We start from the raw sequence: 60438 nt of genomic DNA on the forward strand, positions 1-60438 counted from the left end.
ATATCACTGTATGTGGCGTGTTTGCGCAGTGATAACACTCGCAAGTGTAGAGAAGAAGTACCATATGCGCGTTAGCTTCTTCAAACATGGCATCAATGTGTGCGCGCACGATAATGGTGCACGACATTAAAAACGTTATAAAAAGCAATCCGGTTGAGTCGCCGTCGTATCTAAGCGGCGCGGGGGACGACGGGAGGAACATATGAGCGAGCGGTGCCGCCATGTCTGTGCCAGAGCATACTGGGTGCACCAGGACAAGGAAAACAATCGTCTGTATTGCTTCAGCTATACCAATATGTAATTACATGTAGGTAATTAATGTTGTCTTAGCAAAAAACAACATTACCATCAAATCCACATAACTTCCAATCAAATTGAATTTATGTTTCGCATGGTATGGATCGTAGTTACATATTTGATAAATGCCTAAATGCAACTTAAATTCGAGCATTACCCGAACAAAGCAGCATGTCGACGCGCACGTACGCACGCGGCACGGATCATCGCCATGAAGCTCGAACGTTATGAATAGGTTGTTAGTAACTGGAACAAAGCGTCGAGGGCGAAGTATAGTCTAAAGGGAAGAAGGGAGTGCGAGTTGTGCGCAACGGGCTGTTGCACGCCGGGTGGGTGACATTGGCGGCGGTGCCATCGGTCACGTACGCACGGCGCACCTCCGATCGCAGGTCAAGAATGACTCTTATCTTCTTGGGTTTCTCGAAAACCTGTATTAACTGCATTTTAATTTGTTTCACATTAATCACGAGTTGTTATTAATTCCACTTCGAAGTTATTGTTTGCAACATTGCTGATGACTCTAATATTATTGTAGTGCATAACTAAAAGTCGCTGTTTCTACTTTAAGTTTATCGATTCAAACTACCTGCGAGTAAATATTTGATGAATAATGCCGATTGTGAGGTTGTCACTGTGCGTCATTTGTTTTATTTCCTAGCGTGGCAGTGATTTCTTTATTTGTAATTCTTTTAAAGTTAATATCAGAGTAAATATCGCATTTTAAATAGAATAAGTGAACAAATCTATAATTTATAAAAGGCTTTAATGCAGACGTGCCGTAAAGAAGTCAACAGAAACCAGGAGCACGACGTACATAAAACGCATTAAACAGTTATACCGAAAGAGCAAAACGGCAATAAAAATTAATTATCGACTAGGAATAGAAATAGAACCGAAACGAAGTCGCCGCATACGCGTCGGATAAATATTTCCGCGCGAATGTCGCGCCTGTATTCCCGTAATTTCTATTAAATTAAATTATCCAAACGATACAAACGAAACGTCAGTTGGAATCATCATAGGCCGATATATGACAGGCGTGTTATGCAAGCAGACAGGTTGATGTGTTTAATTGCGAGCGCAGAGCGTTTAACGAGTTTTTCTTCATTTTCAACTTCGCGCTCGCACATAAATCAATAAGAAATTAACGCCGAGTCTGTCTTGCTACCACGGATACAGTGTCAATCCGTGCGCTTGTTGGGCTTCATCAACTTCCGGCAGTCGTGAATTTGCCTGCCGATAACAATGATAGTCGCATGGCACGGCGCGAGCCGGTTAAGTTGTTATTGCCTTATGCGTGTCCTATTAACTGACTTTAAAAACGCTTCACCTTGAACGCAGGCGATGCGGCGTAACGAAACAAGAAACAAGAAAAACACGAAGCGAATCCGAAATTCACGGCAACAATGTTGCGATGTTGCGAACTAACGAGCCGGCAGGAGCAGAAACTGAAATCTTCGTGTTTATAATTTCAGAAAGTTGAAGCAGAAGACCCGGCGGGCGTGCAACGTTCCTTTCTGCCTGCTAGTTTGCTACAAAACTTACTCGTGATGAAATTAACTTTGCGCAGCTGTATTTCATTTATATTTTCGTTAAATTCAACACGGCTCCTCCACCAATTTGCAGATGGGTACAGTACAACCGTCACATGGTTGTAATTGACTTGACTTAAGCCAGCTCGACGCATGGAGGTTTTGTAATCGAATCCGTGACTGTTTTTAGCCAACGCAAAAAAAGACGCTCCGTGCGCATCGAGCGGATCATCCCAAGGTCAGCGCAATTTCGTTGACGTTTATTTCGCGTTTCTTCAGTTTTGCTTTTGTTTGCGCCGTGGTAAGTAAGCATATGCGTGCGCTCCTCTATTCCGCCTATAAATAGTCCATTGTAATGATTTGCACGACCGCAAAGTAAATTAGATTGGTCGCTTTCGATTAAGTTAAATTCGTTTGTTCGTTCAATGTCAAGGACGCAGCGCTCCCGCTCAGGATGCGGAGAGCATCGTCATCAATAAATAAATCCAAGGTCTGGCAGTTGAATCTACTAGTGCTAGGAGAGTACTCGCAGCCGAATTCAATTCTGCCTTGTTTTCGTTCAATCACTGATACGCTGAGCTCCGGAGATGTCGCAATTGGTGTCGAAAGTGTCCGGGCGTTAATAAGACAATTGATAATTTATTATGATTGCGCTTAATTTGTCGCCATGGACAGCGCGCGCCCGCGGCTCTTATTATTGCACATTCGCATGTCAGCGAGATGTAATTGTGTGCGTCACAAACAAACAACGATTACAATTACGGCCCAAGAGTGGAACGGCCACCGCTTTGTTATGCATTACTTCATTTTACGCTAGTGCGCAAGCGCACACGCAACTGATGACGCTAGGGTCTTCCATATTGACGATCTCTGAATTCTAGCCGATCGAAAATGTTTTAAGTGTCATTTCCTTTTAGTGGCCGTCACTATTTAACTGCCAATAGATAAGATATTGTCTATTTGAGTCAAAAAATACATTCACGAACATGACTCAACCAGGTAAATATTAATAATAACGATAATAATAATATAAAGGTTTACTATACTAACATTGTGCAATGGAATAATATTTCTGCATAAGTAAATGTTAATTCTTCGACACACATCACGATTGTAATCGCTGATCAAAGCATGATTTGAGCCTTATACCGAGAATAGTGGCCGCCATTATGTCATTGTTGAGCGTTTTTCTCATCTTTCCACTAATCACAAATGCTAATATTTTTTATATATTTCTATATTGCTGGTAAATGGCAGATACGCGGACATCAGAACTTTCCAGGAAGTTCGTCGAAAGTTAAATAGCTTTTTTTCCATTTATTTTAATTGCTGTTATCATTTTCATAATGCGTGACTTATACAAGCATGTTATTACCTTTTTGTTGAGTCATGCAAATGCACGCCGATTTGCTGATGTCAATGTAATGCGAAACGAGTGGTGTGATACCACCTTGCAAATCTGGAATTTACTAGGAACCAAAAACTGATTTTCTGTGGGTTGACCCTTCTTTGTCCTTTGTGTTATTCCCCAGCGAAAATAAAGCGTGGACAAAGCATTTTTCATATATTAATTCCTTTGTAACCAAGAACACGCCACTTGGGAACGAATTTAGTGCGAGTTGCGCGACGCAGTGATATGATCGAAATAGTTGCCCCTTGCTAGGCGCGCCATTTGCATAATATGTAATATGTGTGGGGATGTGTGGAACTCCAGCACCAGTGTTACTATGGTGATGGCAAGCGACGAATTTCACATTCGTCCGGGAATGCGGGGAATTCATTTAAATATTTGATTTATGCACACCTGAAAGCACTAATTTACTCTTTACCCTCTCGCGCCTGCTCGTCGTCCCTTTATGAGCGCTTCTATATTAATAGACCTCTGACATCGTAATATTTGAAGCCGTGCGCTTGTCGAAATCTGTCAGTTCTTTGTCGTCGCCATTACCGCGAAAGTAAGTTAATTATAGCGATACATATTTCAAATAGATTCGTCGTGCTTTGTTCGATCGGAAGGTTATACAGGAGTTGATTCCAACTCGCGATGATTGCTCGCGTCTGGCTGTTTACGATTCCTGGCTGACGAATGAAACGATGATGCAACACGCATATTTTTTTATGGCTCATGGAGCAGCGGAAGGTTTTCGTTTTCGCTGGCGTGTGTATTACAATGTTGCCTGCGCTGTGCGGAGGAGCGAAGGCCGCACAAAGAGAAATTCAGAATTCACCCCAGCGGCGTGCGGTCCCCATCGAGTCGCACGACTATCGACCCTTTGGCCCTTTGGCATACAGGCGAAGTCTTTGTTTGCACGGCGTTCGGGAAATCGACGGCGAGCGAGTGCATCAGCCAGGAGATAACCCAAGGACGTCTCTCGAATAATACACTGGGATAAAACGCGGCCGGGCGCGCAAAAATGTTTGCCAATTAATGCACGGGCTTGCAGTTGCTACACAACCCTAAACTGCATGCAATGATTCCAGTATTAAAACTTGGTCCTTTAAACTCGTCCCCATCAATTGCATTTATCGACCTGCTTCCGCACCCGACTTCCATCCCTCAATCAACAAGATTGCGAGATGCAACATTAGGAAGCAAACGCCGAATGATGCGAGCGCCGAAACTTGAAATTGCGAACGCTTCCGATGCTTCGCCACCGCCGCCCTGCCTCCGCTTTTTTTCCAATTACCGCTCGCTGAGATACGTTCAAAGCGGCGATTCCGATGCTGATGCTCCCTATCTACGCCGCGACGTATTCCCTGCCTTCCTGTTGTCGCGCGTTTTACGATTTTACGATCACCGAAAATTTGATCAAACTTGATTACGTCGTCAAACCGTCATGTGGCTGCCATACGCCCGGCTTCGATCAACGCCCGTCTCTAAAATTGAACCTAGCTAAACACTTTACTCGTTCCCCGAATATCGCGCAGGCTGCAATTTTGCCATCACGTATCCTTCCATGTTTACACTCCATTAATCCCTAATGTACGCTGAGCCAGCCCTGGATCTCTTTATGTTTCCTGCGTGGTACATGCTCAATCGCATAGGCCCTGGTGTATATGATTTAATAGCTCTTTGTTCCTCGAACTACCCTAGCCAAACTTTCCGGGAGCTGCGTTTATCGTGTAAACCACCTTTTTAAAACTTCCCTTTGTTCAATGTATTAATTGCAAATTATAGAACAACAACAGTTTAACACTCTCCACAACGCAGGAGGAGAAAGTTAATGGATACCCTTTGTTTGTGAGTGTACTATGTCCACCAGCGTCCCCAGTTCGTTTTCATGAATATTTGATTTGGCACAATTTCGCCGTGACTCATTTTTTTTTTATCTGCCTTACAAGTTACAACTTGTTGGTCGTTTTGTATTTCACTCAACAATGTCATCCGTTTCGTCATCCCCTACGCGCCAGCGAATCAATCTTTACTCTGCTTCGAACCAAAGAGACAAAGAAGAATCACGAAGCCCCAACAAATCCGGACCCCTCTGCACGCCGCGCATGCATATTAAAAAAAAGCCTGAAATTCCCGTGCGCGACAGGGTATCGCCGAGTGCAGTGCTGGAGAGAAGGACGACGAACAAAGGGAAACGTGGCTACGGCTATGCCACGCTTTGGATCTGTGTGAGTGTAAGAGGGAGTGTGCTTTACGACATTGCCTGCCACACAAAAGCAGTTTTGGTACTCTCCAAATCTACGCCAAACATACAAAGAGCTATATACACTGTGTCCCACCATTAATTTAGAAATAGTTAATTCATTGGGAAGAAAACCCCGGGTAGGTTAGTTTGATGAGCAAAAATACTTAAATTCAGAGAAAACTTGATGGTGACTAATTAATCGCAGGGTTTTGTTATGTTAAGACGAGTTGAATTTTTGAAACCATATGGTATAGTCACCAACACAATCAAGGACATAAACACATCGCAATACTCGTGCGTAGTGCGTATCGAAAGCGTTTAGATCGTCAGGGCCAGCCTGGGACGCGCACTAACATACAGACATACAATCCTATTGCTGATGCAATATAGTATTGGTGAGCTACTGCACAGCAAGGGCCAAATACACCCTAATGGTACGGGTAAATACGGTCGCGCTCTTTGTGCTGTGCTCTATCGTAGGGAATATTGGCCAACACACATCGACAAAGAACTTTTGGGCCAGCAGCACTAGCGCAGCTCCGATGAGTTGTTTGTGACGCAATAATTTGGATTTTGAGAAATTCCCCTTCCTGCAGGGAGTCACGGGTAAAACGCTTATGACCACGACAACTTCGCGAGCGTGGCCAACCGGGGCACACAAAGGAAATTATTGAGACTTTTACGATCCAGGCAGGAAGAAGGGCTCAACGCCGAAATTTATAAACGTTGTTAGGCCTACGTGACTGATGCAACAAAGACGCAGGCCATCATTTTTAACGACAGGGGCTCAAACTTTCCGCAATTGAACGACGCTACAGCCTGAAACAAAGGCAGTCATTTTTGAAGCGCGTTTGTTCGAAATACCTCTAATTAAATGATCCATTTGGCTGGAAAAGCATAAAAACAAGTTATTGTTTTTGTTATTGTTTTTGTTATTGTGAAGCTTAAACATTTTATGTTCATAGTTTTGATTATACTCTCAAGGTCTCGGTATCGCCGGTGACTCACGCCGATCGTGATCCAATTGCGGCTTATTGGCGTGCGTTTAATCTCGCATTTCACGACAATTGGAACAAGAAAATTGAAAGTTTAATCATGGACTGGACCAAGGATAGCCGGCGTGGATGTGCGGCTGTCAGAAAGCGAAAGCAATCATCCGACGAGTTCATTGCGTGCCTATTTAACCGACGAAACTTGTGATGTCGGAAGTCGGAACTACTCCGAATCGCCAGTTTGAAGTTACAAATTTCATCAGCAGCGGAATTCCCGAGATGGTACAGCTGCACATCATAACGTTTCCCAGCCGTGCTGATGTCTAATTTCTTTAAAGAGGAAATGATAAATTCCGAGTTTCCCGTCATTACACCCTCTCCTCGGGTGGCCCAGCCTTCGCTAAGTCCGCACCAGTGGAACTTCAATTAGGAGCGCGGAGGCGCTTGGGGTGCGGTCTTCCGTGTCTGTTCTTCAATTTCCTTTCATAATCACCCGTCCTGCTTTCGCGCACTCCCCGTATGTTACATTGTTGTTGCGGAGCAACCCTCGGTACCGATTACTTCCCAGCCAAGGCTAAACATGCGAAAATTGTTACAAACTTCTTCCGAAACCAACGCAACCAACTCAATGTGTCATAAGATTAACTATCCGATTCGGCGATATTGATGCTGTAGGCGTTCGGAAATTTTTCTAGACAAGTTGCTTACAATTACAAAATATAAAATATTAATGCAAATTCATTTCGTTATCATCGCCTGAATCATACGATCGCGCGACTCGTCCATTCGCGTTTCCTCGCTCACCTTATCAACGCCGGCGAGTATTTTTAGGTCTACGCTTACATTTACTTGGTTGTCATAGGTATGTACAATAAAAATTAAACGTTACAAAATATAAACACACATCTAGCAGGCACGGGACGCGAATATTCGAGAATTTCGACCAGGTTCCTGACTCATATCATGCCACTGCAAGACAATTTCGTTTTTTGTAACACACACACACCACCGCGCGACAATGGTGCTATTTTAATTGTCGTTATTAAATAAATATTTATAAATATAACGTTATCTGCAAGCACAGCACGAATGTCGTTCAAATGACATAGGTAGCGCTGTTTTAAGGCAGTGAGTAATGCCCTGCGTATTTTTAGAAATAAGTATAAAATTGCGAAGCAAACAAAACCGACAAAGCATGCGAACGCCAGCTGGCGAAAGTATAATTATGTTAATGAATTGGTAATGAAAACGAAGCGTTTCTAGAACAATAACTATGTAGGGGAAGGTAGCCTAATTTGGACCAGCGCCTAAGTTGGACCACCACGATATCCGCGGACTGTTGAAGTTTGTGCAAAAATAGACTGGCCCCTCGTTTTACTCGTATTTATAAACAATTAATGCAACTATTTGAGTTAAAACTTGCCGCGTGCTTTCGTCGTGGCAACAACTTCGTGTATCATTGATTATCAAATCTATTATAACGACGTAAGTGCAAGAGCTGTCAAGCCGTTTAAACGTTAGTTTTACTGATTATTATTTTATCATCAGAAAGCTTCTTTATTTATCTATAATTTATAGTATTAATTTTGAGAGGTTATGTTATATTAAAATTGTCGTTGATCATTAAATATAAATTCTTCAAGTTGCCAAAGTTGGACCGAAGACAGGCACCGGGGTTTTAACAGGGAAAACGTATATCATTTTTTCGACCTCCTAGAAAAGCTTGTGGACGAGCACAAATCTTCGAAATGATCCACTGTATGAAATGCCGCACTTTGGTTTATACAAAATGTGCTTGTGTTAGTGCTAAAACTAAAATTTACAATTGTGTCAATTGCCGTTAAAAAAGCATGGTCCAATTTAGGAAACCGCGCGGTCCAATTTAGGAAACCGGTTTCTTAATTTGGACCAAAAACACAATTTTTTAAAATTGAAATTTGAGGGGTATAAATATAATTTTTACTTAAACCAAAAATATCATTTTGTTGGTAAGCCTTGTGAGTTACTTTTCCGCTACTTAATTTTTATTGACAGTTTATATGTGGCTCTATAAATCAAAAAATATAAAAATGGTCCAAATATGGCTACTTTCCCCTACTTATTTGCACACGCTAGCGAAATGTAAGTACTAATCAATTGGATTCAAACGTGGACCTTTTGTGTATCGCGGATGAAATCTGAAATATTAGGAGCGTGCGTTTACCATATTTCATTGTGCGCATAAAATACGTATCATTTATTGCTTGTGACGAGTGCTTTGTAGCAATTGTGGCACAAAGGCACGAAGGCGATTCCATTATTTTCCTGCGTTTCTCGTTTTTACGTCGCTTTGTTACGCGCTCCTTTGTTTTTGCAGCACGGAACGTGTAGAACATGTGAATACATCCGGAATTGTCAAATAATTACCATAATAAAAACAAACATGGATACCCAGAGCAAGCAAACAAAAGTTGTTTACCGGTGCGTTACCACGGAACTGAAGACGAGCCGCATCGATACCCTTTAAATAAATACGCATAAATTTGCAATACGCGTGAAGCAAAGCAGCGCCGAATTGGTCAAACGCGACCGGAATTCAATGCAGGAATTTTGGGACTTGGAAAAAATTGAGAAAATTAAGTCGAAACCCATTGCATAATTCCGTTTTCCTGTTGACACGCACACGACCGTGACACTTCCCCCAAAACCACCTACACCTCACCGTATGAGCTGGAAACAACGGGAACAATGAGACCAGAGAGAAACAGACATAGACAAACAGGTCTTCTTCCTTTGCCTTTGTTGGATACAAGACGTGAATAATTGTCAGGCTCAAGTATTCAATCTACGAAATCTTTACCGGGCGACATTTGTATTCGGAACTGGACACATTCGTATAAATGTAGGGTCAAAACTTTCCATTCGTGCATCGATCGTGAATGCTGATGTATATTTCGTGCCTTTGTCCTCCTTGCTAATTGTTGCGGTCTGTACAAAAATGTTTCAACTCAATCATCACCCGAAAAACTTCGACAATGTTTCGAATTTATTGTTTTACATCGATATGGCCGCATTTTACGACGTACCACAAACACAAAGCACAAGCTGAAGACGAAGGTTGTAAGACGAAGAAGAAGTTATGTATGCATCACCTCCTCGCCCCGGCTTGGCCCTGTCAGCGCGCCGGCAAAAAATATCCGAACAACGAGTAGGCGATGCTCCGACCCGCGGAACCGTAAAGAAAGATAAACATTGAGAAGCAAGAAGTCAGAGTACCGGTTTCGATGGCCGTACACCGGCGTGCTCCTTGCCAGTGAAGGAAAACTACTAGAGAACGACAAGACAAGCGAAGACGTCTACAGTCTTCAGCTCGGACCTTCGTATTCAACTCAACGACGATTACGCAAAAATTCAACTTTGTTGCTGGTGTGATGATGGGGAGTAAGCAGGATGTTGTCCATGCGTAAAAAATAAACTATTTAAGTTTTGGGTGGTGATGATCCAACAAGATAAAATCTAGTAAGCATTTTGGTTGAGTTGCAGTGGTGTGCAGTGGTGATGACCGTAGGTGAAGGAAACGAGTTCGACGCTGTCGACCCAGAGATCCAACCGAAAAAAAAAACCAGCAATATAAATATGTTCTGTTGACACATTTTGTTTTGCTTTATTGTTTCTCTCTTCGCATATGGCAGAGTCGTTGCCTCGTCTCATCCGCTTGGGGACTTGTTGTGGGAGTCACGACAAGGAAGAATATACGCAAAGTAAGATAGAAACTTGAGGAGAGGTGGAAGAAAGACGAAGAACGGCAACAAAGAAGACACGAACGTTTCTTGTGTTCGTTTCTCGAAATCTTCAATTCTTGAAATGTGCAACCGTCTTCCGAGAATACCGGGGACCCGAAACTTAAAGAGCAAAAAAACATTCCACGTCAGCCAAAAATTAAATCGTTTACTCATTCACTCGATACGTCATCGATTTTCGTCGCCTTTATCGCATTTGACTCATTAATCACATCACCACGCCGCTTGTTTTCAGGTGCACACGGAAACACGTAAGCGTAATCCGATAATCTGATTAAATAATCATTTTTTCGTCGAGCTTGCAGAATACGTTTCTTGTGTTTATTCTTCAAGTCATAAAACTTTTATCGCTCAGCTGCACCTCATAAAATTTTCAAGATTTGTTAAACAAATAGAAAAAACAAACATTAAAATTATTATTAAATGTGAAAGTGAATGATCAATTTCGAGAATAAATCGTCTGATGCAATATCAGTATCACTGCCGATCACAATGTATGCTCGCGAGTAATCAAAGTGTAATTGTTTACAATCATGACTGGCCGAAATCAATCGATTTTTTGCACGAAACTGTATAGTTCTATTCACGCGAGTGCAGTTGCTAGGCGCAGCCGAATGCATTGTGTAAACGAATGCAATCAACAATGTTGCGAGGTTGATAAGCGCGGTAATAAAGCTTCTGCACTTCCCTGGTATGATCGGTATGATTAATTACGTGATTATGATACATTGACATGATTCGGCGCTAGTGCGCATGCGCAATCAGACCTTGTGAAAATAAACACCAACAGCCGTACAAGACATTTGTATATCAGCTAAATAAATAAATTCGATTCTTACAAACAGTGTGAGCATTTATGCCATCAAATGCACATTTCACACACACACCCACACACACACACAACCTCAACCGTGAGTTATTGACATTTATATAGGTATGTTGCGAAAAGTAAAGAAAAAAGCCTGTGCAAACATAGTTTACATAATGCATTCGGACGCTGGTAAAATGTTTGAAAACAGCATTTTAATTTTTGTTTTCATTCGATTGTTTGCACATTTTTTTTCACTTAGCATTGTTAATTGCTTATTTCAATAGCAAATCAATGAGTCAGCGCACACGCTCCTACAGTTATTAAACAAAATGCTTTTATCAGTCACACATGAGAGGATCTAGTCTTGTCTAAGGTAATGTCATCTCAAGGCAACTGATACGGACGAAAATTGTTTACGCAAAAAGAAGCGCACATTTTCATCTTGATTAGCACCAGCCTTGAAAACAGCGACGAACTAAAAATAAATCTAGGACAAAACGCGAGCCGTTATCAATCTTATCAGTATCACTAATCGCACACATTAAAATATAATAAATATTTAATTCGAATAACAAATTCGCTGGATAAACAATGTGAATTCTAATTAGTTGCTCACGTGCTCACGTTTGTTTGTTTTTCGATTGGAAAGGTTAGAGGCGAGGCGCAATGAAATCAATTTCAGTATTACATCTGCCCATCAGTATTAAATCAGCAAACAGTTTTGCTACATGCAAAATAATGTAAATTTTCATCACCCGGGCTGGCGCAAAAATGCTCTACGAGGTCGTTAATAGTAGCTAGAGTTTTTGAACAATTACCTAATTAATATCAGCAAGATACGTAAACAGGTAGCCGTATTTCATCATCTAAAAGTTTTTATATTGTGTTTTGATCGCAAACTCGCCAAATTCGAGTGGAAAATTTTCAGCTTTCTCTCTTTGGACGAGCGTCACCTCCATGTGAGCATGAACATCCTTTGGCTGCACTCGAGAGAGAGCATGACCAACACTAACATTTACATTCGAATAGAAAATACGCACGGTGGGCACCTCTCCAAGAAGTTCTTCTTCAACTGGCTGGTGATTATGCTTTAGTAAACGTCACACGTTTCACGGTCAGCGCGCCAACTTGTTAAATCAATCGCCTCTACGATGCATGAATATTTCATTTCCGACTTTTTATTGTGCATGAAGATCGAGTATTCGGCGATGTTTTGATTAGGATTTGTAACACATAATTCTTTTTGCACAACGCGTATCCAAGACCTCAAAATCTCAAGGTGCACGGCCCGGTATATCGATCGTGCGTTAGTAACTTTCCAACGCATTGCATCATCATTAAGTTTATTTTTATTTCGCTAAAATGCAAATCACAATCATGGGCTAACAAACGCCCCCCTCTTCACGCATGAATTCATTCTGATGTTTTTCGGTGCCGCTTTGATGAAAATTTCGAATTTTCGCGATGCAGAACTCGAATCTGGAGCTGAGGCGTTCGTTGGCCTCCGATATTTATAGCGATAAGTTTTGTTCGAAGCGGTCACACTCTAGCCGAGCATTGTGTGCATGTACACACTCTCAAAGGGAAAAAAGGGATGTCTGCATGTGTGTGCTCATTAAACGCATATGCTACAGCTGTTTCTCGATGCGTGTGCGAACTTAGGGGCCCGGTTTTCGTGCAATTTCATTCCGGATGTCGCAATATTTATTTATTATGAATCAGAAAAATATAATATCGAATTCGTACATGATGAAATCGTCGGTGGAGGTTGCGATTTACGGGAAAGCCGCGCTGCGGTAGCCGGCCAGCGTCGACAAATTTTGTAACAAAGAAAATCGATAGGAAACGCAACAACCGACACGCAACGCGAAACGCAACAGAAAAATCAGGTTCAGTTGGCCGGCGCTCGCGCATTGCGGCCCCAGGCTTCCGCACGTACGCACAAAGGATTCCGCACACAAAGAGCCACAGGTTCTCAATCTGGAACCCAATAGGAATCTCCTCATATGCATGTTTAAAAAATGATTCGCTACGAATCGACGTGTTGCGAACATGTTTCTAGCATTGATATCGACCAGGGTTGCTCGTCGCCTATGGTTTCGTAGATTCAACGTTTTTTAACGGCTTTGGAAAGTGCTCAGTTGGAAAACTGGCAAAACGAGTAGTCAGATCAAAAACCACTGGATTCTAGAATATTCTTTACTTTCTCATCAATATCGAAACGAGCTGCACTCAATCCTCGGGCAAATTTCATAGCTAAGGCAAACCCGATCAAACGCAGAGAACAGAATATCTGTCAAAATCTTCCAACACGAAACCTACTTCTACAACCGCGAGCTGTGGAAGCCGCGGAACTAGTTCTAGATGATCTACTCTGGCGAAGAACAAAGAACGGCTCGAAGCTGAAGCTGGGGCCAAGTAGATGAGCGCATATGAATATGAATATAAGCGGGGAGCTCTCTTTTCGTTGTTTTCGAGGTTGGTAGATGCGATCTGCGTTCGATCACGTATGCCACCAGAGCCCCGCGATCAGCGGGGCAACCATCCAGCCGTGCGCAACGCAACGATCGCATACACACCGATCATCTGTTTCGCTGGCGTGCGTGTATGTGTATGTTGCCGGCCGGTTTTCCAACACAGGCGCACTGCCGGGTGTTGTACGTGAACCCAGGCCGAACGACGAGGGGGAGAAGGTGACGAAATAAAATCCATAAAATGCATCAAAACTCGACTATTTCATCGAATTTCACGCGGAAAATCACAAAATATATAGATTCTTACACCCGAAATCTAGTGGCTCCCGAAAAATGGCGCAAATCGGTGTACATTTACCAAAAAGGCGGCTTTGATGCAATGTCAAATAGTCGAGTTTTGCTTGCGATCGGAACATCCTTTGTTCGCCGGTGCGGCCTGGGTCTAGTTGTGTGAGTGCGGCTGGTGGGGCAGCAAGCTGCAGAGTGGTGGCGGGTATAAATACAAGCCGCCAGCTGATCACCCAAACAGTTGCTTTCTGGTTAGGGAACGGAGAAGACGAGGTGTAGAGGTTCAGATTTAGGAACTCTTTGTGAAAGCAGTGCAACAACAACTTGTCTCATACTTTAACTTTAAACAACATCGTTTTGTGCGCGACAGTAAACATCGAGCAACATTGTGATATCAAACGACGTACTTATTAGTATTCTGTGCACGTCCCAGTAAGACTACAGTTAGCAACAATGGAAGTTCTTAACATTTCAAATGTCGACTACAATAATCAAGAAGGTATGTACCTATTATCATCTGTTGTGATAGTGTTGAGTGTTAATGGTACCCTGGGTATCCCCTTGGGCCATGATTGGAGATTTTCAAGATCTCGAAGTTTTTTTTTAAACTTTAAAACTTTGGTCAGATTCATGCATGATTGTTTAATGGTAAGAAAAATGAGTCAGGACGTTATCCTGCAACATTAGGGCTTAGGATACAGGTCGGGAGAGCCTGACGGAAAAAAAATCGCGATCAGCTGTATACTGTAACGGCGCTCAGCTCCCGTTTCGACCGGCCGGCTTTCTATTGGCTCATATGACCTGAAATGACCTCCATGCAATGGCGGTTTGCGTGCGCTTTCCTTCTCGCAGATATTGGAAGTGCAGCGCGTGCGAGGAGGACAGCGCGCTTGGCAACCAGAAAGCGGGTTTCACTCTCTATGGGCCTCTCTCCCCACTAGACCTCACTAGATCTGCGTAGGCCTGCTACTGCTGGCGGCCTCTATCATGCATGTTGACAACTACTGACTCTTCATGTTTTTTTTTTTAATTATTATTTTTTAAACCTGCGGTGTATTGTATATTTATGCTATGTTTTTTTTACAGCTTGGTCCTATGATAGTGATCCCTTCACGGACGATGAAGGTGAGTGCGCAAAGACCATCAACGCGCTCGCCGATCGGCTTGTAGAGGAGTTGAAGAACGCAAAACGGGATCACTTCTCCAGCGGCGAGGTGCTGTTGCCGGCAGGTCTGCTACAGCGCATCAGCCGTGATATTCTTGCGGAGGCGGAACGCGAACCGTGCGGTCTGCGCGGTTGCACACTCTACTTGCGCTTCAAGGGCGAAGAGGCGGCGCGCGAGATAACACTTGGTACCGTCAAGTTTGACCGTGCAACCGCCTCCACCTTCGAAGTTACGCTACTTCTCAAACAATCAACTGCTGGGTGGAACTTTTTCTTGCCACAATTCCTGAAGTAAGTGTTCAATTATTTTTGCAACTACCATTTATTTTAATCATTGCTCCGGGATCATTTTCTAACTTGATTTTTATTATTTTTATAGAAAAATTACTCGAGGTGGTACTGTGATGATAGATGCTGATTACAAATTGCAAAAGAACAAACTGTATCGTTCTTACTGCGATTAGATCCGCACAATCGACGTCCATCCCTCCTTCAAGCCCTCTTCTTCAACAGTCGGCGCCATCGTCTCTTCAATTTTCTGACGGTGCGCAACCTGGTATGCAAATCTTCTGTCTGTATAAGTAGCGCGGCGACGATAGAAACGTTTTTTTTTAATGAAAAGAAAAACGGTGATGACACGTGATAGAAAGCAAGGAGTTGTTGAGTGTGAGAGAATGCGGGAATGAAGGAGCGCAGGGAGAAACAACAAATTTCTTTGCAAATAAGTTAAGACTGAACGCCATTTTCGCCATGGAATGAGAAATATATCATATTCACATGATAACAAATTAATTATTAAAAGGCAAACAAAAAAATTGGATTCGAACGCGTATCATATCACGTTTTCATAGTTACGCAGAATTGGTGACAATGGAAATGCAATTTCATTGAATATTTATAGAAGTTTCGTTGCAAATTCATTAACTTATCGAAACATCGTCGCGTTTTTCTTCAAGAAGATGACACGACTCCAACACAAACATACATACGTGTTATTTATTTTTTAATTAATGTCTGTTAATTAATCATTACTTCATTACTATTCATTAAGATCATTATTATTAATTGAGATAAGAGAATTGCTTTAAGGTTTAATACTTTTAAAATGATGAAAAGAGCAAGCAAGCATGTGAGAAAAGCGAAACGTGATAATAACATAGCAAACAAAACACTAATATGAGAGAGAGAGAGAAATTTTTATTATTCATTTCGAAATAATTTCAAGTGCAACTAAAAACATTTTCCTTTAATTTCAACCCGGAAAATGCGGATTTTTTGCAATAAAAATCAAACTGAGAACAGAATATCGATTTGCTTTAGAGTTTAGTTTGTTTGAATTTTGAATTTTTATCGTGTGGCACTGGCCAACGAGAAATATTGAATCGAAATATCAGTATTTTGTAATTTTTATGTACTTCTATGCTTAAATTATGTTCGGAATCGAATCTGCAATTGCAACAAATGGGAAATCGATGAAAACGAATTATTCAACAAACAAAAAAAAATTGTTAGCTTCTTATTTTGTGATATTAGTTAGTTTTTGAAGAGATGAAGAAAACAAATCGTCAACTTCAGAAGCGCACACATCGAGCGATCCTCTCGAGAGATCAGAGCTTTAACTTTCATCGGCTTTAATGAAACGAACGCGAAACCAAACGACCAAAAAACAACCGTTCACAATTACAAAATTTTGAGGATCGTACTTTAAAGAGATGTGGAATTATCTTCGCTATCAATGTCAATGTGATTTTATTAATTGAGAAATTTAAGCGAAAATACAAGTGTGACGGTCATCATGTTGATCTCAGAATTTTTCGTGGTGGAGAATTAAATTTACGTTTCCCGTTTTTTTAAATCCAAGAGAAAAATACAAAAAAAATTTAATCAACTATTATTATTATCATATATATATATTAAAATATATATATATACGAATTATTGTGAAGAAATGTATTTGTATAATGTATAAATAAGGAACAAACAAATGTATATGTATAAGTTATATTGATAACTGGCAAAGTCGGGACGGAATTAATGGCGGCCGTGCAGATGGAGAAGAAATTGTGAAAATACAAAAAAAAATTGTGAACGATAATGAATTTGTGTTACTAGATTTTAGTAGATATTATCTAATTATAGTATATTATATATTTATGTACGAGAAATGCAGAGATACATGTTGCAGAAGCAAAGAAAGTGAGAGGCTATCGAATGATCTATATCTTTATTCATGGAGGCACAGAGGCGGTTGGCGGCGGGTGGTACAGTCTTCTATCAAGATTATTTATTCATGTATTAGTCGTCTTCGTTGACGACTGCGCCATTCCGCCACCAATCAGCGCTCTATTGTGTCAAAAAACACACTTTTCGGCAAATTGTCCAAATCTTTTGCGAAACACACTGATATAATGTGAACTAACGATGGTAGCATCCGTAGATTTTTGTATTCTAACAATATTGTATAATGATAAGAAATATAACTGTGTGATAGTGCGTCCGGCCACGTTTTTGCTGGCCGTGATAAAAGCACACGTCTCAATCGATGAAACATGAAGCTTTTTTGTAAAAAAAGATTGATACAATGATACATATATATATATATATATATATGATATATTGAAGAATGCTGAAGAAATGATTACTGAGATGATACAAAATCTGAAAATATTTAATAAATATTATATATTGACGTACAAAACTTGATGTTTTATTGCTTCTTGTTGCCTTGAACCCCACGCCGGTAAGTAATTAAAATGTAATTGCTTGTTTACAATCGCTTTTTGCTTCACCTTCGCTCACTGGTTGCGTTGGTAATACTCTCAGGTAGCAGATTGGCGACTCCTACAACACCTGTATCAGTGAGGATGGCATTTGGGACCATTTCCGATTTATTAATAGGTGCGGATGTGAACAATGCGATTTCTGGCAGAGTAATAGGCATCGCTGTAGTTTCTTTTTCTTTTTTAATCTCCTTAGTGATGTTACGCATGTAAAGCTCATGGAAAACGATCGTTGGACGACTCCAGTGCTTGTGATCTGGTGTGGCATTGATTTTGGGCAAACGGTCATCCACTTCCGGCAGGCGGTGCTTTACCGTTGGGGCAGGAGTGGCCCATTCGGGAATCGCATGCGTCCTGCGTGTTGTTTGGCTGAACTTATCGTAGTCGGCGGCATTTGCCGGCCAGGGTGCACCAGGTGGGACAATTTGTCCCACTAGTGCTGAAGAACATGGCGCCATTAAGGTAAAAACACTTATTAAAAGTGTTAATAACACTACAGACAGAAAAAGAATAGAAATAAAGATCATTAGGCAATGAGTTAACATATACTGCACTTACTTGTGGTTTTTGTGGACGTTTAATATTATTTGTTGTTTGTTTAAGGCATAATGGACGCACACGGACGTCTTGAGTTTATGCGAGAGGACTGGACACTGGCCAAGTGTAACCAGTGGAGGCCAGTAAAAACAAGCGTTCGGGATTTAATTGTGGGAATACCATAAAACCTGTTTCTTGAATGAATCAACCAATGCGATGCGCAGAAATTTTGTGATTACTTTCAAAGGGACAATTTTTAGTACTTTATATAGTGTGAGTGGAAAACAATTCATTACATTACATTACATTACTGTTGCATATAAAATTGTGTTTTTCTACTTCCACCTTTAAAGCGCCCGTTTTTGCTCGCTTTTGACACACAAAAGTGGTACTTTCAACATGGACGGCCGTGACTAAAGTATTAAAAACAGCGTATTTAAAACAAGCGCTGCTGCTGCAATACAAAAGTTCAAATACAAAAACCTTAACGTGGCAATAGAGTGGAAGTAGAAAAAAAAGGATAAGGATCACGTGGGTAAACATTGTTAAACACGTTGATTAAACGCTAGCTACGCTTGGTCTAAATCAATCTCGTGACTAAAACTCCAGTTTAACCATTTGAATCTTATTATACCTACAAATTTCACTATGGGACTAGGTAAATGAAGATGTTTTAGATAGAAATTCAGTAAGATTCATTGTCAAATAGGTACCTAATATTCAAATATTAAATCAATTTTCAAAATTTTAAAGTGTTCAAAACTCCCTGTATGAGTTGTGACAGTCGGGTTATGTTTCGTTTTTTTTAGTCAGCAACAGACACCACCTGATAAAGTCATGTTAAAACCGTTAGAATTAACTTTAGCAATAATTAAACCTCACGTGGTTGCTAATCCTATTGCATTAGCGGATATACGTCAAATGATAATATCTTCTCAATTTAAAATCGTGTGCTCGAAACGGAAAAAACTCTCTCAAGAAGATGCATGTAACTTCTACAAAGAGCATGAAAACAAATTTTTCTACAGCAGGCTTGTGACTTTTATGACCAGGTAAAAATAACATTCAGTTGAATATGTTTCTTATTTTTAAAAATATTGTTTCATAGTGGGCCTTTGGATTTGTATGTAATGGCAAGACATGATGCAATCAAACACTGGAGAACTTTAATGGGTCCTACAAAAGTTTTCCGGGCACAGTTTAGTCATCCTGACACTATAAGAGGCACATATGGATTGAGTGATACTAGAAATGCAACCCATGGTTCAGGTATGTTGAGATTAAATCATTTTATAGAGATTTTAAACAGTTGCAGTGTTTTAGATTCATGTGAGTCAGTACGCAAAGAAATTGCATTTTTCTTTCCTGATTTTAACATTACACATTGGTATAAACATGAAGCTGCTTTATTTGAACAGGATTTGACAGGTTTTACATTTAACCAAAGAGAGTTTCTTCATGAATTGAAGAAGTAAGGATAAGAAGTAATTTTAAATTGACTTGTAAATATAAATATAATAAATTAAAATAGGCGCACTGAAGATATTAGATATGTATGTAATAGCAAATGTGTTCAGTGAGTTGCCTACCTTAAAAGTGTATAACCTGACGCATTTTGTTTCCAAACACGTGTCTGTCACAACATTCTTCTTGGAAGCCTGAAAAGTAAGTAAATTTCAACATTTAAAGAAATTAAGATAATGTTATTAATATATTTTGTTAGAAATGACTCGCTTTGCACGTGCGAAAGGCTCCAAAGCGTCTAATGAGCGCGTTGCTGAAGAAGCTACATCATGGGCTGAGATGAAGCATCAATTGAATGAAAAGAAAGAAGAAGTGGAGCATCAGAAGAAGCAAAAGGAAGCTGACCTAAAACGGAAAAACAATTACGATAACTTCATCAAGGAGGTGGAGAAAGAAGAAGCAAAGAAAAGTGAGTGGGCTGATTTTCCTGGAACACTTATTGTACAGAAGAAAAAAGCAAATCAGAAGGTTTTGGCTAACAAAAAAGACAATGTAGTAAAAGCCACTGCATCTAAACCTACTGAAGTAGATGAAGTAGATAAGGTTGATGATGGTATGGAAGTGCCCAAAAATAACAATAAGAAAAGAAAGCTGAATGCAAAGGAGGATTCAAGTACAAAGAATACAAACAAAAACAACAAATCAAAGAAGTTGAAGAAAAATGAAGTTGTGGTACCTATTAAAAAGACTGTTGAAGAAATGTCTGAGGAAGAAAGAAGAAAATTTGAAAAGAAGAAAGATAAGAAGGTAAAGCAGTTAGAAAAACGAAAGATAAAGAAACAACAGATGAAAGAACAAAAAGAAGCAAATAATAATGTTCAGAAACCACAAAATACTAAACTTTCACCCAAAGTGAAGAAATTCGATTCAAATAAAGAGCATAAACGTCGCAAACCGGTGGAAGAAGTACAGAAATTAAACATAAATGGCAAAGAAATCGATGTGGTTCTTTATGATGGTTTTCCCATTAAACGTGAGGATGCTGATCGACTTCATGCACTCCGGAAGCAGATGATCAGTAAAGGTTTGCCTCGCAGCGAGGTGAATATGGCGATGAAGTTGGAGCGTCGTCGGGCAGAGAAGGCGCTCACACGGGACAAGAAGAACGTTTGCTACAATTGCCGACAATCGGGACATGTCCTCTCCGAATGTCCGGCAATTGCAGCTGATGGTAACATGGACACCGCCGCTAGTGGTATTTGCTTTAAGTGCGGCTCCACGGAGCACACCGCTTTCGCCTGCAAGGTTGTCAAGAGTCAGGAATTCCGTTTTGCGTCGTGTTTTATTTGTAAGGAACAAGGACATATTTCTTGGCAATGCCCGGATAACGCACGTGGCTTGTATCCGAAGGGAGGCGGGTGTAAACTATGTGGCGATGTTACACATCTGAAAAAGGATTGTCCGAAGCACGTTGCCGAGCAAGAGGCAGGCGCAATTAGTTTGCCTACTCTCACAGATTCCAATCCGGATGCTTTAGAGTTTCAGACGACTGGATCAGTTGCTTCAGGAGGCCCTAAAGCTAACAAGATTAAACAAGTTAAATTTTAAAGCTGTGTACCGCATTTTACCCTGATATATAATTGCGCATTGAATTATTGTACAAGTACAATTAATTCTGGCTTGTGAAAGCATATATGAATGAATTTTGGACCTGTTCTTTGCACACTTCAATAAAACATTATTGGTTTTTGTTTCAAGAAACTGTTCATCTTACCTAGGTTTTCGCTTATAAACAACTTTGTTTATCGTGCTTACTAGTCGCGTACAGTTGCAGCCTGAAGAGCACCCCACTTATGCGATTTTTCGTTATGAAGTATGAGAAACATTTAACAATTGTTTCGTGTGCAATACTCCCGGCTTATCGCGGTTTGTGTATAAACAACAGCTCTATGGTACGCTCGCGCTACGAAAATTCGCGCGTTTTAGTTATTTCTTACCAGCACCCGGCTTGGCACCTTTTTTTCATTTCAATTAAATGAATCATAGTAGTACATTTTAGTGATACACAATTTGGCACATTTTTGTGCTGAAAACGATTATAAAATTTGCGTTAGTCTATTAGATTATCTCTGTAATTACATCTCTGTAAGAACATTTTGGGTCAAAATAACGCTTGTAATGCAAAACCATTATTCCAAACCAAAGAAGGAAAAGAAGACCCCAAAGCCAAACAATAAAAAGAAATCTAAGTATTCCACCAGTTGTTAGCATAATACCTCTGATAGTAATTAATGGGCGCATAAATGCCACTTTGGTGTTTCAAGTCACTAATTATTGTATTTCCGTTCTTGCATCAGATTGTAACTATCCGCCGGGAAACTCTCAGAAATGCAATTTTTGTGCTTCGAGTTACTAATTTATTGGTTTTTGGGGTCTACCATTTGAACTTGGGTTCGTAGGGTAACCGCTCATTGCATCAGATTGCTAGTCTTGGAAAGATTTTAATGATTTTAATGGTTAATGATTTTCGTAAATACCATTTGTAATTAATATTTAAAAAATTATATCTTGGATACAAGCTTGATAACATTGTTCAAATTTCAGGACTCCTTAAGGATATAACAGAGCAACTTTTCTGAAAATTAGGAGCAAATCGAAGTTTGGAGAAAAAAGTTCTAGCTACTTGAAAACAGCAATTTTTAAAATTTGATCGGTTTTGGACGGCTATAACTTTACTTAATTGAAGCAATCAAGCAAAAACTGCAAAGATTCTATTAAAGTATACCCCAATAGCTGCTGGTCGACCCTTAACTTGAAACACTGTACATATACTAGCGTAAATTTTAACCATAACGGTTTGTTAGAGGCTGTCAGCTAAACCCCATATAAGTTTAGACCAAATATCTATTTTTCCTCAAAAGAAGGGAGTCTACTGAGAAGAATGCCGTTTGGTAGGCGTCTTTAAGTTGTATAGAAGCTGAGATATAAATGATTGCAATTAAAAAAAATCTCCAGCGGCCGAATTTGCTCATATCGAGCCCAAATTTTCAGGATCGTCTTCTTTTAAGGTGTACTTTTGACGAAAAAATTGACATCAAAATCACTGATATATATATATATAAAATTTAATAATACGGCTTAAGTATTCTACAAAGAAAATGGATTTGTTTGTTAAACTTGGTCATTTGTTAATTCGTGGAAGTAAGCCACGTGTGTACCTATTGTGAAAAGATTTTTAGTTTGAACTGACAATTTGCAGAAAAATGTTTGTAAATAAGTAGGTATGTAAGTAATGTCAAGTAAAAATTTCATCAAACTTTTTAATGTTATAGGTTCAATCGCATTTTTTTATTATACATGTTTATGACTTAGTTAATAAAAGATTTAGTTAATCTTATATACTTGTAGCCCAGTCATTTGGTAGTTTTGCTTGGAAAATAGTGCGGGATTGTTGAAAATTGGTATTCATATAGATTTCGAGGTGCTCTTTACGAATTTCAACTTTGCCACCTCGTATCTTGTTCGCTCGAGCCACCATCTTGGAAAAATGGTGCCAAAAAACAGTTTTTTGACCATATCTCCTTTCCGACTAATTTTACGATAAATATATCTATATAATAAATTAAACTAGAGAAAATTTCCTATAATTTATGTAAGTACCCTTTTCTTGTAAAATTAATAGTTTTAGCGTACGGGCGCCGCAAAATCTACTTCAACATTAATTTTTGCCAAAAACTCATTTCTACACCACCATGAGGTAGAGTACGTGGCGCGTTTGTTTTTTTTATCGTGGTATCCCCAGTAGGCCTAATCCACACGCACTATTCCAAAATTTAATGGATTGTCTTCCGATACGCTCTTCGCGATAGACCAAGTGTTCTGTGTTAATTGTCTTCAGGACCGATCGAAATATCACAAGTACAAATTTCTTCCAAACTATCCGTGATGGGATTATCGTTTTCACTGCAATCTTGGTTCTTGAGTTCATCATACGTGTGCTCAAAAACGGTAATCGTTTCTTCCTCCTTATCGCTATCTTGTGATGGAACTTGCGAATTATCACAGGTACCACTGCAATTTGTTCAGATAACGGAGCACTTCATTCCAGTCTTTCTGCAGCCGCAGGCTTTCTGACATCCCTTTTTGCATTTGCAAGATATTAGTTTTAACAATGTTTCGGGAGCTGGGGGCTCAAGTGTGCTGACAGGATTTAGCCCATTCTTGTTTCTTTTCCATCCCCATTGTTCTGCATTTAGTTCATTCCCATACTACTATTTAACTTGGTGATAAGTTCTGAACGAATGTTGTCGGACTGCGACTTCAGTTGGTGGTAGCGATGCAATATTAAATTTATTTTTGTATGCTGATTTTGTGAAGTTGGCATATCTATAGATGTTTGAAGACATATTTTGCATAGTTTTCACATCGCTGTAACTGTATAATTTAAGAAGGAAGAATTCGCCAGCTGTAGCAATGATCTCTGTACCAGCCTTTGGGTTTTTGAATACCTGGACAACTTCGTTTAAATCTGGATTTTTGCGGAGTACATTAATACATTTTACTTTTCCTTGATGAAAGAGTGCAGATGTTGTATCACAGCCACAAAAAGCATGTAAGAATAATATGTGATCTGCCGCTGTGTGATCGATCATGCTTTTGGTTGAATAGATTTGTTGCAAAATTTTTCCTTTTTCTGGTTTTAGCAAATATATGTTTGAACACATTGAAAGTGCCGTCAAAAGAACAAGAAGATCTACATCTTCGCCGAAAACATGCACGAATTGTGATACTGTGCATTGGCTGCGACCAAATCATAAACACGCTCGAGGCATTCAACAATCGCTCTACCCCAATCATCATTACGTGCTTTAGGACGTTCTGAAATAGTGTTTTTCATCGATAATTTATGTACGCTATACACAATATTTCGATCACTCAAATGCGTTCATTTTTATTTCGCTATAAATTCTGCTGTTATTTCAGCAGCGTACAAAAAACAATGATTTTTAAATGAGAATGTTGGGCACGTGGATCGCAGTTGTGGTTGAAAAGTCGTGACAACACTTCCTTTTTTAAACGCAATGATTAGTTTCTCATTATTATATCGTTTCCGACATATCTCGTGAACAACTACCGATCTCAATCCCTCTAAAAGTTTACCCTTATTATCCTTTCTTTTAATGCTTGACTTACGAAAGGTCTTCAATCCTTAATAAAACAATTTACGTTATCAACCATGGCATCAAAACTGCAAACAACGCGACTATTCAGTAAAATAAAAGTAAACTCGGCCGGCGAAACTTTCAAACAAGCGAGGGGGAGCAGGAGCACCCTCAAATCATAGCAAGCAAAAATAGCAGTCATGACCACCTGGAAATGAGTTTTTGACAAAAACGAATGTTGAAGTAGACTTTGTGGCGCCCGTACGCTAAAACTATTAATTTTACAAGAAAAAGGTACTTACATAAATTGTAGGAAATTTTCTCTAGTTTAATTTATTATATAGATATGTTTATCGTAAAATGAGTCGGAAAGGAGATATGGTCAAAAAACTGTTTTTTGACACCATTTTTCCAAGATGGTGGTTCGAGCGAACAAGATACGAGGTGGCAAAGTTGAAATTCGTAAAGAGCACCAAATGACTGTACTATTGTTCACGTTCATCCCTCGTGTTCACGTAGTCGCTTTCAGATTTAAGTATTAAGCCAGCTTTAATATTTATAGTTCTTGTTACTTAACAATTCTGTCTCACACTTGTGTTGCATATATTTAAATACTTGGTTATTTTATATAGCAACAATAATATATAAATAGAAGGAACGAGTTGTATTTTTAACATATTGTATTATGCGCATCCCGCAAGACGATTGGTTCTGTGGAGTCAGTGTTTCGCCCCACGTACTTATAGTGCGCGCTAGAAAATAGCGTCACTTGTTATTGGGATGTCTTGCAGATAAATCGCCTAGTTATTAAGATATGTATTGTTACAAGTTTATAATTAAAAATACGAAATAAATAAAAATTTAAGTTCAATATATCCGAGTGATTAACATAATGATATACTACGATATCTCAGATTGCAGGTTCAATTCGCAGTGGGAGCAGTTTTAATTCTCAAAAATAAAAACAATGTAAATTCAGTACAATACAATTAAGATACTTGAATAGTATACCTGATGCAATACATGGAAGCAAATAGATAGAGGACTGGAAGAAGAGTAGGTAAGTAGCACAGCAGTGAAAGATAGTCTGCTCGAGCGCCCACTGCCTCGGCTGCATCATGCCTGAGGATACTCAACCCCCTACAAAATATAATAATTTAGGTGGGGATCATCCTCCGAGAGGAAAAACTACTTTTAAAGACAAACCTTATACAGGGTGTCGTCGAAAGAAAAACACTTTGAAACAACTTACTTTTCAGGTTTTCAAAAGAATGTTGTGACAGACTCATGTTTGAAAAAAAAATGCGACAGGTTATAGACTTTTGAGATAGGCAATTCACTGAACACATTTGCCATTATATGTAACATATCTAATATCTTCAGTGCACTTTGTTTATTTTTTATTTTATTTATATTAACAATTAAATTTAAAATACTCTTACTGCATCAATTCACAAAGAAACTTTTTTTTTTTGGAAAATAAAAAACGAATCAAATCCTGTTCAAATAAAGCAGCTTCATGTTTATACCAATGTGTACTGTTAAAAGCAGGAAACAAAGATGCTATTTCTTTGCGTACTGAGTCATGAATTTTAAACATGGCACGGCAACTATTTAAAATCTCTAGAAAATAATTTAATCTCAAAATACCTGAACCATGAATTGCATTTCTAATATTACCTAAAATATATGTGCCTCTAATAGTGCGAGAATGACTAAACTGTGCCCGGAAGACTTTTGTACGACCCACTAGTTCATCAGTGTATGATTTATGAAACCACATAATGGTTTAATTAATGCTAAAGTTAATTCTCACGTTTTTAACATGACTTTATCAGGTGATGTGTGTTGCTGACTAACGAAAACGAAATATAGCCCGTCTATCACAACTCATACAGGAAATTTTAAACACTTTAAAGTTTCGAAAATTAATTTAGTATTTGATTAATAGGTGATAATTGAATACCTATTTGGCTATGAATCTTACTGAATTTTATTTGAAACCTCTACGGTTAATTAGATTTTTTAACTCGCGACAGACTCCACATAAACAATTCTCATTGTCAATATTTCCACGGAAACAAAAATAAATTCGACGTTTAGCAGTGAAATTGATAATTGATTATGTGAAAAACGATTCGATATATTCCAAATCTTTCCCTGTTTTTTTTTAATTGATTCGTCCGGTATTTTTCAAAAATGGCTCGTTTTATGACCGCAAATTCTCTGTGTAACGTTTTCATGCAGAAGACGTTCAAACGCTCAATCCACAAGCAACAAAATCACTACGAGGTGCTGAAGCTGGCGCAGAACTGTACCCACACGGACATAAAGCGGGCTTACTACGAACTCTCCAAGAAGGTTTACCTTGAAAACATACTTGTCCTTGAATGCTTTACACCCAATTCATTTTCAGTACCACCCCGATAGGAATCACAACTCAAGTCCCAAATTGTTCCTAGACGTCTCGGAGGCCTATAAAACCTTGAGCAAACCAGACTCGCGTTTGCGGTACGATATTAGCCTGCTTCCTGCACACCAGCGATTCCGTGCCAATCATTATGATCTGTTCGCACGCCGGAAGTATGCTAACATCAATTGCTTTTCATTATTTTAATGCCGTTTTTTATGTCTCAGTTTAATGGATGAACCAGCTTTCTATCGCCCGCGCAGGACAAACTACGAGTACGATATTCCATTACATCAGTTCAAAACACGACAAGGCGAGAGGATTTCTAATGCGGTAGTGATATGCATCGTGTTATTAACAATGATCATTGGGGTCGCAATACAAGTGATGGCTGTTAGGTAAATACAATCGTGATTAATAAAATGAATAAATTTAATAATTAAATTAAATCTTTAGGCATGCACTGCGGGTACGTAGAGAAGAGCTCAAGATCAGTCAGGCATTAGCAAACCGAAGGATGGAGAAAGGTTTGAACACTGAGGACCCTACTAATAAGACTCAGGTGAAGTTGCTGGAGGAGCGTTGCCGGGCGAATAATATCAGTTTGGATTAGAGTGCAAAACTATTTCTTCAAATTTTGAACGCGCATCTTGATAAATTTCAAATAAATTGGACAATTCATGCCGTTGGCATGAGTTCATACATATCTACAGATTTAGTCATTGTCAAAAATAGCAGGTAGGCTTTGCGTGTGCTACCAAGCGCGATTATCTTCTATTAACTTTATAGGCGCTCACTAACGCCAACCAACGTCTTGACTTACGCAAAGAAACTATGGCTTAATACATATAAGTGCATCTTATCACTATCTTCATTCACATTATTATTACGATTAATTCACGCTTTAAACTTTTGTTTTCCTTGTTTTGCCTTATTTTTATTGCGCATAGATATTACGCTGGTTATTAATTGAGTAATTCTCTATCGCAAGCAAAACATGAAAAAATGCGAGGTATTTACATTAAAATGTTGTTTTGATTATGCTAATTAACCCGACGCGATGGCAAGCAGGTTGATTACCATACCAAACAAGCAGCATTGCAACAAAAACGCGGACGTTTCGTTAGTTTACTACCAGACGCGCGCGATTTCAACTGTTTTCTTGAAATAAAATGTCGCTAGACTTGAGTGTGCACGATAAGGCGGTGTTAAACTGCATTTTCAATCCCAGTTTACCCATTACTGAAGCATACGAAGAAGAAGAAATCGAAGAGCTTGTAGATGTAGAAAATGAAAATTGGGATGAAAGAGATCTACAAATTGTGAAAAACAAGGAGGTCGAAGCTGTAACAGCTGCAGAACACAAAGAATATCAAAAAGCCTTAGATATTCTTAACGATTGCGTTGCCATTTTACCAGAGAAGGCGTCGGTGTACAATAATCGTGCACAAATCTACCAATTTCTTGGAAATTTTGACGGTAAATCAAATTATGGGCATAGATATTGTTACTTACGTTGTTGTGATTTAAGACGCCTTGGATGACCTCACAGAAGCAATTCGCCTGGCGTCAATTGGGTCCCAGAAAAAAACATTGTGCGCTGCACTGTGTCAAAGAGGTCTACTACACAGAAAGTACCAAAGAATAGAACTGGCACGAGCAGACTATGAAAAAGCGGCGGAATTAGGAAGTAAATTCGCAAAGACTCAGGTAATATGAATTTTTATACATGAATGAGATATACATCATTTAAAAATATAATTTTTTCAGTTGGTCGAAATCAATCCGTACGCTGCTCTGTGCAACCAAATGTTGCGACAAGTCATGCAAGAGTTGAAATAATCTGTACTAAATCAATGTAATGTTTAAATCAAATATATTTGCATCAATGTGATATCATCTTTACCAGCTCCATAGTCCCTTCCAATCCGGGATATTTTATAATATTCTGATAGATGCAATTTACCTTATTTAACACCATGGGATCACTTTGATGCTGAAGGACGTTGTGCAGCCAGGTAGCCAAACCCTGCTTGAGGCACAATGAACGTGCTGTCTTGGGTAACATGACGGCCCTTTCAATAATCTCCAGGATGAGTATCGTGGACGGCCCATCGCTAATTGCACTGGAGAATAACTCCATGATTAACTTGAACGTCATTGCCTCATCAGCAACGACGCCATCTTCCTGTGTACGCATCCCACCGCGTAAAATTTCGAGAATAAACTGTCGGTGTATCTGATGATCTACTGCGCTGGAGTTGAGAAACGTGTACAACTCAGGTATCCGCGCTAAATTCGGCGCGCAGGTCACCCCAATAAAGTTGCTCAATGGTGCGTACATCGGATCCGTGGGGTTGGTAAGAACCAACGCAGTGCGAGCCATGAACAACGCTGCAAAACTATTCAATTTGTGTGTCTCCACAGCGCCGACTGCCTTCCCAGTAACTTCGACAAAACGCAGCCAAAGGAGACGGTCCTTCCCAAATTGTCCCTTCATTTCCAATTGGTAAAAGAACTTCGCAAGGACATGACACGCAGCTGCGCGTACATCACGATTGAGACTTGCCAGGGCCGCCACAACAATTGCCATCGCTCCACTGCGTGTAAACTTGTGCATAATTAAATTGTAATCCGGAGATAACAATTGTGAAAACACTGAGAGAAGAAATCCGACATCGTACACCTTCGTGGATTGTTCATCATCTAGAATAGTATCAGTCTGCTCATCTCCCAAGGATGCTTTGAGTGGAAAGTTTAAAATAGTGTTTTCTATCATGGACATCTCCAGGATATCTAAAATATCACCGGTGCGGGGTTGTCGCCACAAACTCTTTCTACTATCAGGTCTGGCGGAGTAAAAATTCCCGGCGGCCATTCCCCACAGAAACGGTTTAAAATCGTAGAACATCGTTTGTTCCGATTCTTTCTCGTAGAGTGCTAGTAAGGAGCGTATTTTTCTATCCGAAGAGTGCATTGTGGCAGAGTATGCTGATAACAGCAGTGGGACATGCTTCCGCTCCTTTATACCCGACTGGGCTTTGCACAAAACATACATCAAATCAAAAACAGCAAATTTTCCTTCCGATGGTACATCTAGGGCTACATTCATAAACTCTGAATGCGAGAACAGTAATTCCAAGAGTTCAGTTGTCTGCTCCAATGAACATTGCATCCTTTTCAAGAGTTCCGTGAGTTGTTTGAGGACATAGATCTGCGTTGATCCAACGCCATGCTTTAGGCACAATTTACAAAACAATTTAAAGGTTTCGTTGGTCCTCGTGGTCTCCAATGATATATATCTCGGAAGTGCCTTAATTATTTTCATAAATAATTCACAAACTTGCTCCAACTTCGTCATACAAATCTGGTTTTCACTGACGTTGTCGGTGTTCTTCTTCTGGAAGACTTTTACCATGTTGATTATATAGTGTACAAAAGTCAATAGCGCATTGTTGATTGGCTTATCGCAGTTGACCTTTTTGTTAGACAAGTACCTAAGCACAATCGATGTCCAAATAGCAGGTAAAAATACTTCGGTTGTATCAGCCTTGTGAGGTTTGTTGAAGTACGATTCACCATATGTATCCTTCAACTGGGTCTCAAGCAAACGACAGAATCCTTCATAATGGTTTTCGAAGTGTTGGCCGGCTTTCGAGGGTTTTAATAGTGTTTTTTCCAACATGGGAGACAAAAGGCTGAAAATGCGTTCGGATAAGTCTGCATCAAAGTTTGCAATGCACAATAGAGGCAGAATCATGCCTTTCTTTTGACATATTGCATTTAGATTGTCTACAAAAACATCATGCAAGTCTTTTTGACCCTGTTTAAAAATCATTAGAGCTAAGAGTGCATTCTCTTTGCAATACTCCTCTCTTTGAACAACACTAACAAAATATTCTCTGGTATTCTCAGCAGTTATTTGATCAGGTTGCAGAGTTAAATAACTATGCATCGTTGCAGCTAATTCAAAACAATCAGTGTTATGCCGATTCAACTCAGCAAGAATTCGAAATAAAGACTTAGTATTATCGAACTTTCTATATTCTGAAGCTACATCTTTAATTTGATTACTGTAATTGTGCAAAACCGCAACGAGAGTTGTATACAACAGGTTCGGTTTCCGTTCTGCGTCGAGCAACTGCAATTCAGATTGTGAAACAAAAAGATTTAGAATGTCCACACATCCATCAAAAGTCAACCCAAAAGTATTCATAAGTCGCATGTATGTCTCCACATCACTTTTCGACATTGAAATCTTCTGGGAGATTATAACCAGCACGCTTTTGTACAACCAACGCTGGTAGGTCTTCAAATGATCAGAAATATCAAGTTTTTCGACATTCTGAATGTGTTCGGTGATTTCAGTTAGAAACTGTACGTTATCTCCATTGAATGTTGTATTCTTCTGAGATATTTGAAAGTTCTCCAGCACTTTGGGATGACGGTAGACCATGGCAAGCATTTTTGACGCATGCTTTTTAGTAGTTTCGATAAGTTCTACAAGTTCTGCCTTAGTGTTTTTGTGGTTGACAAGTCTGAACAAAGCTGTAGATGTGTCCAGAATACATAAAAGGTCAATATTCGTTGTTTCTATTAGTTCTGGTACTTCTAGAGAGGATTCCGGCCAAGATGCGATGTATTCTCTTACCGTTTCAGGAAGATTTCCCGGATGAGTTTCCACCAGTTTCTGGAAACTTCTAATATCAGTCTGAAGATGAAAAATTTGTACCGCAATTGTCCCCAGGACGGGCCTAAGCTTTTTGCTGACTTTCTCTTGAAGAGCTGTAGCTATAACACCTGAATATGCAATGGATTTCATTGGTTTACCATAGGTTGTAAAAGTACAAGCGTCGTTGGATAATCTCTGCAGAATATCTAAGTCCGAATCTGAAGTTGAACTCGTTTCGCACGCAACTGTAACATTCTCATGCGGCAGAGCTAACAACGAGGAGAAAAACTTCGGGAAATGCTTTTGTTTCAATGCCTCCGTCCAAATAGCGATTTCATAATCGCAGTCGATGAATAACCCTGTGATTGTCAAAATGTTACTGATACAAAGACGAGTATCATCATCGTCTTGCATACGCAAACTATCCGCAAGAATTCCCATAGACAATGGAAATATCTCTCCTGATACAAGAAATAAACCCGGGTCCAGTTGAGTTAACAACTTAATCAAACAAACTCTAAACTGGTGTTTGTTACCATGTTCACTCGCGCTTTCTTCAAACTCTAATTGAAGAAGTTCATCTACATTCGAAAACTTCAAATTGCAAAGTAAATCCGGACATAAATCATGATAAAGATCCAAAATATTAACCACCGCGGTCATATATACCAATCTATCATATTTTGGTAATTTGTGTGCATTATCTGGTGCCTCTTTTGGAATCGCCAACCAATTTTCCAACAAAAACTCCACGCTAGGCATATGCCGTTGAAGATGATCCTCGATGATACTCTTCAATGTCCTACTGTAATTCTCCGGTAGGAATTCTTTCGTTTTCTGCATAAAACCATGCACAGCTTTCAAAATATCAACAATACCGGCTGCCACCTCTTGTTTGACATCATTAGAATCATATTCAAAATGCGGTAGACCTAACTGGTCCAAAACATGCGTCGGCATCACGAGAAACTGTATCACCTGCGCGAATACCAGCGGCCGTAATTGTTTCGCCAATTGAACAATACCATGCGATTTTATTTCGGTGACAAGCTGGCGCATGAATCGCATCGCACGCATCCAATTAATCGAAGGGCGCGGTTCGAGCGATTCGGCAATTTTGTTCCAAATGGTTGTGACAAGATCCGGGCACTCGGCGGCCATTTTAACAACGAGTTCCTGTTGTAACTGACTAAAATGCTCGCCGCGGAAAGCCACTTCTATGATATTAAACATCAAAGGATTGCGATGTTGTTTACCTGTTCCGAAGAGCTCATCGCGAAAGATAACACCGTGTTTTATCGATGTGCAAAGCACAAGGAGAATTTCATGCGTCAATTCGGCGATTTCCGCGCGATGGTTTTTATTTATATTACCATCCAAAATGGGCCTCTGTCGTTTTTCTTCCATGCAATTAGGACCACGCCAGTCGTACAAGTAAGTCAAGCCTTTGATGACAACATTACTGAAGATTTTCACTCGAATCGGTTTTGAAACGTGCGCGTTTTCAAGAACATGAGTTTTGAGCATCATGAGAACCATTTTGACAGTCTCATAGGGATCATATTTGAGACCAGGCATGATGCTTGCAAACAAAAACTTTTTATGTAATAATTGCAGAATTGTTGGGTAATGTCCATCAACAAAAAAAGACATCAGAAAGTTAATAAACGCGACGCGTGTACTCTTGGAAATATCATCCATGTGTTTGATGAGTAAACTCAATTGGAACTTTACATTTAGTAGAATATCTTTGACCAAGAAAGGAGAAAATGCAACCATGATTGTAAGTAGCTTCAGTGTAAGAAATCTCTCCTTTGGTGTAGAGGCAAGTTGTAACATTTTGTTGATGAGGGTCAGATGAGTGTTGAGCAAATACCTGCATGCTTCCAGTGTGGGCATTTGCATGTCAGGATGCTTCTCAATGACAGCCACAATCAAGTGTTGAACTATTTCCACAATGAGAGTTGGCGGACAGGTAGTGTCCAACTCCCAAATCTGAAGCAGCTCCAAACAATTACCACCACATCTGAAGTACTCACTGATGGCATTATCTGATTCATTGTGTGACTTGAGCAAAGTGAGGAACTCTTTGAGAGCTGTAACATGCAATTACGTATTATAAAGAGTTGTTTACTATTACAATACTTAATATACCAGTGGTTTTCTGGTCGGTTTGAAGCAACGAGCGAAATTCTTGCGCGGAAAAACGTCTCCCTTTCTTAGATGATGGGACATCATCGGCATTGTCGACAGTAACATTCAAATCATTCACCACTTCCTCACTTTCACTACACAAAGTTCGTTTAGTCATTTTAAATGGTAAATTCTTCGTTTTTAAACAAAAAACAAACAAAATTCTTGTAAACACGTTCAGGACCACATTGAAATTGTGTGGTTATGAATTTGAAAACATGTTGCGTGTAAAAGGTTGCCTACGTCAAACTTGTACACAGCGTGTATTTCAAAATGCATAAACTATTAAGCAACAACACAAAAACAAATAACAAATCATATATTAAATGCGTTTTTGATTTGTAACAATACTAACGAATACTTCTTTTGTCTTGGGATGACTTATAACAAATGGAAGTGATAAAGCTGTAGGATTAAATTAATTAAGTCGCGTGCATGGCAATGAAATGAAGAGAGGCCTGGAATAGGGAGAAAAGGTGTTTAGGATTAAACTAAGGAAAAATTTTGAAGAATAACATCAAGTTCATGGATTAAGGTATGTAAAGAAATCCATAGAGTTCCTATCCGATCGACTGTAACAAAAAAAAAACATTTTTATAACAGATCTAGCCTGAAATTCAATCTGAAATGATATTACTCACGGTCAAACACCATTTTGGTCACTTGATGTGTCGAAATATGCGATATGGTGAGCATATCAAGCGCGCAAGTCTTCATCAGCGGGTCTCCCACAGTTTTGAAGACTTTTTCGTAGACGTCATGATTCGTTTTTGCGACCAAACGCATCATCTCATCAAATGCTTTGCAAATGCGCGTGTATTTTGATCGTGCTGCTATCGTCAATCGCAGCCGCCGTCGGATACGACCATTAATTATTTCACGGTACTTCATGATCACTGATATTGTTTAAATAATAATAATTCCGTTGGTGCTGAAGTGATGTATTCAAAGATTTGAAAGCTTTGATTTTAACGAAGATGGCTGTCGACACATGCGCACTTAACAGTAAATGCAACCCTCACAACAAACTTTTTCAATTGTTTCCACAGCTGTCTGCATACAAAATCAGAATCGTATTTTGAAAACAACTATTCATTCGTTTATTACATCATTAAACGTAAGTATTCACAAAAAAATAATCGAGAAAATATAACTAATTTGCGAGAATTCGGCGCCAACACCTAAATATTAGGTATCAACTGGTTTTCGTCTTCGTTTCACTACTTTAATTAATATAATGCATGCATGATGAAAGTATAAGACATTGAAAAGTATTTGGTTTCTTCATCACACTGTTAAATCAAAACCGGCACGTAACAACACACAAAACTTTAAAAATGACGCCAATTCATTCGTATGTGACTCGCCAACTGTCAACGAACGCTTTTCTTGTTTTTACGATAATATAAAATTGAAAAATCCAAGGCAACTGTGCTTAAATTGCTCGTTTTCTATATAAAAAGAACCACATTGAAAAAGTGTTGGCAGTCTTTGCGTTTTCGTTCGTGATACACATTATTGCCGATCAGTGTGCGAAACGACTAGAGACAAATTACATCGATTACAAGCTATATGTGTGTACGGAGATAAATGAGTTGCGTTTTGGTTGTCTTAGGATACGCACAGTACAACTATTTTAACAGGACTCGTAAAATTACTCAACATAACAAAACAAAACAAAATATTGCATACATTAAGTCGTTCAGCGTGTGTTCCGTTTCAGTTTCAGTTGATGCAACTCACCAAATCAATGGCACCCTAACAAGTACAAGTATATGAACAAAATGAGCAAAAAATAATTGTGTATAATGATCTAGACAAATTTCAAAATAAAAAATAATAATAATATTAATAAAGTCTATCAGGATAAAGCGCACGTGTATGAGGAGTGTCGAACATATCAATGATAATTACTGAGACAGCGGACCATGATTTGCGGGTGTTTCCTGCCGCTACTGGTTTTATATTGCCACTGTTGCAAGGATTACGGTTATATCGTCAGGTTTTCCACCTAAAATTCACCCAGAAAGATAAAAATCAACGTATTGTAAAGTTTTTTTTTTTGGCAGTAAGAATAATTGTTTCTAGATCATTTTGATGCGCAAATAATTAAATTTTATGCAAATTAAGTTACCTATAGTGTTGATTCCGTTGGCAAACGCATTTTCAGCGAAGGGTGAAATGAATGTTTCGTCAAAGGACAAATTCCTCGCCATCCACGCTATAGAATTCGCTACGGTTTGTAATCTGACTGCGCAGCGCTCGCCCTGACACTATAAACCACAAAGCCATATCATAACACATGTTTTACAACGAAATTATTGCAATTTCTTACTTTAGTCATTTCGTTGACGAGCATAGTACGCGGTAGATTATCAAAAACGCCGTCTGTGGCCAGCAGAATGACGTCGCCGTCCTCAACGGGGAAATTATCCGTCATTGCTGAATCTGGCTGATCGGAAAGCACCTCCGCTTGGTATCCAGGCGGCGCTACAGATAATTGAAACGGCGTATTGAAGTAATGTTGCTGCTCTTCGGACTTGTGAATGACGCGGCCATTCCGCACCACCATGAAACCGCTATCGCCGATGTTGGCTGTATAAAGCGTGCTGTTTTCTTTGTTCAATATCACGACGCACGCTGTACTACTACCTGCGTGGACAATACGTTGAAAAACATTGAAAAATAAGCGATTTTCGACAATTTATTGTGTTTGCATGCATGATGCTTGAATTATTTTCGTTTTTCATGCATAACGAGATCTATTATTGGAACAGAGCTTACCTAAAATGGGTTTTTTATGATGTAACAATTCATAGTAACTTTTCGCTAACAGATCCGAGGGATCATGGGGTGCGAACCGCCCCAGACGGATGATGCGCTCGCAGGTGCGCATCAGATGCAGGGAAAACTCGCCGGGGTCAATGCCGTATGCACGCCACCCTCCGACGCCATCTGCCACCCCTAAAATATAAAAAAATGCAAGTAAGTAAGTAAAATATTGATAATTTTGATTAAATATTGACCTAAAATATCCGAAGACTTCGTGCGTTGAACGAACCACGCATCATCACCGAATTGCCCGTTGATGAGCCGCTGCGTGCGCGTATTCTCCTTGGAAAACCCACAGACTGCACTCACAAGATGCAGTTCGTTCCGCTTGTGCAGGTTGGGGTCGGCAGCGATGGAAAGGTTAGCGATGCCGTTCCACAATGCACGCGAGAGCAATCTGCTCGTCAACCATAGGGTGTGCATGTCTCTAACTGCGTTTACACAAGCAGTGGCTGCGCTGATCAGGTGACAAGCTGACAAACTCGCGGCGCGATGTTATAAGCTCATCGTTGCGTCCAGCGCGTTAGATGGGTTGCCACCCTTCGTGGGTGTGATCGTTGTAGGGCCCCACGCGTGGATGCTTTCTCCGCAGCAGGACTCCTGCAGCAACGTGCGTCGGATCTCAGATGCGCGACCGCTGAGGACGTTGCAAGGACGGGCGCGAAAACACGCTCGCACCGAGTACCAGCTAGCACTGGCGGCGATGCGGCGATCTGCGCCGGACTTCGTCGCGCGCGCGAGCACCACGCATGCGCAATAATAACTTGCACTTCAAACTGGAATTATTCAAATACAAAACTTTCGAATTATTGTTACTATTATAATTATTATTGACTAATATGAATGAATAGGCCAGATGAATATTTTCAGCACGTAGAATTTGTGTATTTGTGTCCTAAAGGGGAAATTTTGATGTGTAGATGAATAATTTTTAGCTAAATATATTTGTATCTGTCAGAAAAAATACTGACAAAAGGGGTGTTTTTACAGCAACCACTTTCAGTTTGTATGTTCAACGAACATAAGTGATAATTGTCGCAAATTATAATGCAATTCGTTAAAGGCGTCATCGTTTGTCCCATGGACGCGCGAAAACGCGTTTGTTTACTTAAAGATCTGATAAACAGCACGTAATGTGAGTAAGAACGATTTAATTATAAATATCTACTGTAATATCGCATAAAAACTGCACTAAAGTATCAAATGTCCAGCAATGCGCAGTCATCTTGTTTATAATTTTTATTTATTTTAGAAAATGCTACATAATACACATCCGCTACGCCAAATTAAACGATATTAAGTAAACAAGCGTGCGGGCAAAAAAGTTGATATTGTTTTCGCATTGCGCTATTAGTTTGCGTTAATTAATCATTGATCGCTAATCGCCCGCCGCCAGCACCAGCTTCCTCAACATCAAAATATGGCGGAGTCGAAGTCCAGAATTCGCTCGTTTGCTCCCTGCATCTTACCAGCATACAATACGTCCCCGAAATGCGCGAAATTCAATTCGTTCCGTAGCAGATGTTAACTGTTTATAGAAATAACAAGGACATGCTGTACGCTGAGTGCGCTGAGTTGAAAAGTCTAGCATGTTTAGTGTAGAGCGTGTAGCAAGTAGTCGAAGTGTATTATTATCAATTAATTGAACATTAATCATTGCGCGTTCAATTGCAAATAATGCGCGGCGTAAACAAACTAGGAGTGCAAAGCGCCGGCACGTTTACGACTTTTTTTCGAGTCGAAATTCATTCACAGAAAACGTGAAAAACATTTTTAGCACACGCGTTGTGCAAATTTCACAAAACTAACCCAAACACTACGTTTTTTGCTTGAAAACACGGAATTCGATAAAATAAACAACAATATTAAATAAACAAGCTGAAAAAGGTAAACATTCGAAGTATGCTGGGTTGCCTATCGTGAAATAACGTTTTCATGTTTAATCCTTGCGTAAATTGCGTAAATGAAAATAAATATTTACTGAAACAATGTTTAATTGGCTTTGAGCTTCTTGCAGCTACATTTCTCAAGCAGATTGCGCATATTAGTATTAAGAAACGTCAACAATAGCAATATATATTAATTGCGGAGCGTTTTTAACACATAACGCAATAAATTTCAATTATATACAGCGAAAATTGTTAGATTAGCAAAGTTTTGATGAAAATAGATTGGGCCGGTTCAAGGTCATTATTAAAACCTTGCAACGCAAATTCTAATCAAATTTAAAATGAAGCATGCGCAGATAAATGATCAATGAGTGAGATTATTTAGATTATCGACTCTACACCCAGTTAGTTATGCAAGGAAGGAACTATACAACTAAATAACTAAATAATTTCACTTTAAGACGCACGTCATGACAGAAAGTGTAAATAATTTATTCGTGTATAATAACGCGCTGTGGGAGTAGCGCCTAGTTGCTTCGATTGATCGAATGTGGTAATTAACGCTATCGATGTTAACCTATCGAAATAAGTTTGGAAAAAAAACGAACGCACACGACAGAAATGCCACCAATGCGATCATTAAAACTAATTATGATCTATTTGTAATTACGAATTGAGTGCCGCTGAGGTGGTAATGTACACTTTGTGACGATGGAAGAATCGTTTCAATACTTAATAGAGCCGCTTAACGGACGCCATGCGAACTTGATATTTGCTCGAGTTTTCAGTGAAAATAGAAACGCTTTCACTTTTTTACTGTGTTACTTGTACTTTGTGTGTTCAAGAGCAATACGGCTGCTTCTGCAATGCATGGTTCATACTCTTGCATTCTTGCGAACACCAAGATTGAGCAACATCAGGGGTTGGACTTCCTTAGGTTTTGCCCAAATCGCAGAAACCCCTACACGCCGCTTTAGTATTGCAATACTTTAAATACATGAATACCTTGTGTCATTTTTCTATATTTCTTTATACCGAAACAACACTATATTGATGAATATAGTACTAGTAGATGCGTATCGCCACAATGTTTGTAAACAGTTCAGCGTCAAAGTTCGTGGCGGATCGATGGAATGAAAACGATAAAATCGTAAATCGCCGCTTACACGCGCTTTGTTATCCCTGCAATGAATTATTTTCAGCATTTTTTTGGGTAAAAATCAGCGGCCAAGAAATCGGACACAATCGATTTCAATTAGCATCAATAATTCAACGATAATTACCGAAAAGTAAACAAAATTTAATTCGAACATATTCTAAGTTTTGTCTCCTCCAGCTGATTGAAACATCGTGAATTAATGACGACGAATTGTCCCTCGTCCAAAAAACCGGATGTCGAAACGTATGCTCGCACTTCCGTTCTATTCACATGCGGTCATTACTACGAAACCTCAGCATTGGATTCTGCGTCGAGCGTATATGACGAAAACCGCTTTTCGTTACAACGTGAAAACGCTATCGCAATCATTGCTGCTTGCGATTAAAATGCAATTTCGATAGCGATTAAGCGTTTATTAACCAATAACATTGAATGTTTTCAATTTCGTCCATTTCGACCAAGCATGCATCACTTTGAAGAAACATCGATTTTCCTCGATGACAAATGAAACGCGAAGGTGAATTAGTAAGCAAGGTTAGTTTTTTGTGTATCAATTTTTTATCATCACCGCGGTTGCGGGGTGCGTCGCCTTGAAACGTCGCCGAGAAGTGCATTCTGGCGCAAGGCTCTAATTGGCGGGCAATTTCAATGATTACAGCATTTTAATCAAAGGCGTTGTCGTTTGTAAGAAGTTGTGCTTCGGGAGACAATCGAAGCGGGTAATAATAGGTTCCGCTGAAAAATTTAAGCGTTTGCTGTATTTACTGCGGCACGTTTAGCGAAATGACATAAAAAATGCACGATATTTTCCTCAAAATGGACGCCAGCCTGTTTCTGCATGTTGTTGTGACGTCGGATCTCATTACAACTCGTTTTCCCTGACTGCTGCTAGAGCGTGTAATAAAAACCATGAATGCAAATGAAAATGGGCCGAAGGAAAACATTGCGCGCACTAATGAATACATCAGACGGAAAACTTGCGGATGAATAAACACTAGCCAGCAAATGACTAAAATCTAAATAATAAATTATTGATTTGTGTGCTATTCAAGACAAAATTGCAGTCGGCGATGATGCTATCATAAGGAAAATGAATAATTTGCGTTAATTTAAACTGGATTTAAAATTTTGCCAAAGGAAAGTAATTTAATCTTGAATAATTGGAAGAATTGATGAGAAAAAACCGATGTGCTGCAGAAAAATGACAAGAAAATTAAACTTTTCTTGGCTGGAATGAAAAAGAAGTGGCTTTGCAAACTAATTCACATATTCTATGGATTGATTTGTTTGTGTTTTGTGTTATAGACCGTCCTCGTTTATTTCCCGTGCGTGTTAAGGGCTTATAAAGTTAAAACGCAAAACAAATACCGACTACTTCCGATACTTCCTAATACCGCAATCATGAATCAAATCGAAAACAAAACATTCACCTACAAATAATACTCGATTTAATTACAGTTGCACACCTTTGCTTTTTATAAATTGATTACCTTCTATGCGGTAAACAAGAAAGCACGATAATAATGTAAACATTCAAGCCATAAACCTGACAAAACCCGCGTTTCCACCCTCAGCAAATCGAAGATTGAATGTGAATAAGGCAACACACGCGCCGCTCTCGCACGCAAGAAAATAAAGAAATAAAACACGCGCGCACATCTAAAGTGCACCGCCGAAGAGTTGAAGAAGTTGAAACAGATCGATGATCGTGCCTGTCGCTTAAATAAATATCAGGACATTATGCACTAATGGTTTTGTAAATACTACTTCTCTCGAGTAGCAGGAGGACGTGTTTTTTCTTTTCGAAATATCTAATACCCTGTTGATTGGGAAATTTGTTTTCGATGTCCAGCCAATCGAAACATGGGTAGCCCATCAGTTTTTGGACACCGGAAAGTGATTACTTGAGTAGCCTTGAGCCGTAATTTGGGTCACCAGAGACACATGAAGCACAAACTTTGAATCAATATTGTCTGAAAGCCACCGGCATGCAACAATCAAACAACTCGTTCATTCAAAATATTAAGGATTTATTTAGGCTGGAACTAAATTTTTGCGTTTTTTGCGTTTTGGGCGCTGGTAATGACAGCATGTGACTGTAATTAGATTCGGTGAGCGTCTCCGGCATGCGGTGGCATTGATTTTGTATCTGGAATGCATAAAAATTCATAAGGAATGTTGTGATCGTGTGCGGCGCACGCCGCCGCGCTTGTTGTCATCGTGGCGGCGCGTGTTGCGGGGCAGCCTCGCACAGGTGCGGCGCGCGAATCCGCCGCTATTGCCGGCGCAGGTAATTACTCCGTTTCTATTCGCCCGCCGCCGTCACCCCGCTCTACGGTCGCATGCACTTCCAGCAGTAGCACATCGAGTAGTCTAGGTGTATCGGATGGCCGGCGGTGTTCGTAGTTCGCTTCTACCGGTTCTAGCCTTCGCATCAATGACGATAAGTTACACCCATGCTCAGGTGCGCGAACGCATGAACTTTCAACTGGCGCGCGCGATGTGAGTTTGCGAGAAATTTCACCGCGAAACTTTTTTACAAACGAAAACTTCATGATGTTGCGCCGTAAAGACAGCGTCGCACGCAAGACGCGCAAAAACCTCCCGCGTCTCGACGATCTTGTCCTGCACAACTGCAAACTGAAGTTCTACTCCGAGCAGTTGCAGAATTTGAATTTCCTCTTCGAACGCAAGCTGGACGAAATGCCTTCGAAAAGTAAGCTTCATTTGTGCGTCGTAATTATGATGTACAACTCGTTGTCAAAGTAGTTTCACTTATTTATAATTCGATTAAAGTCGCGCAGAAAACTCACATTAAATTTAATTCAATTCTGTCACGTGACGGACGTGAAAAGTTTGCAATTCTGCGCAGTTCAGGAAGAGCGAGTGACATGTCACGCTATTTTCCGCCGGCGGTGATGTAACCGCGTCACGAGCATCACGCTGAGCATCAACTGTTGCAAACTGATCATTGTGGAGTTGGAGTTTTCGCCCGTTCTTTGTATACAAGCATTTTTATTCTAATTTTATGCACATTTTAAGTGTGCATTGCGTTCGCATGACGTAGGAATGTTGTGGAAAAACTAATGGAAGTGATGGAAAAATTAAACTGTTTTCGCGATAACATATTTGTTTATTCCGGGCTTATGGCAGCCATTAATGCATAATAGTTTGCGGTATTTATTATTTCTTATCACTGAAATTCTCATAAAGCACTAAATTTTATAAATATCAATTAAAACATTAAAATATTGTAATGCATGCAGTGTACAAAATAAAAAGGCAAGAAGAACGCTCTCCTGTCATTAGGAATCTAAATATCGAGCGTACGACAGTCGAATACTTCGCGTTCCACGAATTTCGACGAAATTCCAATAGAATAAGAATTAAAATTTTATTAAATCGTCGATAATTATTACCGACTACTTGGACAGGTGTACAGGTCAACTGTGAACGTCTTCATGTTACCATAATGACCACAAAAACATATCCGCCGATAAAATCATTACCAAGGCCAGAAAGTCGAATTGTTGTTTTAATTACTCAATTAAAAAGTACTCAACAACAAAACGCTCATTCGGTTTGTTTTAATTATGTAATTAATGAAAATAAGCGCGCTAAATATGCGCGCAAGATGAAAATGTGTTTTAATGCAACCAAAATATTGATACAGGACACGTGGACGAGGATAAGCTGCCCCTGGCTATTTCAGTGGTGGAGAGATTGATTCAGAGATTGGTGTGCGGCGTCGGAATAATCGATCCGAATTTCGCCAGTAAATATTTGATTCATTTACATGAGAACAACGTGAGTGCCGATAGATGTGTTGTAGCTGCTTCGCTGCGCGCGGAGCAAATTTACATTTTGCACACTCCGGCGTGCCGCCCCCTCAACCGTCCTTTCCTCTGCACTCCCGCCCTCCACTTCACCTGCTGTGGTGTGATTTTTTATGTTTAATTCAGCACTGCAGAAAACAAAAAAAAAAACGCCCGTAACTAAGTCGCCAAAGTCGTGAATGTTCAAGCGGTGGTGGTGGATACAATAAAACATGAATTTGTGTATGCACGCAGGTAGAAACGACGAGTCTGCAATATTTATTGCGATTGGATAATTTATCGACGCCGACGTTGTACGACGGCGACAGTCCGCCGGCGTACGCGATCGTCGAAAACGATCCGGATTTTCCCAAAGGATACGCGCGCGTGCGGGCCCACCCCCAGATGATGAAGAACTGGGGCATCTTCACGAACAACGAGGGCTACCTGCGTCGGTGCGTACAAAACACTTCAAACGCCAAGCATTTGCAAACCGATTTAATTTTGTATTGTCTCCTCAAAGAGACAAGATTCAAGCAAAATACGTCGAGCTGTTGGCAACGGCGGCTGCCAGTGACATGTCGATGGTGCCCAACGAGCTGGACGAGTCCATATTGTGCGCGTCTCCTGGTAAAGTGGTCGATGCGTTTACCCTGCGGCAGATTCTCCGTCGTGCGCCAGAGGAACACGTTTATTTCGGAGGCAGTAAGTTAGATAAGTTAGAGAGGTTAGGACATGAATCATAACCAAGGTTATGTTCGCCTAGATGGCAGCACACCACGATTTCCTGATCCGCGGGACTTCCGGTTGGCGATCGTAGACGAACCGGGTGGTATTCGTATTAGACTGGAATTTTTGTCGCCAGCTTTGTCTTCGACAAGCATGAATGTCCGATTGTTGATAGGAATCGAGAGTGATGCGTGGCCTGCATCGACTGACTTCCCAGGACGCGTTCCTTTAGGTCATCCGGATTCTTTGTTGTACAATGAGGCAGGACAAATGGTCAGAACCCAGCTGTTAAACACCAAAAATATTGCTAATGTGTTCTTTCACATAGGGCGCTTATCTGGTCGGTTATGGGGTGCAATCTTCAGCGTGGCAAGTGCGGTTCCCTGCTGCGGAGGAACTGCTGATGTGGAACTATAGCAAAAATAGCGCGGTGTCCAACATATTCAAGCTGAGCGAACGCATCTTAGATGAGATTTATGAAGAAAGTGCCCGGCATCAGAAATATCAAGTAGGGTGGAAAATTTAGATAGCAATAGTAGATAGCAATTGCTTACGTTGTGATTTCTTTACAGTACACCTACAGAATCCTAAATTCCTACATCTTCAAAACAGCATTATTGTATGAACTTGAAAAGGACTTTACAAATCCCACGCGCTTGATTCTTAATTGGTCCCCGAGGATGTTATCAACACATATTCTAAAGATCCTTGATCACATGGTGCATGCATTAAAAATACAACGCTTTCCTAATTACTTCTATTCAGGAGCAAATCTTCTGGTAAACCCGGGTCACCTCTGTGAGGATGACTATATCTATGAATCTAGGAGAGTTGCCACGCTCCTAGTACAGTTCTACCACCTTAGTTTAGCCCACAACAATACACAAGAATATGAAAGGTATATCCTGTCCCAGGAGTTGGAGCTTTTGCTATTGCATAAGTGGAAGGAGCTCATTGATAGCCTTCTACCGCCTACTTCAACACGAGGGCGTCGGTTCTGTTTTGCTGGTTCCCGTACCAGCGTAGCATATACGCAGTACACAGCACGTCAGATTGAATTCTTGGCGTTGTTGTTCCAAGCCGCACTGGCTGTCCATAACAATCGCATAGTCCCCCCTGATGACGGGGATGAACAATGCAGTACAGCCACCATGTGTCAGATGGATGCCTCACATGATCTGGTCTACATCATAGTTATTCTCTTACGACAGGCAAAAGAGCATTTTCTGAAGACTAATCCCTCAGGTAAGGTGCGTCGGAAATTAGCGACTGGGTTTGAATCATGCGTAGCCAAACTGGTAGAGATAATCCGAAGGGCTAACGAACCCATCGCTGATGAGGTAGATTTTGTGAAAGTGGTTCTTAAATGGTTATATCGTGCGTTGGATCAAAACAAACGATTGCTAGCGCCTCTCTTGCGTCCATATCTCAATATCCTGTTTGTGACTTCACACGGAAACGCGTGGTTTTTGGAAAATATCAGAAAAAGGGCACAATGCGATGAGGTGGATGCCCTATTGCTCTACAATCGCCTTGTAAACGAAGAACGCGTTACACCAGCAGAGGCTTTAGTTGATTGCGTATCCAAAAAATGGATATGGGCGAAAGATTTCCTGGAGGCTATTCGGGACCAACCAGTTCGAGTTGTCTTTGTTCCGAAGCGGGGGAAAGTTATCAGACACGTCATGTCAGTTCCCCAACCCCCGGAAGATGATCACAATGATAACATCGATAATTTGAACAATAATCTCAATATAAATCTCAATTTGAACAATTTGAACGGTATTGACACCAAGGAGGATTTGAATTTTGAAACGTTAGGCCATCGCAGCTATTTCTGCACGTTGCTGAAAAATTGTGAGTGTAATTAGGGGAAAGCAGGTGTTAAACTCGCACCGAGTAAATTTTAATTGTAGGTGTGTTAAACAAGGTGATTAATTTTTCAGGTTATAGAAATGAGAACAAAGGCGAGCCCTGCAACGTGCCGTGGTATTGCGTCCTGCGGGACTCTAGCCCGATGACGTTAATTTTTCAACAAGTCCACCGCAACGGAGACCACAGATGTAACGGTGACATTGTGCAGACGCTCTTGTCCATGCAAAAAATGAACGTGAGTGAAGGTTCTTTACACGTTCCATTTATAATATGCGAATTTATGTTTCCATTCTCAGATTTTAAATGAAGTTACATCGATACTACCTGCAGATGATCGTCATCAGCTGATGGATTTACTACAGAGGTTCAATGCGGAAAAGCGTAGGTCAACTTTGCGGAAACGAGCCAAGACCCTACCGGTGCAGGATTACGCCGAGAAGCCGAAGTCTTTCGCTAGTTTCGAGAAGTATACTCGCACGGAAGAAAGCGCAGGGTTGCAGGTGACGCGCGATAGCAGTTTCACAGACTCCACGGCAACCGTGGGAATGCGCAGCGTTCACTCTGGTGTCAGCAACTGCACCAGCAGCGGCGGAAGTGATGACCGCCGCACGCGGCTGCGATACAGCCAATCGATGAAATTCTGAAGCAGCAGAAGCTGGCCGTTAGATGCGTAGAATTTTAGATCCATGTGTGCAAGCCCTCTTTCTGTAGTCCTGCAATTCGTTATGTCACAGCAATAGAAAGTTGAGCGCCAGTTAGTCAGCCCGAGAGAGAGGTGCGTTTGATTTCGGAATTTTCCACCCGTGTCCCCGTGTTCGCCGCCCCTCCCAATCCTCGGTTCCGTGGCCTCAGAGACGCCGCCGCCGCTGCCGCTGCGAGAGCAATAGGGCAAGCGAGCATCGCTTGGCCCTTCTCTGCGCGCGGTGGCGGCATCGGCGGCGGCAGCACGCAATCAATGGCGATGCATGTGCGACGCCGCAGTCGTTCGCAGCATCCAGAGGTGTGTCGACGGCTCGCCTCGTCTCGCTCGATCGTCCAGCCGCGCTGCCCCCGTCATCGCGCGTTCCCTGCGTTGTCTCCGCGATCCGGCGTCGCCGAAAAGGGGTGGCCGGTGGCAGTTGCAGTCGCTGCCGCACCGAGCTAGTAAATATTTCGCGCGGCACGCACCACAGCTCGTCGTGCGTACGCGATGTTAAGTAACCCGCGTGGATTATTTACATCGCTGCAAAGCACACTTCCAAGGACCAACTAATAATCCAACCGAGATTGTTATCGTGCACCGCGCATCGCTGCTTCCTCCAAGGTAAGACCTTAGTCACAACTAGTAGATTTCATGTTGTTGCCGCCCTTGTATTGTAAACTCTCCATTTCGACACAAAACCTTTGATTATGACCAGTGCATTCTCTCCAATTGTTGATAATTCTTTGTGTAACTTCATGTAACTGCTTCGTCTTCAATCCCCAGGTTCTTTCATCTTTTGTATTATCCTCCCGGCAGCCGGCATTGTTTGATTAAACTCGACGGCAGTGTTTAGTCGATCAATCATGCGTTTTTTGTGCGCGTCTCTTCGCGTACTCTTCGATTTCGTGTTTCATGTCGTTTAAGTGAAAAGCCGTCCGTCTCTCACGACGGCTTCCTTCTATCTTATTTCAGCGCCGTCCTGTTTTTTCTCGCTTCTTTTTTTCCTTTGGGGAGCAGCCGGGCGCGCACCTACTTTAAAAGCTGATGCGAGAAAATGTTTTGAATGCGAAACCGAACGCTCGAGTATCTCTTGTCGGTGTTTACCTGTTTACCCCATTAGCGGGACCAAAATGGGCTTCGCACCCCCATCCGCCCACCTTCATGTATCAGTTATCTGCCATCCTGCCATCGCCGCATGCATCATATCAATGTCGCGCTCATTAACGCCCACTGACAAGCGATGAGCGCCGCGTTGACAACCAACGAGCATGACGCACGCAAGCGATTGGAAATTGTGCACTGATTAATTCGCAATAATTGCGTTGCTCGACATTCTCTTTTTCAGAAACACGAGTATTTTGTTGAGCGTTGAATACCAATGGAGATTTGATCCTGTAGAGAATGAATGCCACCACGGGGAATCTCACCCTGCCGCTGGGCGCGACTCCCCCAACGTTAGCCAACGTCACCGGCGGTTTCCTGCTGCTGGGGGGCGCGCGCGTGGGCGGTGAAGCGCGGGCTACGACAACATCATCGCTGGTGACCACCACGACGAAGTTGCCTTATGTGCCGGTGGCGCCCAACGCAACTCTACCCCCGGAACAGTACCGCTTCATACCCGGATCCACTCCGACCTTCACCAACGGCACGGTGATCACCCCCCGCCTTCGGGAACCGCCGTTCAATGGAACGGGGTATTACATCGAGGACGGCGAAGCGGAAGCAGGTAGGAGTTGAACCTAATACCATCTTGTGGTTACGCGGTTCCATCAGATCCGGTGGAATTGATGAGATTAACCACGTTCTCGGGAATCTGGAGCTTATGAGCTTCCTTTCTTCCTGCTGTTATGTTTTGCCTCTCCTGATTGAGTCGCCTAGCATGCGGTTTTGATTCCAATACCTACCGGACTGCTAATATATTCGAAACTACAATTATCTCTAAAATGTTACAAAATGTGCTTAGTTTTACAAAGACTAGAACGTTCCGCGCATTTATTCCTGGAAGGATTTTACCCCTTCGTATGTATCGCGACGCGTCGACGGGGGTGGCAAAAATAAATGGCACGTTATTTGCCGCCAGGGGCGGCCGGCTCGATTTTGCGCCGATATATTGCGGCCACGAGCGCACAAAAAGCCGAAAACAAAAAAATAAACGTTAAGTTAGAAGACGCAGAAGCGCGTTTGAGAAAGTACAAGCGGCGGCGGAAATAAAAAGGAGTGCGAGCAAAAGGAAGTAGGAAACGTGCGTGGAAATCCCAATAAGTAGTCGCTGCTGCCGCCTCCCGCTTCTCGTCGGTCGGTCGAGAAATATTTTTATTGTGTTTGACGAAACGGCGAGTGGGCCGGCCGCCGACGACAAAACGACGCTCATCACAATGAATTTAATCTTCGGTTTTCAAGGATATTTCATATTAGTTTAACGCCGCATCCAGCGCACATCCATCGACGTGCTTCCGTCCCACGCAATTAATTATTTATTTATGCCACATTTACAATGCGAGACGGCGCTTTTACGTTCTCTTTGCGCTCTTTTTAAACTTCCAACTTGGCGCGTATAAAAATAGCAGAAAAACCTTCACCCACATAAACCACCACCCACGTATTCACATAATTAATACTGAAATATGTGTTCCTTTTTTTATATTTTTTGAATGCGCGCTACAAAATATGGCGAATGCGCCGGGCGCCGGCTTTCAGACATCGCCTTGACAGGCAAACTTTTCTGTTTGAAACAATATAATATGAGGCTAATGAATGTTAAAACGTAGAAAACGCCTCGCATTTTGCGGGCCGCAGCAGCTGGATTCGAAGAATGAGTATAAATGAGTAAAACTGCGCTGGCTTTTTCTCTGTTCCAGGTCTTAATGAAATTCAAACGTTATTCCTGGCATGCTTCGCCACACTAATCCCGTTGGTAATTATACTAGCGACCGGTTTTACAATTAGGTAAGTTTTCTTAATTTTCCCTTTTCTCCTGCGCCGTTTTTTTTTTCGTATTTTCACACTTATCAACGCGCGCGAGCGTGGCGGGACGTGACAAGAGCAGTAACCAGCCAGAACGGCTTTATTTTTCAGTTTTGTCACATTTAATCCAAGTGCCCACAAACACCAAGGTGTTTATGGATTGTGGTAATGACTAACAAATACAAGGCGATGTTTATTTTAGTCCTGTTTTGTTTTTCGCACGTGGCAGACAGTAGAGACAGTGTTATTTATCGCTTCGAATTGTGGCCGAGAACGATGAAATTGTGCGCGAAACGAGTCGGAACCAAGATCATTTTTCCGGTGCATCCATAAACACGGGCTCAAGCCCGAAGACATTAAAGCCGACGGTTCTGAAAATTGCAAATCGACCAACACACGACGGAGGAGGCGAACAAAGAAGCAAACTGCCACCTACCTAAACGATTGTTTGAGCTTTCTCGTGGACATATTCCAGTGATTGTTCTTTGTTTCGTTTTTCCTTTGGTTTTATTTGCTTATTTGCTTTTTGTAGCTACTAACGCTTGTTTTTTGGCAGGATCCTGTGGAAACGATACAAGCGACGGAGAAATTGTATGAACTACGATGGCGTGGTGCATCGAGATAGCAGCGTCGAGAGTAACGACAGACCGTTACATTCGCATCTTCTCAATGGCGACAAGGTAATTGCCTAATTGTCGTTACTTTCATTAGTGTCATTAATGTCGATTGCCCAAACGCTATTCAACACTATCAAAAGCATTTCATTAGGCTAATTATAGTTATTTCGGTCTGAATAGCTAATTTTTCGCTAAAAAGTTTCAAAAATATGTTGCGATGGTATGCAACCCAGCGGACGAACAAGTTGTACGAGTTGACTATGTCAGACTTCCATTTTAAACATATAATACCCCAAAATGTTGATTTTTTGAAAAGTTTGAGCATGAAAAACAACGCGTGTTTTGCGCAAACATTAGCGCAAAATTTATGTACTTTAGAAAGTTCATCTTACAGGCCAACTAAACAAAAGGAACGTGACGAACGAAATTGTTGGCCGAAGCGCCAAACTTGCTGTCGCTTTTCTTCGTCTCGTTCTTCGCACAGACGCCAATGAGTAATGGAATAATGAGAATGGCACAGCGTTTGACATGTGCATAAATTGTTGGCCTTGGGCACCCTTCATTTCGGGTCTCTACACATCCACATATTTACATTTCTTATTAAATATTAAATGCAAATTGTTTGCGCGTTTTCGCTCCAGCACGCAATTAGCATTTCGATGATTCGCGAAATTTCAACCGGAGATCAACATTTCGTGTTTCACCAAGAACATAATGTGTATGACGTAAACCCCTTTGTGTTGAGGAGGCGAGTGTGCGCATCGCCGAAATGCTTTTTTTGCGTGCCCACATTTTCGTTGGCCGTTGTTGCATTCAGTGGACTTTGGAAGTCAATAACCCTTTCCTTCGTGGAGACTTCTATCCGCCGAGGCATCGTTCAGCTCCCCTGACATGCGCAGATCGCGTGGTTAGCGAACTTAGGTCGTTGCTTCATAGTTCGCTTCTTTGGCGGTTTGCTCTGTTTTGGCAGTGCTCCTTGTCCCCGGCCCGGCCTTTCCACATTGTCCTTGACTGGTTGACTATGCGTACCAGCAAACTGATGTGCGTTGTATTTTTGGACGGACTGACAAGGATATTCATCAGGGGATACAAGATTCAGTTTTAAATCAGTTGGTAACAATATGTACCGGTTTATTCTGTAATAGCTGCTGGGTTAGAATGGTGGAGAGATTTAGATAGGTTTGTAGAGTGGATCTGATGAGGGTTTTACAGGTCGTTTATCTTCGAAATTTGGAAGAACCGAAAGTTTCGACTCCGGCTAGAAAACGCCAAAAGTTCGAACGTAATCGGTTTGGAAACACCTAACTCGTGACGTTTAAATGTTCGGGCGCATCAAAATGATTTGTTCGAATCTTGGCGGCATAACTCACCTTTCAGTGGAGATAAATAAAAAAAATCGGGCGGATCTTGGTTAAAGACGGCGGGCGAAGGCGGTCAGAGGGATGGAGGCATCAGAGGCCGAATGGGAAAACTATGCGGCGGTGAGCCAAGGCTCCATTTCGCCCAAATACTTAGGAAATGATGCCTCTATCTGTAGTCTATTCAAATTGAAATGTTCGCATCCGTGCGAAGCTGCCGCATTCAGTGAACTTTACTCAGGACCATCGGGTGGAAGTTGAGTTCAGTTCAGTTGCGGGGCAGGTCCCCGGCCGCCGCTCGGTTCAAAGGTACGCAAACCACGGCGGCTGCCCCCGCGTCTCAGTCGATGAAACGATGAAATTCAAATACTTAAAGGTCTTCCGCTTTTCACAGCATTCCGCTAGTTTGCACCAGTTTGTTTTACATAAACAATTAAAACGTGAAATTTCCCGACTGCGGCACCGGTGGGTGGAATCGATGAGAACGAAGAAAGACGTTTGCCAGAGTCGGCTTAGGTCGCTCGGGGGCAAGTTAGTCACTTAGAAAATTGAACTATCACTGCCGATGCGAGGACGTGATCTTTGACGCCGGTAGGGAGACTCATATTACCTCACCACTGCGGTTTCCACCTTCTTAACACATCCTGCGTCCTTGAAACCTAATAGTGCTTTAATCAAATTTCAAATTTATGCGGAAGATTTTCCGCGCGCGTGGCTGTCACAAAGTCTTTGTTAGCTGATTGCTTTCCGTACCCGTGAATAAAATCATAATAATTAGCAAAAGTGTTGAAGCACGCTAAACGCTTGGTGAAATCTCATTTCTGGTCAAGTTAAACAAATTTTCGCTCATAATTCGCGTTATTTCTCGCACCGGACGAACGAGTTGGCGTAACACGTAACAGGTACGATGATGGAACGCTATTACGAATTACGTGCGTATTACGTGAATATGCCCGCCGGGAGTTTAAAGGGGCTAAGCGCATATTAATGCACGCCGTTCACAGCCGGCAATGGACGTTTTTCTTTTATTCGCCGTCCATCCGGCAAGGTTTTGATGTGGGGCGCGCGACGCCACCACACGCGATCTTTTTTGCCATTTGAGGTTCTGGGGTTTGAGGCAATTTCCAACCCGACCTTTCAAAATTACGACTCGACATTGTCACATACCTAACGGAATTCTATGACTAAACACATGAAATTTGCGGGGACAAGCGACGCCATCTTTTTTTTCGGTCTGGAATCTGCTGGAAAGAGCGCTGAAATTGACAGTTTCGGTTAGATGGATGCATCACGTGCATGTGCATCGCACTGATGGTGGTTGGCGACCCGTGTGCGCGAACTTTTTCGGGGAGTGAATGCCCGGCCAAAGACCTTCCGAACATTTTCGATGCTCTCGCGACGCGCGCTCAACCCGTCCACCGCGCCTCCTCGCACCCGCTTTTCTATTTCGCGATATGCGTTGGCGCATCGCACTTTTATTATGCTTATTATCTGAGCCACACCGCCATGATGAAATTTCGAGCTGCTAATTTGGAATTTTGTATTTGACTGGTGCGTTTTTATTTAGCAGGCCATAACCATAAATTGACACATTAACATTGGGGCCGAAACGCACTCTTCGCCAAAGAAGCGAAAACAAGTAGGAGGTTTGTGCGAAACTCACAAAACACGTATTATGCATACGCGACGAGAAACACATGCGCAAAACAAATAAGCAGGAGAGAAAAAAGAATCGCTGCGCCGTGATCCGGTGGCCTTGGATGCATTTGGTGACCTCAATTCGAAACGTTGCACTTTTCCAAAGGTTTCGGCACTAAACTATGTGTACATTACATTCATTCGTCTGCTAAATGTTATTTGCAAATTTTAACTCGCCAACTCGCTCACTTGTTCACTTTTTGGATCTTTTTCATACAGGACCGTATTTACACAAATCTGCGCTTGGTGATAATTTACGGTGTAAATATTTTTGACTACTGCGTGTTACAAATATTTTTGTTTATCAAACATTTGATCGCAAATTGAAGCACGGCTAAATGCCGCACTGTTTACTGCTGCTAAACAGCCTTAAAATGTTGCTGTGTGTTGTGCGAGTGCAATTGTGCGAAAGACCTTGGCTTTATTTAAAAAAAATAAATAAATACAACGACGACCGAATCGTCTAGCCGCTTACACATTCACGATTTGATCGAAAAATGTATGCGCACTCAAAAGCAATTTCTTCCTTTATCCTCGTTTTTTTTCTACATTTTTATTTTATTATGCATTCTCAAAACTTCGATTGATTCCAGGCAATTGGAAAGCGTTTCAAAAATGACACACCCGTAGCCCCGAGTTTAGCAAACCTTTAAGAACCAGATTAAATCATTGCAAATCTCAGACCTGAGCGATCTGTCGATGTTAATTTAAAGCGAATGCATGCGTACGAAGACAAGTTGGGACGTCCGCAAGAAACTAAGAAGATCACCGGCCGAGAAGACAAAGCACAGCTTAATTCAAAATTAATGAAAGTCATGCATGTGGTTCCCAGTCACAAATTGTACGAAATATCGCGTAATGATGCCCACGTTTCCATAGGTAAGTACACCACTCACACCCGAGCGACGCTCGTCTCCTTAGTGCATTGTCTGCTTGCGTCTGGTTCTTAAATTTTTGTTTAAAATTCGATGGGCGAGCAGCTTAATAGAGTGTGCACTCGGTGCATTTCTATGCTTACAAAAACTGGATGCACTCGGTCGGGCCCCGGGTTTATTCACACCACAGCGAATTAGTCGGCGGTCGGGCGGGTGAATTTCGGCGCGGGCGCGCCAAAACTCAACAATGCACAAAGTCCAATTGTCCTTCATGCAACACTACTTTTTCGTTGGACCATTATTCAACTGTTCATATCCCAAACTGTTTTCGGCGCGCTTTTAATGCTTTAATTTCATTTCAATAGCACTGCGAATGCTGTTTCCTAGTGTATGTATAAAATGTATTCCCAAACAAATCGGCAACTTTCAAACCATAAATATTTGCGCTGAAACAAAGCTCAGATAACATTTTCTACGCTGCATCCGGCAAGTGTGAGTTTGAATAGCGTCTATTGTCCGGCAATTTATGATTATGCCGGCATAGCACGTGCGAAAAATGCAAAGCTAGCAAAAGCCGCGCGCCGAAATTCACAGAAATCGAAGCAAATCAACGCACGTAACTAAATAGCGCAAGAGAAAACAAACAGGCAATCTTATCGAGCCAGCGCAGAAATGAAAGAGAATAGCGAGACGCCGACCGCGAACTTGCAAACTTCAGTATCTAAACAAAAAATCTAATAATAACGTGTTGACTAAGCGTTCTTGCGTTCTGCTCTGAAATATTAACTTCGGACATTGGTTTATTAGCCAGCATTGCTTGTTTCACAAAAATAATAAACTCGACCAATATTTATCCATTAATTTTTGAAATTTGATTTCTTCTGCTAACGCCAAAGAATCATAAATCAAACGGAACGGACGACGCGGAATTTCAGAGACGTGCGAATCGATTTTCGCTATCTCGGCCATTTATTTATCGCCACAGATTAATAAAACGATTTCGGTTTAATGCGGAATAAAAGAAATGTATGCACCGCTCTGGTTTTCTCGATTCGTACACTCTTTAATGCATTATTTATGCTGTCTGTTTGCGAATTCGTACAGCCCGTATCGGTGGGTAATTAATTGGACTCGGAGACTAATTATAACGGTAAAATTATGCGCGCATCCGGGAGGGCATGCACGAGCCCCGCTTCTAAAACTATCGCGGTCGAAAGAAAGCCGGCGAAAGAGGCGGGTCCATCCTCGTTGCAATCAACCATGTGGTTGATGTAGATGTAGATGTAAATGGAGAATCATCAAACAATCTGTCAAATATCCTTGCATCATTCATTTTCGTGGACAACTTCGGATGGAAATTAAATGTTTGGGTATAATTTGTTTTGCAGTACGGTGAGACCCACATAAACACCGAGGAACTCTGCGACGGGGAAATCGTCAACGGCATCAAAAGCAGCGGCACGCATCGGAATCACGCAACGACAAATGGAAGTATCATAACTATGACACTGAAGAATAACCATCTTATTGTAGAAACAGAGGAGCGAAATGTACGAGCAATCAAACAGTCTTCATTTTGTTGTCTTCGTTTGTACACATACTCATTTTTCGTTGTGTTTTTTTGTCGTTTCTGTGCGACAGATCACTGTTTGTCGATATGTGTGTTTTACCTCACCCTATATACTAAATTGATGAAGTGCGTGTCGTTGATTCCGGTGTTCTTATCGATGTTCTATGTCTGGATTCTAGGTCTATGCAACTAATAGAGCTGTTGAATATTTTCAGGACATCGAGGAGGACAGCAGGGAGACTACCATGAAATATTCCCCGAGTGCACGTGACGGAGTTTTCGTTGTGGAGGTACAGCAGGGAGGCCGACGAGGTGGACCCAATTGCAACAAAACACCCGGTATTGCAGGTGGGGAGCAGTGTGCTCTCATACACCAACCACCCGAACGGTTTGCAACTTAATTTCTAAACGTAAATTGATAATAATGGTCTGCTTTTAGATTTGATGATGAATTACTGGAAGGTGATGAAAAGTTTTACCCAGAGACCACATCTCCGAAGCACAGAACACCGGAACGCTTACCATGCAAGACGGGCCTCACACAATCCAACCAAAGTTTGTCTAACCAAAGCTACGCCTATGGCAATCAGCAAGGTTACGACAATGGTTCGTACGGGTATCCTACCTATGCGGGATATGTGAATGATGAACCTCTACAGAAACTCGAAGATCGCGACAAGCCGAAGATCACGGCCGCGATTTACAAGAACCACGACAGTTTCGATCAGCTAGATGCTGATGTGGACGACGACCAGAAGGAGCAGATTCGGCTTGGTAACGAGCACCGTACCAGTCAGGAGGATTAGAGAGAATATAAAGAGATAACACTTGAATTCACAATTTAGCGTTTGACTTAAAAGCTCCATTGCATGATGTCAAGCTGATATTCACATGCGGCGTCGTTCTCGCATTACGCCACGCACGATCTCTGCCTTTTCGCCAGAACCTGTTTGGTCCTTTTATTGCGCTCACAGTTTAAAGACCTTTATGGGTCAAGTCAGGTTATTCGGGCCTCGGCACAAGCCTCGCGTGTGGTTTTCGTGCATCGGGGGCTCATAGAAGGAATGCAGGCGTTTGCAGCACGCATTCTAGGAACGAGCACCACTGCAACGGCCGATGAAGACTATGTTCGCGCCTGAGCGCCGAGTAACGGTGCTTTAAGTTTCCCTTCGTACTCATGCACTTAGCTAACGAGCGCCCGGAGACAAGAAACCGCCGCAATGAGTCCGCCGAAAATCTGATACAGGGTGAACGTGATTTTGCATGATGGTACAGAGTACACGCTAGGGAAGTTTTGATAAATTACTCTTTGCTTTACAATTACGGGTGATGGAATAATGATGGTTCTTTAGGCTGGAGAACTGATTACAGCGTCACCCTGTATGAGCCACGCGCAAATATTTCCTAAATGAGCGAAGTGCGGAGCGGGGAGCGAGGTGCATCGCCGATGGCGTGCATGGTGCACCACGAAACAGTGTGCTTTTGCAATTTCGACATTTGTCGGTAACATTTTAGCAACGATCGCGAGATTTCTGATGTTTTTTATTTTAGAAAGTTGCGTCTCGCGCGAACCTTCGCTCGGCCCACAAAATTGCCGCGTTATTGCAATTATTTGCCGATATTTGCGACGCGCTTAATGCATCCACAGCTACAACTCGGCCGAAAATCAAAAACGCAAACAGCGGCAAGTCGCGCGTAACGCGAGAACGACGACAGGTGCCCAGCTGTGACTATAACACAAAGCTCGAAAAGAGAAAACGTAGAAATAATAGCACGAACGGAACTCCGTCAAGGATAACGTGAAACGCCTGCAAATGTCACACCAGCGCAGGACTATTCCAAACACACACCTAATACCTAAGTGAATGTACAAACAAAGATTACTATTAGTCATATAAATGAAAACAAATGAACAAAGCAACAAAGGAAATGTAAATATTTTTATTACTTGAAATTTTAGCTAGAGAGAGAGAAATTTGTTATTATATTGAATTGATTCGGACAAAAGTTAACGGTTTCAACTTAACTTATCGATGAATTGCTTACACACATTGATCGACAACCTAATTACGTGTAGTTAACTGATATAACTGATAAATATATTAGATAGACATTAAGAAAACGAGGTGCTTGGCCAACTTCTACTCGACGACAATGCAAAGGTAGAGATTGGCTCAAATTTGGAATCATTTTTAACAGTCTAGCGCTTCTTCGTACGATATTGAAATATCCATTAACGCTAATTTTAGGCATGCGACGAGTGTAACTGTTACTGCAAGGTTGTATTCGTACTATTCACCACATTCTGGTAGAAGAAATATGATCGACGATTCATTCATTTGTGCGCTTTCTTACGTACGGGTAGTTTACATTATGCCGTCCTTCGAAACTCAACGAGCCGAAATTAAGTGCAACAGAATTCGCTAATTGGAAAGACAAAAATACTATTAACACACACACACACACACACACGTACATACAACACATCTTCAAGTCACTCTCTTGGTTGTCCAGCAATTATTAATTATATCTCACGTAATTGTTGTTCAAGGCACCTGGAAATTTTGTGATTTGTTGCTTGAAGGTATACCTACTTTAGCCATTCTTTACAGTCTCATGGTGTATTACAAAACTGTGATAATCAAATGATTGCTGTATTAATATACGCTACTGCACATGCGCAATAATGACGAAAGACATCACTGCAATATTCTAAAGTTTGGTTCAGCGCATTGTACATACAAACACTGTTAAACGTTCAATTTAACCTTTTGTGTATCCATGATATAAGATTAATTCTATTATTACATTACATTTGCAGCTAGATAAATGAATAATCGATTCGAAACAAATGAATAATGTGATGCTGATGTAAGTGAACTAAAATGTAACAATGTAAATACGAATATGCAATTACTGAAACAATTACGGTTATGTTTCCACCAGTGAAATCAAACGTAGATCGATAGTGAGGTTCGTTCAATGTAAATATTGGCCAATAGACGTGAGGTGGGGGTTAGTGAGGGTTTGCGCTAGCGCGCATGCGCGTTGGATGTTATTCTGGTTTGTTTCCTTGGTTGCGGTGACACATAATAATATACAATAGCGGATACAAATTGCAACCAGACGATATTGCGCATTCATAAAGTAATTAATTAACAATATTACACTAATATGCAATGTGTTCCATCGGAACGTATGTTTGTTTGGACTTATCGTTTGTGTTGTTTTCGTGGAACACTTTCTATATTATAAACATAGTTGAATATTTTAAATATTAATAAAATAATTAATGCTATTACAATATTGCTGATATATTTTGAATGCATTTTTAACATGGCGGTTTCCGGCAATTACACTCCGAAATTGCCTGAGAAACAATCAAATTCGAATTGGAAAGTTCCATCTAGTCCGGCAAATTGACGGCACGTCTTTAGCGTCGTCTTTGTTCTCATTGCGTCTTACTTACTCACGGAGTGGCCGTGGGTAGTTGGCGACGTTAAATATGGTCGCGAAAAAAGGAGACGAGCCGAGCTAAGCTAAAAAAAGAGAAACTAACAAAGCGGGGAGCATGTGCACACGTTTTTCTTTCTTTCTTTGCAAATTTGAGAGAAAGTTAGCACATCGCACCACACCGGCCCGCAGATAACGGTTTTGCATTCATTCAATTCGGTAATAAATAGTGTCGAGATGAGGCTGAGCCTGCCCGAGGGCGGCGACCACAAAAACCCATTTCAATCAATAAAAGAGAGCTTGATTCGTTTTATTTGCGCGCTTGCCAAGGCTAATAAGCTGGGTAATAAATGCGCCTTTTCTAGCACCTCTTCCACTGTTCGTATAGATGTCACCCTAATGCGGAAAGCTCATCAGCTCCTGCTCCTGTGGGGTGGTTAAACGTGCGTTGGTCATGACTCACACAGCAACCAAAAAAGCTGCAAATGTCGCGGATGCGCATTGGATTTGTGCATTTGTGCATTGCGTCATGAACTCGCGCTTCTGCGGTTTTGGGTTGCAGCTTTGAGCTTAGCTGGTGCGCGAGATGCTTGTTGCTAAGCGCTTTTTTGCGCCTCGCTGCCTCGCTCTTTCTTTTTCGCGTTTAATTCCACCGTTTGGCCGCGAACTTGTTTCTTGTTTCTCGTTTCTTTCTCGTCGAATGAATAGGACGCGATGTCGATGTCGAT

General features: G+C 41.1%; 8 protein-coding genes and 1 long non-coding RNA gene across 10 annotated transcripts; 6 read left to right on the forward strand and 3 right to left on the reverse strand.

The window, feature by feature from the left end:
• Positions 1–14036: 14036 nt before the first annotated feature.
• Positions 14037–17674, forward strand: LOC135795678 (protein charybde-like). Its single transcript, XM_065307472.1, has 3 exons — positions 14037–14310; positions 14898–15267; positions 15356–17674. Exons 1-3 carry the CDS (start codon positions 14265–14267, stop codon positions 15438–15440), a joined length of 501 nt encoding a protein of 166 aa, XP_065163544.1. The 5' UTR covers positions 14037–14264; the 3' UTR covers positions 15441–17674.
• Positions 17675–19772: 2098 nt separating this feature from the next.
• On the forward strand, positions 19773–21518 carry LOC135795606 (RNA-binding protein 25-like). The gene is made up of 2 exons (XM_065307366.1): positions 19773–19958; positions 20017–21518. Exon 2 carries the CDS (start codon positions 20019–20021, stop codon positions 21363–21365), a length of 1347 nt encoding a protein of 448 aa, XP_065163438.1. The 5' UTR covers positions 19773–19958; positions 20017–20018; the 3' UTR covers positions 21366–21518.
• Positions 21519–25449: 3931 nt separating this feature from the next.
• LOC135789462 (uncharacterized) lies at positions 25450–26219 on the reverse strand. Its single transcript, XR_010547571.1, has 3 exons — positions 26126–26219; positions 25931–26059; positions 25450–25870 (listed from the first exon to the last, which is right to left on the reverse strand). It is a non-coding gene; the product is annotated as an uncharacterized lncRNA (long non-coding RNA).
• Positions 26220–26971: 752 nt separating this feature from the next.
• On the forward strand, positions 26972–28035 carry LOC135789807 (dnaJ-like protein 60). The gene is made up of 4 exons (XM_065299833.1): positions 26972–27280; positions 27336–27502; positions 27557–27727; positions 27786–28035. The coding sequence occupies exons 1-4, from the start codon at positions 27119–27121 to the stop codon at positions 27940–27942; spliced, it is 657 nt and encodes a 218-aa protein (XP_065155905.1). The 5' UTR covers positions 26972–27118; the 3' UTR covers positions 27943–28035.
• Positions 28036–28437: 402 nt separating this feature from the next.
• On the forward strand, positions 28438–29223 carry LOC135789814 (tetratricopeptide repeat protein 36 homolog). The gene is made up of 3 exons (XM_065299841.1): positions 28438–28808; positions 28861–29039; positions 29100–29223. Exons 1-3 carry the CDS (start codon positions 28502–28504, stop codon positions 29169–29171), a joined length of 558 nt encoding a protein of 185 aa, XP_065155913.1. The 5' UTR covers positions 28438–28501; the 3' UTR covers positions 29172–29223.
• Positions 29036–34387, reverse strand: LOC135789795 (nucleolar pre-ribosomal-associated protein 1). Its single transcript, XM_065299824.1, has 2 exons — positions 34156–34387; positions 29036–34097 (listed from the first exon to the last, which is right to left on the reverse strand). Exons 1-2 carry the CDS (start codon positions 34310–34312, stop codon positions 29215–29217), a joined length of 5040 nt encoding a protein of 1679 aa, XP_065155896.1. The 5' UTR covers positions 34313–34387; the 3' UTR covers positions 29036–29214.
• Positions 34388–35270: 883 nt separating this feature from the next.
• Positions 35271–37735, reverse strand: LOC135791808 (protein phosphatase PTC7 homolog). The gene is made up of 5 exons (XM_065302353.1): positions 37221–37735; positions 36979–37158; positions 36530–36846; positions 36329–36467; positions 35271–36205 (listed from the first exon to the last, which is right to left on the reverse strand). Exons 1-5 carry the CDS (start codon positions 37447–37449, stop codon positions 36156–36158), a joined length of 915 nt encoding a protein of 304 aa, XP_065158425.1. The 5' UTR covers positions 37450–37735; the 3' UTR covers positions 35271–36155.
• A 4697-nt stretch (positions 37736–42432) lies between these two features.
• LOC135789439 (uncharacterized) lies at positions 42433–47247 on the forward strand. Its single transcript, XM_065299276.1, has 9 exons — positions 42433–42790; positions 43748–43881; positions 44145–44344; positions 44413–44594; positions 44656–44891; positions 44947–45126; positions 45191–46475; positions 46565–46728; positions 46790–47247. Exons 1-9 carry the CDS (start codon positions 42628–42630, stop codon positions 47135–47137), a joined length of 2892 nt encoding a protein of 963 aa, XP_065155348.1. The 5' UTR covers positions 42433–42627; the 3' UTR covers positions 47138–47247.
• A 129-nt stretch (positions 47248–47376) lies between these two features.
• LOC135789447 (uncharacterized) lies at positions 47377–59561 on the forward strand. 2 transcript variants are annotated; one of them, XM_065299288.1, is made up of 7 exons: positions 47377–47796; positions 48521–48901; positions 50034–50121; positions 50696–50819; positions 56076–56237; positions 56473–56645; positions 56697–59561. In XM_065299288.1, exons 2-7 carry the CDS (start codon positions 48577–48579, stop codon positions 57061–57063), a joined length of 1239 nt encoding a protein of 412 aa, XP_065155360.1. In that variant the 5' UTR covers positions 47377–47796; positions 48521–48576; the 3' UTR covers positions 57064–59561. The 2 variants fall into 2 exon arrangements, with proteins under 2 accessions (XP_065155360.1, XP_065155369.1); XM_065299297.1 differs by having other exon boundaries at positions 56076–56174.
• The last annotated feature ends 877 nt before the right edge of the window (positions 59562–60438 follow it).

Source organism: Atheta coriaria, unplaced genomic scaffold, assembly GCF_025399875.1.
Source record: "Atheta coriaria isolate IRGN ID8LTWV9N9 unplaced genomic scaffold, Caltech_Dcor_3.1 hic_scaffold_1_pilon, whole genome shotgun sequence".
Taxonomy (NCBI): Eukaryota; Metazoa; Arthropoda; class Insecta; order Coleoptera; family Staphylinidae; genus Dalotia; species Dalotia coriaria.

Bases quoted from the DNA above. Each gene is read 5' to 3' on its own strand.
- LOC135789795 (XM_065299824.1), bottom strand. From the start codon at position 34,312: ATGACTAAACGAACTTTGTGTAGTGAAAGTGAGGAAGTGGTGAATGAT. The intron at 34,098-34,155 runs GTATATTAAGTA...TGCATGTTACAG, and splicing joins AACCGACCAGAAAACCACTG to CTCTCAAAGAGTTCCTCACT.
- LOC135789814 (XM_065299841.1), top strand. From the start codon at position 28,502: ATGTCGCTAGACTTGAGTGTGCACGATAAGGCGGTGTTAAACTGCATT. The intron at 28,809-28,860 runs GTAAATCAAATT...TTGTGATTTAAG, and splicing joins ATTTCTTGGAAATTTTGACG to ACGCCTTGGATGACCTCACA. The intron at 29,040-29,099 runs GTAATATGAATT...TAATTTTTTCAG, and splicing joins GTAAATTCGCAAAGACTCAG to TTGGTCGAAATCAATCCGTA.
- LOC135795606 (XM_065307366.1), top strand. From the start codon at position 20,019: ATGACTCGCTTTGCACGTGCGAAAGGCTCCAAAGCGTCTAATGAGCGC.
- LOC135789439 (XM_065299276.1), top strand. From the start codon at position 42,628: ATGATGTTGCGCCGTAAAGACAGCGTCGCACGCAAGACGCGCAAAAAC. The intron at 42,791-43,747 runs GTAAGCTTCATT...ATATTGATACAG, and splicing joins GGACGAAATGCCTTCGAAAA to GACACGTGGACGAGGATAAG. The intron at 44,892-44,946 runs GTCAGAACCCAG...TCTTTCACATAG, and splicing joins ACAATGAGGCAGGACAAATG to GGCGCTTATCTGGTCGGTTA.
- LOC135789807 (XM_065299833.1), top strand. From the start codon at position 27,119: ATGGCTCGTTTTATGACCGCAAATTCTCTGTGTAACGTTTTCATGCAG. The intron at 27,281-27,335 runs GTTTACCTTGAA...ATTCATTTTCAG, and splicing joins ACTACGAACTCTCCAAGAAG to TACCACCCCGATAGGAATCA. The intron at 27,503-27,556 runs GTATGCTAACAT...TTTATGTCTCAG, and splicing joins GATCTGTTCGCACGCCGGAA to TTTAATGGATGAACCAGCTT.
- LOC135795678 (XM_065307472.1), top strand. From the start codon at position 14,265: ATGGAAGTTCTTAACATTTCAAATGTCGACTACAATAATCAAGAAG. The intron at 14,311-14,897 runs GTATGTACCTAT...TTTTTTTTACAG, and splicing joins CGACTACAATAATCAAGAAG to CTTGGTCCTATGATAGTGAT. The intron at 15,268-15,355 runs GTAAGTGTTCAA...TTATTTTTATAG, and splicing joins TTCTTGCCACAATTCCTGAA to AAAAATTACTCGAGGTGGTA.
- LOC135789447 (XM_065299288.1), top strand. From the start codon at position 48,577: ATGAATGCCACCACGGGGAATCTCACCCTGCCGCTGGGCGCGACTCCC. The intron at 56,238-56,472 runs GTACGAGCAATC...GAATATTTTCAG, and splicing joins TAGAAACAGAGGAGCGAAAT to GACATCGAGGAGGACAGCAG. The intron at 56,646-56,696 runs GTTTGCAACTTA...GTCTGCTTTTAG, and splicing joins ATACACCAACCACCCGAACG to ATTTGATGATGAATTACTGG.
- LOC135791808 (XM_065302353.1), bottom strand. From the start codon at position 37,449: ATGCACACCCTATGGTTGACGAGCAGATTGCTCTCGCGTGCATTGTGG. The intron at 36,468-36,529 runs GTAAGAAATTGC...TGTGGTTTATAG, and splicing joins TCGTCAACGAAATGACTAAA to TGTCAGGGCGAGCGCTGCGC. The intron at 36,206-36,328 runs GTAACTTAATTT...GGTGAATTTTAG, and splicing joins CAACGGAATCAACACTATAG to GTGGAAAACCTGACGATATA.